The sequence below is a fragment of the Sciurus carolinensis genome, chromosome 9, assembly GCF_902686445.1.
Source record: "Sciurus carolinensis chromosome 9, mSciCar1.2, whole genome shotgun sequence".
NCBI lineage: Eukaryota > Metazoa > Chordata > Mammalia > Rodentia > Sciuridae > Sciurus > Sciurus carolinensis.
The window spans coordinates 118543559-118615647 of NC_062221.1; positions in this window are offsets into that span (position 1 = coordinate 118543559).

The window sequence follows — 72089 nt, forward strand, 5'->3', positions numbered from 1 at the left end:
AAAGACTTTAAGTGGAGGCCAATGTTATTGTCACACATTATTTTCCCAAACCAGCAAACAGAGGAACCCTCTCTGAATGAGAAAGATGAAATCCAAGTTTACCCACTGTATGGTGGGTAAGATCCCTTGTTTTCATTCTCAGATGGAGAAAAGGATAGAGGCCCATCAGTGACAGACTGTCCTCTTGAAACTACAAGTCATTGGTTAATTTATTTAGTTGAAACGGCACACGATTACCTAGAGTTTACCTACCATATCAATTGATATATTTTAGCATCTCCATACCAAGTATGTCATTATACACATTTAAATATACTGGAAAATTTTCTACCAAATTGAAATATTTAAAATCTGCTATGTCTAAATCAAACTAACAGATCATTGTGTAACAGTAAGTATAAGTTAAAGAAATTTCTATTTAGGAATACACTGCTATTCTTTTATTATTTCCTGATAATAAAACTTTACATATATATACTTTATATATATACTTTCAATATATACCTTATATAATTTATATATGTACTTTATATACTTTATATATATATATTATGTATGTATATATACACCATATATAGAGTTTGCATATGTTTTGCATATATATAAGAGCTATCAAACGGGTTGAACTGAATTATTATTACTTATTTTTCCTTTTATTCATATTTATTGATACTGATAAATGAATAGCCTAATTTTCTTCATGTGTTTATTTTTAATTTTTATATACAGTCTGTGATGTACAATAACCCTTTAGTCAATTAAGGACATAGTGATTCCTTAAAATTATATTGTCTAGTGATTTATAGCCTTTGAGTTTGTGTAAATACACTCCATGATATTCAAACAATGAGAAAATCACCTAATGATGCATTTCTCCAAAATTGTCCCAATTATAAAGTGACACCTTACTGTAAGGATAATGAGAATTGTGAGTTTATTCATGTTTGACATCTTAGAGCATTCAGTAATCCAGGACACAGTATGATAAAAGTATTTTTAATAGATTACAACAAAGATAGCATTCATTGCCTAAAACTCAGTCCAAAATTTAATACAATAGTGGCAATAAAGATTTAACAAGTATTCAATCTCAATTTATAAAGAAATGAAGAAAAATATGTTAAATAAGATTAATCAGAAAGATATTTTTCTCTGTATCTGAAGAGAAATTTGAAAAGATATATAATGTCCCATGAAATTCAAGTTCAGGATTTTTTCCTTTAAAACTTGAGTGTCATACAATCGAGCTGGATTTCATAGTATTTTTCTTAGAAGAAAGGTTTAAAGAGAGGCATTTTACCAGAAAACCTCTTAGCTATAAAATCCAAATAATGCATCATGGTAAGTGGAAGATTCAGATACTTCTGGCAGCTCCCTTCCTTTCTTTTCAGAGAATATTAAATAACATCAGCCTCTGGTTTATCCTACCCTCTGCTTTTCTCTCTCCTCGCAGTTCTTCAACGTGATATCTAAAATTTCATTGAGAATTCTTCTTGCTTCATTTTATTAGATTTTTTTTTTTTAGTATTCTGGGTATTTCTCTCCATCTAGATTTAAAGGCCCTGGAGAGGAATCCACTGAATTAAAAGGATGATCTCTGGTGTACCCTCCCTCACAGTGGGCCATCCCCCTTGACTTCATTTCTGGAGGAGAAAATTACAGTGGCTCATTTGTGGAAGATGGCCCTATCTTAAAGTAGAAACAGAAAGTAGAAATGGTAGTAGTTAATTTATTATTAGGAATAATACATTTTTATCTGGAGTTTTCCTACCACTTTATTTAATGTATTATAGCTGATATTCACCATATGAAATTGATTATATGTAACATAGAAGGGATTTTTCTATTCAAGTAAAATTTAAGGAAATATCCAGTGTTAGCAAACATTGTTTAACAACCTTAATTGTAAGAAAAAGATTTCTTTCAGACATATTGCATTATTTCCCTTTAGTTTCCACTAATCCCCATAAAATATAAATTTGTAGCATTAAAATGGATCCAACTATTTTCTAATGGATTATAAGTAGTAAGGGACAATGTATTTGACTTTGGTCAGACTTACATCTGAGTCTTCAGGAATGGATAGTAGGTAATGGAAGAAAATGGATAGGAGGTTGCTGAAAGACATAGGAGCAGGAGTCATTTAAGAGAGTCAAAAAAGATCAAGTCAGTTAAGTAAAATCAAGAGTCCCTGTTATTCATTAATTCTAAACACACTATTTGAGCACCTCCTTTTGAGGGTCAGGATTCACTATGGCCCCTTCATGCTTCTCAAGATCTTGCAAACACAGGCACTGACAGTCTTTTTTTTCCAGACTACATTTTCATGGATGTCTGTACAGTGAACCTCTCTGAAAGACAAGAGAAAATGCCTTTCTCGAGAGCAGAGAGATTTCTTTGCTGGCCACAGTAAAAAAAAAAAGGAAATGTCTCCCTCTGGGGCAAAGGTTGGGAAGGTTTGATTGCATCACCAAATAGAAGAACAGCATTTTCTGAAAAAGGAATTTTTCAGATGTGAGCAAAAACACTGCATGTGCTACATCTATCTAGACAGATCTGAATCACTACCGCGGGATCTGAGAAGCACAGAGGGTCAGAACAAACACAAAATGCATGTTAGCTGTTTTGCTGTCAATATAATAAAACAAAAAACAAAATATCTTTGTATCTGATATGGAGGTCATGGACTAGCCTTGAAAGGAAAAAGAACTCTCACCCCATTCACAGTTCTTGACACCTATTGTTGGAGAGGTTTTTTTTTTTTGTTTTTTTTTTTTCTTTTGGTATCAGAGAACATGAGTAAAAGAAATAGACAATAATTTGTGCTTTTTTGGAACTTCCATTCTAGTTATGTAACATTTTAAATTCTAGGAATTCAAAAAGTTTAAAAATGAATAAAATATAAAATGTGCAAGTTACTAGAATATTTATAAAACAAAGTCAGAGTATAGACAAATTTGTGTAAGGTAGTAACCTGTAAATATATGGGGCTGTGGAGATACTTGACGGATGTCATTTAGTGATGGATAAGGGCACATACATTTAGGAGCAGAGTCTAAAAGTAATGGATTAGCACATAATTTACAGTCAACAAGGAGACTCTTAGAAAAACAAACCTGTATTTTAAAATCATTCATCATAGTGGATTTGGAAAAAATGTTGTTACTTATTTGTAATTCAGTGAAAGTGGTATAATTATTATTGCAGATTTTATTGTGAAAAAAAGACTAGAAGAATAGTTATGAGTCTGAAGTTGACAGACCAGGCAAAATTATAATAGCGTAGAGATAAAGATAAAATTCTCAATCTGGAAATGATGATAGGAATGAGAGAGGAAAACTTGTCAAGAAGGTACATATGTTTCAGGGACTTAAGTTTGAGATGACAGTGAGTCTTCTAAGTTTCAGGTCTATGAGGCAATTGAAAATTTGACCTTAGAATTTAGAAAGAAATCTGAATGTGAGACAAGATTTGGGATTAGCCCTACAGAGTAGATTTCTAAAGCTGTGAGAATAGATAAATTCTCAGAGATGGTACAAAAGTGGAAGAACAGACGACAAGAGAATGGTTCAACTGCCCCTGTTTTCAGACACATGTAGGAAAGAATCCTATGAAAACTAAGATGAGGAGAAAGGGGAAAAGGAGAAGGAAATTCAAGATTTTATGTATTATATAATATATAAAATATACGTTTATATATATTTTATATAATGTACACATTTATATATTATACAATAAAATAAATATTATATTATATATTATATACATATTCTATAATATGTATATCGTTTTCTAAAATATACGTAAACCCCTAAGTCTCCATCACTCTAATCTAATGTTGTCTGACCTGTTACTGATTTTATTAAGAACTACTGATCTATACAAAATAATTTGTTGATAACCTCATATATTTAACTTTGTGAAAAAATATTTTAAATGTCATTAGATTTTATGACACTTTTATGTACTTGACCAGAAAGTCCAGGGGTGACCAGTTGGATGAGTAGCATGCACCCTATCCACAGTCCTCTGTTCTATACTTGTTACCTACAGGGCAGGGGCATTAAACCTTAGGTTACAAGGCAAGGACATCATTAGCTTCCTTTGTTCCACTGTCTGACCAGTATTTCAAGGAACACCTATCTTCTTTATGCATGCAAGAAAGTACTTTCTACAGAGAACACTAGTTTACCCTAGTTTTCAATATGCATGACAGATTCAAGGTCTTTCAAGATAATACTTACCTGGACATTCTGGTCCAAGCCTGCTTTCATTGTTCTCTTGACATAAGTTATTAAGAATGGAAAGGGCACTTCAGGGACAGGGTGTTTTATTGTCCTTCTTTTATCAAGGACAAATGTGCTAACATTCTTTGGCATTAACTCAAAAAGTTGACTACAGTGCTTTGTTACAATACTAATTTTACAATTTCTTGACTAAGGTTTGAGTAGACTATCATATACTCAATATTAGAAAGAATAAAGTGAAATAATATCATAGATTATTTATTATGATTTGTACCAGCACAATGATGTATGTCATAAGGATGGTAAATACTTAGCCATATGACACTCATCTCTTTTTAACATTTGTTTTCACATCTTTCAGAAAAAGTATTGTGTGCAAGCAAAAGGAGGGAACTGAAAAAAAACAGTACACATATTCCTCTTTCATATTAAAAACAAAAGTTAAAAAATATTGATATGTATGTGATATGAATTAGCTTAAAATTTTAAGCATCATCAATTTATGTGATTCAGGACATGAACTATTGCTATATGTGGGCAGTTAGAAATAGTTTATCTTAATTTTATTTCTCTGTAGATGGAGATGGATATCTTATACATTTTTACAACTAAAATGGCATATTGGAACATGTGACACTACTTAAAATTAATCTAAATTACAAAGGTGCCATTTATTCTAAGCAACTAGATTCTCAACACTATATTTGTGTATATTTTCTCATTTACTCTTAAGATAGCTCTACATGCTAGATATTATTTCTACATTTAAGTGGAAAGGAAGGATGGAGGAAAGAATGCAAAGGGGACAGAAGGGCAGGTTTATAGCATGCCAAAGAATAATGACATGGTTGAAACAAAACTCATTTTATGAATAAAAACTGCATATTCATTATTTTCTATGTTGTGTTTTTAAAATATCTGTTTTTATAGTACACAATATAATTTAAAAAAAATTCCTAGCCTTTATTCAGGAAAATATTGGTCATTCTCAGCAAGACCCCAACATTAATTATTGAATTCTGATTTTCAAGTGAAAAATACACTTTATCTTGTTTCACATAAATAAAGAGTAAATTTAATCAATCACATTACTTTCCCTGATATTTGCTACATTCCCAGTGACATGAATTCTTCTTTAGGTTTGTTTTTATCTTCATTTCTGTTTTTGTTAAGTAATTTTAAATGCATGCACATATTTTATGTGACAATGTTTGTTTCTAGATCTTGTATAAGCCATTATTAGTGGAATGAATAGTTACACTACCTTTTTCTTTTAAAATAAGTATTTTTGCCTTGAAGTAATAACTGAAGTGATTTCTGATAAGATGACTACATATTTTCTGATACTCAACTTAAAATTAAGTTCTTGCAATAAGTTATATTGACTTCTAAATAAAAGAGATTATTAAAAAAAGTTATGAAGTAAAACTTATTTTTGTAGTGTAGTGGAATTTGTGAGAAATTAAATTTTTGAATGAATATTTTATTATGATTTGAATCATAATATTAATGTGGGGAATCATTCTTCCTCTCCAAGTTTGTTTTCAATTTAATACAACAAAGAGTTAGCCTATATACGTTTAATACAAGGTTTGTTTAATTTATAAAGATCTAGCTTGAGATTTTTATTTTAAAAATAATGTAACTTCTTACCCATACTCTGACCCCAACTAGGAAAACACCCAATTCTGAAGGAATATTGAAGAGTGGTAGATGATAGAAGTGACCAGATGGATTTAGGAGGAAATCCTTCCTGAGAGATGAAAACACAATACTCAAAAATCAATCATCTAATAAGTTTCCTTTTTAGACTCTTTTTTTTTTTCAAAATTCAGTCTAAAATATGCAATATGTAAGGTTTAAATTGCCTGTTGGTAAGCTGGAATGATGAACACAAGACTTCCTGGTTATCATTTTCAGAAGATGGCATTTGCTGGGCATGGTGACTGACACCTGTAGTCCCAACAGCTTGGAAGACTGAGGAAGGAACATAGCTTGAGTCCAAGAGGAGTTCAAGGTCAAACTAGGCAACAGAGCAAGAACTTCCCACTAAAAACAAATAAATGAATATAGATGATGTAAACTTTCCTTCTGTTTCATAAATAACATATGCCATATGTATTAGCCAGATTATCAAAAAGATAAATACAAGTCAGCTTCTGCTTTAACTTGGACATTCCTAAGGATAATAAGCAATCTTGTTTTCATTTCAGTAAAATAAGATTGAGAATAACCAGTACCAAAACCATGGTCAATATTAGAAGATCCCTCCATACTGTTCTTCCTTCACTCAGTTCACAGTGATCTTTCTAACCTTTAAATTAAAACTGATCTTTTCTACATTGACACTCTCATGAGTGCACAGGTATTGAATTACTAAATCTTAATTCTCTCAAATTATTTACTATTCATTTGTATATATATAACAAACTAATATATTAGTTTGAATATATTGAAGAGTGGTAGATGGTAGAAGGGACCAGATGGATTTAGGAGGAAATCCTTCCTGAGAGATGAAAACACAATACTCAAAAATCAATCATCTATTAAGTTTCCTTTTTAGACTCTTCTTTTTTTTTTTTTTCAAGATTCAGTCTAAAATATGTAATATGTAAGGTTTAAATTGCCTGTTGGTATGCTGGAATGATGAATACAAGACTATGTATAACAAACTAATATATTATTGTTATATATAACAAACTAATTGATTAAAAGGTGAAATATTTTGATGTCTGCTTGAACTGAAACATTTTCAAAGAGTATCAGGATTAGAATGAAAAAGAATTTGAAATATTTCTAAACTTCTAATTTTCTACACCCAAACTGCTCTTTTACAGTTCATTCTATTATACAGTTTCTTTGTGACACTACCCTGTCACCTTTCAATGCACTAATCAGGCACTGATTGCAATATTTGGCACTCATTGCATTCAACATCAAGTCATCTTTTTAACTGAAACCAAAGAAACTCTAGTAAATATTCTCACTTAAATCACATTTTATCTTTTAAGTCAGTTGCATTTTATTTTAGACTCTGAGTCAAAATATTTCTGTTTTTGGGTCCAATCTAGTTTTCTATATACGAATAGGTCATAAACACTCTGAATTTATTAGTTAAAAAAGTCCTCATGTTAATTTCCAGAATATCTTAAGACTTTAGCTCATAAGCTATAAGAGCTTTATTATTAGGTAAAGTGATGATTCACTCATGACCCTCATGAGCAAGGATTTCCATTGGAGGGGTGGGTTGGCTGTGAAATAAAAGTTAAGATATATATATATATATATATATATATATATATATATATATATATATATTTCTGATATATATATATATCAGAAATAAATTAATATATATCAGAAATAAAGATAAAAAGGCAAGAATATTTTTGAAGTAGGGGCATGACTGGTTGAACCATCCAGAAGGGTCTCGCTCTAATAAAGAAACATCCAGAGCTTGACTTATTTATAGTGGTATGGATCAAAGGAGACCAGTAGGAACTTCAAAAAACAGGATGTGGGGGTGAGGTAAGCAGGCCATTTGGCTCTAGCCAACTACTCCCCTCTCTGGAGCCTGTACTCTACCTGAGCAGTGAGTTATTGCAGTATACAACATGACTCAGGCATTCTGGAACAGTAGATCTCCTTCGGTGAGTTCCTGAGGCAAGATATTCCTGGTTAAGAGCTCCATCTTCCCCTGGTTCTCATACCAGTCATGGATGGCTCCCTGCTGTGATGCATTGGATAGTCTATTTCCATGTTTTTATTATCTATTCCAGTGATCAAGCACCTTTCTATTTATATCTGAGGACAATACATTTTCCCTTGTGTATGTGCAGCTCTTCTTAATTCCAACTGTTTGAGAGAAACCACAGAAGGGAAATAAAACACAGGAGTGCAATAGCAGAAATTTAATCACAAAAATGTGCCAAAGAAGTCAGAGAAGGAAAAAGGAGAGACGATAGGACAATAAGTACACATGAGAAAAAGGGAAAGAGGAAAACTTCAATAAGGAGAATGAAGAAAAATAAAAGTTATGAACTTTATTTAACTATGTAAAATTCTGGTGTTTACATTATACCTGATAATTGATCTTTCTTATGTATTCACCCAATCCAACTCCAATTTCACATCATTGCAATTAAATTAGATCTTTGATAATGAACAACATAGTTTCAACCAGATTATCTCAGAGTTTTCAGTACAAAAATTCTTATGTATCCTCTGTTAATTGATACCTGTCATGGAAAATAATGATTCTGTACCAGAAATGCCTCTAGGTCCACTCAAAATGCCATTAATGTAAAGTTTAATTTTAGAAAAAATACTATTGTGCTAAACCTGTAGACCAATTTTATTTTGCATTATTAAAAAATTTTGTAGTTTGACTCAAGATAATCTTCATTTTTTTGCTTATGTGACAACAAGTCTAAGGACAGAAGGCCAGCCAATGTAAGCCAATCATGAACTATTAGAAATGTACCAGAATTCAAAAGTCAAGAATATAATTGAAAAGGGTTACACAGAAAAATTATAATTAAGAGAATTTGAGTAAAATTTTCTATGTAAATTTGTGTATCTGTCCTTTCAATTCTAAATAGGAAATAAAGTTTAGAAATTTCAATTTTAATGATGCTTTAAAAATGTATTAAGATCTGAGCTAAAACATTCCTATTATGTTTAATTTCAATCCAAGTCAGTATGCACAGATCTAGATATAGGCAGTGTATAAACACCTATCTGCTTTGACCTCAAAGAAACCAATTAAAAATATTAATGATTAAGAACGTCAGTTGTAAGCCTATGCACAGTGCATACTTTGGCAACAGAGTCACTGATCCACGGACATCATCCCTTCTTATGTCCACCCACAAAGAAATATATAGTTAGAACATAATTTCATATGATGCTAAGGTTGTCATCTCAATCCAGTAGCATTTTCTGAGATGTTTGAGTCACATTATATGGTCAATCTTCTCCTTTTTGTAGCAACTTTCCTATTGAAACTACAAAAGTTCTTCAAGGCCCTCCCTTTCAGTGTGTTTCTTCAATGCAGGAGTCCTTCAATATCAGGTTATAGAATCTGTCCAAATATGAGAAAAATAATAGAGGTGATTTTTTACATACAATACAGGAGTATTTGTTTTATTAGATTCATCAAAAGTATGATGACAGTGACATAGATAACTTTACTTATTCTGGTCTTCCCTTCTTGTCTACAGATTGAGTGTTATAGTTTTCATTTATTACTTTCATAATGACAATAAGAGGCATATACCAAAAAGATGCTGATAAACACAAATAATTTTTCCTTAATAAACATGGTTTTGCCTCCTTGCACCTATCATTTATCACTAAACATGTACTCTTTAACCTATTACTCTAAAATATTAGTCACCAAGGAAATGTAAATTAAAACTACATGGAGGGAGACCTTAATCTTTTATGCAAATGACCAAATATGGAAATAATGATGTCAACAAGAGTAATGAAGAAATGCACATATAAAAGCAGGGGTATGCACAGAAAAATTTATCTTATCATATATTTTTTTTCACAATGGTCTCAAATAACCAACCCCAAATGTTCACCCATAACATACAAAAGATAAGGGATAAAATGACGTTTACAAACATGCAAGGAATAAAAAATCAACACAAAGAAAAAACAAAAGATTCTGGAACTAAAGAATACATATTTCATGATTTTATCCTTATGAAGAGAATGATATTGAAATACAAGAAAAAATATGAAAAACAATGGGGAATTGTGAAGATGAAGATTGACTGGGACAGTTCTTGAGAGATCGTCATCCCATCTTAGATGATGTATCTGTTCTATATTTTAAAAACAGGGTGAGTTATTCAGGTGTATGCAAATATAAAAACTCAAACTGTGCCATAAACTGTGCACCTCAATTGGAAACACACACACACACACACACACACATGCACACTGCTATAGAATTATAATTTTGCTAAAGACAGTCTGAATTTTCTTAACAATAGACCTATGTGGGTTGAGGCAGACTGTTAGTACTATGATCTACCTGAAGTAAAATAAAGTTTGATATGAGTAAAAAAAGAATAGTGATTATATACAACTTTGTCTCTGAACTTTGAAGATATTCCATACTTTATCAAAATATGCAGAAATGTCCCACTTTCTTAGCTAATAATAAACACCTCATCAGGCTAACAAAAGCTGTCATGTACAAAACTTGTTCATAAATACTTTTAATGATCCATTATCTTATTTGATTTCTATTGTCTAATTTCTAGAAAATCCAATTCATGTATCATTTTGTCTTCTTGAAAGTAACAGATCTGAATGTGTAATTAAGAGTAGAAAATTAGTGAAAGCACTATGATTATATCCAAAGAAGTATGGCAATATAACCTGAAAATTATTTTTTTGATATCAGAATTTCCTATTATTAATCAATATTTTATTATAATTACTTCATGTAACAAAACTTAAGTGCAAGTTCAGAAATTCCAAAAATCAATTACAACATTATTTTATCAATAACAGAAATGTGTATATGTATATTTTTAGACATTTTTAGCAAAATATTTCTCCATGTTTGAAACACAGTATGTAGAGATTGCTTTTAGAAAATGAAGAATAAATGAATCAACTTATTATTATTATTAAATTGAATACTTAAATTTTTTTACCTGTAAAGTACATATTCTTTTTCATTAAGAAACTTTCCAGTGAATTAAGGCATATGCATTCATTTAATTGAAAATGTACACACAGATATATATATATATATATATATATATATATATATATATATATATATATGAAAATGTACATATGTATATATACTTTTAAAAATGCCTGGATATATCATCCACTACCAAATTATTCCTTCCCCTAACAGTAGTATGTTCACATTTTCTGTATTTTTTCTTATACTTCAAGCAATTTGTATAAAGATTAAAAGTAGAAACAATGAAGAATTATATAAAGAAGTAAAAATCACTTTAAAGATAGCAAAATCACATTGCTTAAAGCACTTCAATAGATATGTGATTTATTTTAATTGTACCTTCTCATTTTAGAAAAATAAAAATAAATGAGTTCTCAAGTTATCAAAAATTATTTACAGAAAAACATTTTATTCCTTAATTTTTCAATGTACTTTAAATAGGCATAACACCTATTTTATTCATCTGTACAAGTAAAAGTTTACCTTGTCTAACTGGCATAATAAAAAAAGTTAATGTAAAAAGAAAATATGAGAGATATTTCTGATTCCATACCATTTCTAAAAGATTGTTATAATTTATTGCACCACATTTGACTCACTCACTCTCCTATTTACATAGTTCCTATTAAATTACAAACTTTCTAAATATATAAACCATAGCTCATTTATTTCTATATTAACAATACCTAAATTATTAACCTGGAATATAGTTAACAGTCAATAAGTAGTAGGTAACACAGAAGCAATGTTTTGATTATATGTACTAGAGTTCCTTTATTCGTTCATCACTTGATGGACACTTAGGCTGATTCCATTGCTTCTCTATTGTGATTACTGCTACAATCAATGTAGGGGTGCAGATGTCTCCTTGGAATACTAACTTCGTGTCCTTTTAATCCCAGAACTGGGGTTGCTGGATCACATGGCAATCCTATTTCCGATTTGTTCAGGAAGTATTCAGTCATACATAAGGATAAAATTCTGTTTTGTATAATAAAATGCATGGAAAAGGAAGAAATCATGATATGTCAAATAGGCCAGGCACAGAAAGACATATACTTCATGATCTCATTCATACACACAATCTAAAAATGTTGCTCTCATAAGGTGAAAACAGGTTAGGTGTTAACAGAGGCTGAGGAGAGTCAGCAGAAAGGAAAATGGCAAAAGGCTGATTTATGGATACCAAGGTACAGTTGATTAAAAAAAAAAAAAAGTTCTGCTTCTTTTTTCTGTTTTTCTATTACACAATAGTGTAACTATTGTTCATTATTATGTACTCTACATTTCAGTAAAAGTCAAAAAGATGGAATTTAAATGTTTTTACCACAAAGAAATGATTAATGAAGAGATGAACAAAATTTTCACAATTTGAACATTAATGTACCTGTGTATCAAACATCATGTTACTATAATCTATAAATATGTAAAATTTTTAAATGTAAAAAGTTTTCAAATTAAAAATAATGCATTTATAGCACTTGTTCTTTACTCAAACATTTTGTAACTATTCCACATATTTACTTTATTTTATTAGCTTAAACATTACCTATTAATTTTTGAGTTAACACATTTTTCAGTATATAACATAAATAACCTAAAAGTTTAAAGTATTGTAGTTTTGCCTAGCTTAATATAGCTACTTATTTCACTTCTAATATCTTGAGGTAAATAGAAGAAAATGGGTATTGGAGTTGGGGAGAGGTGTGTTACTAGGGATTAAACCCAGAGGTGCTTTACCAATGGGCTACATCCCCAGATTTTTTTTTTTTTTTTTAACTTACTGAGACAAGGTCTAAGTTGCTGAGGGACTCACTAAATTGTTGAGACTGGCCTCGAACTTGTGATCCTCCTGTCTTCGCATCCCAAGATACTGGAATCACAGGTGTGCACCACCACACCTGTTGAAAAATGGACATTTTAATTAAGTATAAAGTGGCAGATGAAAGAAAATGAACACTTCATGTATGCCTAAGTTCAGGGAAGAGTGGATTTTGTAGGGCTTAGTTTACTGAATCAGAAATTTGAGAGCACTAAGTAAGGGAGAAACAAGTTTGTAGGAGATCAAAAGGAAAAACATCCTTCAGTTGACATTTTGTGCCTAGAACAGTGAGGGCACCGGAATTCCTTCCATCTCTTCTACTTCCTTACTCATGACACCCTACCACCTGTAGATTTGTCCAGTTTTCATTTCTGCCAGTGAAGTTCAGTCTAAATTCTATCTACTACAAGTGCTTTAATATCATAAGAAGAATGTATAAACATGAACTCTCTTAAGAGTTGTTGAAAGTATATTTGTTTCAATACCACATTTTCAAATTTAGTGTTTAATTTCTTCTGAAAATATAGCAGTGTTTTTAGAATCTGGTTACTTATTCCTACAACCTGGAGAAATTTTAAATACATTGATATTCACACATCTTTTTATATATTTTTTAAGTTCCCTGGCCATTCTCATGCACAAGTATAAATGAAAAGTGTTGCCAAAAACTGACTAAAGCAATTGATTGACTTAGTGGACATTTCATATATAATGGATGATATTTTAAAAATCAGACAAGGAAATAATTTTAGAATTATTTCCATTTACATATTCCGTTTACAAAAAAGTGTTTACCATGTTTACCTGAAAAGAATTTTAAAAAAATCAACCAATTTGCATGACAAATATTTTAGAAAAGCACCTTTGAAACTGCAGAGAATTAATATATATGAGTCTACCTTCAAAATCAAATATTACTATTTGTTCTCTTCTATTTCTATGTCTTTTTCTCTCTCAGAAAAAAACACAGGAACTACCAGTTATCAGACATGCAGCTATTTTAACTTTTCTTAAAAAAAAAAGTGTGACCCATAAAATAAATGATATTTAATGTATTATAACATTTTAAATGCAAAATTTGTATTTGGATAACTTGTTTGAAAAATAACTTTTATTTTCAAATGCCTTAGAAGTAAATTCAATGTACTTAAGGTCTAAAGCAAAAAAATGTAAAATGTGGCTAAAAAAAATAAATGCTACTCAGGAATGTGCTTTAGCACATATGTTTTTCTTTTACTTAATACATAAAACTATTTTTCCATAGGGATAAGGTAATTTAATATCTCAGTTTGGCCTGCAAAGCTAATTTTTAAATGTATTTTATTTTAGGACATATCTAAGCTAGAGCAGTTTGCCCCAGATATAAGTGCTGCATGTATCTTCTTGGCGATATGTTTAATATGACTTTGTTTTATGCTGGTTTGAAGTGTGTTTCCTGAATTCTTATGCATTGTGCACAAATTGTTTAGTCTTCTTCTCTAAAATACATTATATTTCAAGATATTGTTTCATTCTGTGTGAAGAAATTCTAAAATCCAGAAGTTTTTTGGGGATTTAAAGGCTTTTTATGTTTATTAGTTTTTCTTTTTAATTAATGCATGGTAAATGTGCATATTTATAGAACTCAGTGTGATATTTCAAGGTATGTGTATAAATTATACTTATTCTGTTACTTAGAATTTCCATTTTCTTATTAATTCTTTGCAATGGAGACTTTGAGTTCCTCTCTTCTAGTTTCTCTTAAAATATAACTTAGGTTATTATGAACTTTAGCCATTCTGCTATGTTGTATCACTTAAATTTATTCTTCCTATCTGTGTTTGGTACCTATTATCAAACTTCCTTTTATGATTTTTCTTTCCTGAACTTCCTAACCTTCCTTGACCATTATTCTACCATTTTCTACTTTGAAAGCAACTATATTAAATTCCACATTCTGGAAAGATTATGTAATATTTATGTCTGAGTTATTTCACTTAATGTAATATCTTCCAGCTCCATCCATTTTGCTGCAAATGAGACTTTTACTCCTTTTATGGGTGCATAATATTTCACTGTGGATATATACCACATTCTCTTTATCCACTCATCTGTCAAGAGACACTTAATTTGATGCCATGTTATAGCTACTGTGAAGAGAGCCTCAATAAAAATGGAAGTTCAGACATGCCTTTTCACACTGAATACATAACCAGAAGTGGGATTACCAAATCATATGATAGTTCTATTTTTAGATTTTTGAGGAACTTCCATACTATTTTCCAGAATGACTGTAATAATACACATTCCTGTTAACAGCACATAAGGGCTCTCTTTCTCTGCATTCTCAATAGTATTTGTTATTTATTGCTATTTTGAAAACTGTCTTTTTGACACCAGTAATACCTATTCAATCATGTGTTAAGTTTTATACAAGTACCATGTTCTCTTGGTCACTATATCCCATAGTATGTCTTAAAACAAGGAGTGTTAATTCCAGTTCCATTGCCTTGGCTCATGGTTGCTTTGATTGTTCATATTCATCTTTTTCTTCATATAAATTTCAGGGTTTTTTTTTTCTATTTCTGTGAAGAATGCCATTTAAATTTTGACAAAGATGGCATTGAATCTGAAAATCACTGCATAACATAGATATTTCAACAATATTAATTTTTTTAATCCATGAACAGGGGAGGCCTTTCTGTTTTATGTGTTACTTCTTACTTCTATGTGTAATTTCTCTCATCAGTGTTTTATAATTTTTAGAGTTGATATTCATTACCATTGTTATATTTATTCTTAGCCTCATTATTTTGCAGCTGTTGTGAATTTCATTGCTTTTTAAATATCTTTTGCAGAGAGTTTTTGTTAGTGTGTGACAATCCTTGGACACTGATTCGATATTCTGAAACTTTATTGTAATTTTTTTTGTAATCAGCTATTAGAATTTTGGATGGAGTCTTTGGTTTTTTCTATATGTAGAATCATGTCATCTGCATACAGAGATGATTTGGTTTCTTCCCTTCCTATTTGTATACCTACCTTTCATTTCTAACTCTTGCCTAATTGTCCTGGCTAAATCTGCCAGTTCTATGTTGAACATGAGAAGTACAGACCATCTTATTCAAGACCTTAAATGAAACACTCAGCTTTCCTGTATTTGTTTTGATGTGGGATGTGGACTTGTTATATACTGTCTTTTTTATGCAGACTATGCATTTTCTATACCTAATGATGAGATTTTTATCATGAAGGGGTGTTGAATTTTATGAAATGCTTTTTTCTGCATCTATTGTGATGATCATTTTGTTTTTTTCTTCATTCTTTTAATGTGATGTCTTACTTTATTGATTTGCATGTGTTGAATCATACTGCACTGCTGGGGTAAATCCCACTTGACCATGGTATATGATCTTCTTAATCATGTCGAATTTGATATGTTAGTATTCTGTTTAGAAATTTTGCATCTATGTTTATCTGGGATAGTCTACTATCATTTTTTGTTTCATCTTTGTCTCACTTTGGTTTGTTTCTACTATTTAACTTGCCATGCATTGTTTTGTTTTGAAGTCTTTCTATTTTTTATGCATATGCTTATTATCATAAACCTCCTCACTTTTTAGTACTTTTTATTGTTTTCTATTAGTTTTGATATCCTGTGTTTCCATTTCCCTTTGTTTCAAGATACTGTTTGACTTATCTTTTGCTTTCTCAATTACCCATTACTTGCTCAAGAGTATGCTGTTTAAATTCTATGCATTTGGACAATTTTCAAAGTTCCTTTTGATATCTAGTTTTCTTCCATTATGGTCAGAGAAAATACATGGTATAGTTTTTATTTTCAAAAGTTTTTGAGTCATATTTTATGGTCTCACAACTATTTTATCCTAGAGAACATTGCATAAGTTGATAAGAAGAATTTATCCAGTAGCAGATGGATAAATACCTATTAGATCTGTTTGCTCTATCATAGAGTTTAATTATAGCATTTCTTGGTTGATTTCTTGACTGGATGATGCATTCATTGGTGAAACTTGGGTGCTCAAGTTCTTTACTATTATTGTATTGGAGGCTGTCTCTCAATAATACTTGCTTTGTAACATGGGACTTAATTTTTAGCCAAGAGTACAAAAGTCTATGTTCCAGTTAGGATTTCCTACAGCATTGGAAAGTGCTGTCAGACAGGCAGTCCCAAAAGTATCTATTCTCTAAAACATTTTTACTGTTTTCATAGCATGATATGAAATAAATGTTATTCCCCAAAATTCTCATATTGATTCACTAACTCCCAATGTGATAGTATTTTATGTGCTTCAGTTTAGATAAAGTTGTGAGGGTAAAGCCTTATGATGTGATAGGCATCCTTATAATAAATGAAAGACACTGAAGTTCTTTTTCTCTTTCTCCTTCTCTCTTTCTCCTCTTCCACATATCAAAAGAGGTTATGTGAATACATAGCAAACAGATGATAAGCTTCAATTCAGTAAGAGACTTCTCATTGGAAAACAGTCATGTTGTCACACTGATTGCAGAGCTTATAGAGCCATAAAGGAAAAAAAAAAGGTTATTGTTGATGTAACGGTTCATGGTATTTTGCTATAATACTCGAAAAGTCTAATACAGAGCCGAGAAAAGAACTATGATCCACATGGATCAATGTGACATTTATAATGGCAAAAAGTTATCCCACCACCATATGGTTTCCACTTAACTAATACATAAACTCTGAATGTGGCTTTAGGTAGCAAACATCAAAATTGTCTACTCACCCAGAGAAAGGAAATTTAGTAAACTTTATAAATTAAAAATACCATATGTACATGAGGTTGTTTTGTAACTCAACAAAGCCATGTTATTGCAGACACAAGTCAATTCACCAGGCAGAAAGGCAACTTAGAAGGTGTAGGGGTTGATTCAGATTTACTGAGTTTTCAAGAAGGCAGAAATATATTTAATGTAACTCTTTGAGAAAGGAAACACCCACTCCCCTAAACAATAATTAGACATTGTCATAATTATCTGTATTATTTGTAGTTCCTTCATATACAGAACACACAGGCTACAGAAATAAAGATGATCTTTCCTGACACAGTTACTGAGTAAGACAAGCTATTTTTTGCCCCTATATCTATAAACAAAGTTAAGCCTCAGCAGGCCCCTTGAGGTGAGCTACAATCAAGAAGAGGTATGCTACACTCCAAAAGATCTTCTTGTTTTTTTTTTTTAATTCACACAAGCACAATTCTGAGAAACATGTATGATAATGAATTTTAAATGTTCAGATGGAAGGAACATAAAATTTGACAAGGCTCAATTTATTGATGTAGGATCATTAAGCAGAGATTGCACATTTAGTTTTGCAGTCTCTGGAGTTAAAAATATTCCAGTACATCATGTGGCTGGTTGACTAAAATATGTATCAAAAGAAGGTCTCCTTTATATGAGCTGAAGATATCCGGTACTCCTTGATTTACTATTGATGAAGATATTCAAAGTCTCAGAGGTATTGAAATATGGAGTTAATTTTTCATGTAAAACCTATTCCTCCACACTGGGAGAATATAGAAGATGTTCCCTTCACCAGTAACTTAAGAAATAGATTGGTAAAGGGAGCACTGATATCCTTGAAAAAATCCATCATTCTTCTTCTTTGCATTCCAAAACTTACAATGGGGTCTAGTCACTCAGTGGGAAGCCTAAATACAATGAATATAATTTGACCCTAGCATATCAGAGGCAAACTTTTGGCACTCAACTACCAAAAACAAGTGGGTGTCCTTTCTATAGTGGACAGCAGAATCAAAGCAATGATCAAAATGGTCTGAGTTTTATATAATAGAACTATGGCCTTGGCTAATTAGTTATGATATTTTCAAAAGTGAAATATGTAGGTAACATACTAAATTATTGCTTGAATCATATAAGTAGAAACAAATTAGAAGCAAATGATTGAAAATAATACCTTGAATCATAGCAACAGAGAATCACACCCCCTCACCAAATTCCTGAACTTGAACCTTTTTACAGATGGAGCACCACATGAATTAAGAGGAAGTCAGTTTCATTTAAGGAAGAACCCGATGCCCTTCCAAAATCTTTTAATAGCAATCTTTCTCCATTATCCCAAAAAAAGCCAATTGCCTTTTCCCAGGGGTAACTGTACACTGGGGAAAAGGAAATAATCATAATATCCAGGCACTGCTGGATGCTGACTATAAACTATTTTTGAGGGGTCCAGGGTTGTAGCTTAGTGGTAGAGCATTCATCTAGCACGGGTGAGGCCCGAGGTTCAATCCTCAGCACCACATAAAAATAAAATAAAGGTATTGTGTCCACCTACAACTAAATATATATATATATGAAATACATATGAGATATATATATTTAATATTTCATATATATATCAGATATATATCAGATATATATCTCATATATATATTAGATAATTATTAAAAAAGTATTGTTGAGTTTAGAGAATCCAAAATATTATTATTGCCTTCCAGAGTAGGATGTTGTTTAGAACAAGTGAACAATGGAGTTTTAGCCAAGGCCCATCTAAGTTGGCCCTGTGGTCCCATAATCCATCTTGTGTTTATTTCCCCAATCCCATATTGAATAATTAGGATAGGTATATGTGTAACTTGACAGAATCAAGTGAGGTGGTTCCCTCACCTATAGGATGAACTATCTTCATGTCTAAAACAAATGGAAGCCATTAAATCTACCTCTGTCTGATAAAATAATACATCAATAACACTTTTACTTCCCTTTAGGGATTGAAAAGATTAGTGCCATCAAGAATATGAAAGATGAGGGGATGGTAGTTCCTACCACTTTTCCAGTCAGCTCTCCTATTTGAATTGTGCAAAAGTCAGATAGGTCTTGGAAAATGACAATTGACTATAATTAGCATATTAACATTGTGATTCCAATTGCAGCCACACTACCAGATATGGTTTCCTTGCTTGAGCAGACTCACAAATTTCTTGATAGCTGGTATGCACCTATTGATCTGAAAAAATATATATATTGTCCATATCTATTCATAAAACCCAAACAAAATTAATTTTCTTTGAGCTGACAGGGCTAGTAATACACCTACCATGTCCTACCTCAGAGGTATATCAACTCTTTAGCCCTTTGTCATAACTTGGTTGGTAGGGATTTTGATCATCTTTCTCTTTAATAAGATATCACACTGGTCTATGATATTGATGAGATGGTACTGATTGAACTGAGTGAGCAAGAAGTAGCAACTACTCTGGAGCTGGTGGTAAAGCCTTTATGTGGCAGAGGATGGGAAATAAATCCAACTAAATTTCCAAGGTCTCTTACTTCAGTGAAATATCTAGGAGTCCAGTGGGGTGGGGCATGCTGACATTCCCTCTAACGTGAAGGATAAGATATTACATCTGCCCTCCCCTACAACCAAGAAAGAAGCACAATGCTTTAGAGGCCCATTTGAATTTTGGAAACAGCACATTCCTCACTTGGGTCTTTTACTGTGGCCCATTTACTGAGTGGTTTAAAAATCTACTAATTTTGAGTGGGGACTAGAGCAGAAGGTTTGTAGCAGGTCCAGACTGCTACAAAGGCTGCTCTGCCACTTTGTACACATTTCCCAGTAGACCTAATTTTACCTGAAGTGACAATAGTAGAAAGAGATGATGCTTGGAGCCTTTGTTGAATCATAGGTGGTAAAAAGGGATATTTCTTAAAGCTATATAGCTGAATCAAAGAAGAGGTCCTTAGGATTTTATAGCAAGAAACTTTCATCATCAGGAGACAACTACTCTGCCACTGAGAGAGAGCTGTAAGACTACTACTGGGCCTTAGTTAAGACTGAATGCTTGACCATGGGCCACCAAGTCACCATGTGACCTGAACTTCCCATCATGAACTGGACACTTTCTATACCACCAATCCATAGAGTCAGCTGTGCATAGCAGCAAATAGAATTTTTACATACATGATTAGGTCCAAGTAGGTCCTGAAGGCACAAGTTCCATGAAGAAGTGGCCCAAATATCCATGGTTCTGCTCCTTCTACATGCCTTCTGCTCCCGGCTTCATTCTATGACCTCATGGAGCACACTTTATGATCAGCTGACAGAGAAACATCATAAGACCAGGACCAGTTTACAGATGGCTCTGCACCTTATAAAAACACCACCTAAATGTAAAAGGTACAGCACAATGGACCCTTTTTGGAACATCACTGAAGGAGAGGTGAAAGAAAATCTTCACAGTGAGTAGAACTTTTGGCTATGCACATGGTTGTACCTTTTGCTTGGAAAGAAAGATGAGCATATATAGCTATTCACTGAATTATGGGGTATAGTCAATAGTTTGGATTGATGATTAGGAATTTTGAAGGAACAAAATAGTAAAATTCATGAAGACATTTGAAGAGGTATAGAGATAGACATTTCCAAATGCACAAAGTATGTGAAGATGTTTTTGTCTCATTTTAATTCTCACTGAAAAGTGGATTCAGTAGAACTTTAAAAACCTATGGTTAGGATGACTCATTCTGTGGCTTGAAGTCAACCTCTTTCCTAAACAGTTGCTATCATTACACAATGAGCTAATGAAAAGTGAATATGATGGCATGGTTGGAGGTTATGCATGGCCTCAGTAATGTGAGCTTCCACTCACTAAGGTTGACCCACCCGTCAGCTATGTCTATTAATAAGTGCCCAGGTTGCCAACAGGAGAAACCAACAATGAGGACCTGATATGCAAAATTCTCTGAGGCAATGTGTCAGCAGCCTAGTAGTGGGTTGATCACATTGAACCACCGCAGAACATTTTCCTTATGAAGTAAACTCTTAATTTGGCTATGGATTTTCCTCTCCTACATGTATAAAGTTTCTAACAAAACTACTATTCATGGATTTACAGAGTGTCTTATCTACATTGTATATTCTGACCAAGGACCTCAAGTCATAGGCAAGTAAGTGCAGTGTTGGGCTTATGCTCATGGAATTCAATGTTACTATTATATTCCCCACTATCCTGAAATGACTGGGTTGAATAACAATTAAATGTCTCTTTGAAGGTGCAGGTACAGTGCCAGATATGTGGCAATAACTTTCACAGCTGGTGAAAGTTCTCCAAAAAGTTGCAAATGCCCAGAATCAGCATCCAATATATACTCAATGTTTTTCCTATAGCTAGGAATTATGAATCCAGGAATCAAGGAATGGAAATGGTTAATGATGACAGTTATTATTACCATTAAACAACCTCTAGCAAAATTTTTGCCTCCTGTTCCTGCAGTCTTATGCTCTGCTGGCCTAGGAGTCATAGTTTTAGAGTGGCAAATGTTTCTACAAAGGCACAACAATGATTCAGTTAAAACGTCCCCATGAATCCATTAACAACCCAGAAGAAGTGTCAGATAAGGAGTTCAGAATTGTACATAATTAAAATGATTTGTGAACAAAGGATGATATAACAGAGCAAATGCAGGAAATGAAAGCTCACTTCAATAAACAGTTAAAGGAACAAATGAAGGAAGCAAAAGATTATTTCATGAAAGAGATAGAGATTCAGAATAAACCCCAGAAATCATTGAAATGAAGAAAACAATTAACTAAATGAAAAACTCAATAGAAAGCATCACCAACAGACTAGATCACTTGGAAGACAGAACTTCAGACAATAAAGACAAAATATTTAATTTTGAAAATAAAATAGACCAGACAGAAAAGATGGTAACAAATCATGAACAGAACCTCCAAGGTTATGGGATAACATGAAAAGACCAAATTTAAGAATTATTGGTATGGAGAAAGGCACGGAGATACAAACCAAAGGAATGAACAATCTGTTCAGTGAAATAATGTCAGAAAATTTCCCAAACTTGAAGAATGAACTGAAAAATCAAATAAAACAGGCTTACAGGACACAAAATGTACAAAATTACAACAGATCCACACCAAGTCACATTATAATGGAAATGTCCAGCATAAAAAATGATAGAATTTTAAAGGCCACAAAAGAAAAATAACAGATTACATATAGGGGGAAACCAATTCAGACATCAGCAGATTTCTCAACCCAGATCCTAAAAGTCAGAAGGTCCTGGAAAAATATATACAAGTTCTGAAAGAAAATGGATGCCAACCAAGAATCTGATATCCAGCAAAACATGTTTCAGATTTGATGATGAAATAAAAACATTCCAGGATAAACAAACATTAAAAGAATTACGTACAGAAAGCCTACACATCAGAACATTCTTAGCAAAGTATCCCGTGAGGAGGAAATGAAAAGCAACAATGTAAGTCAGCAAAGGGAGGAACTGTAGGAAACTAAAGGAAAAGCTAATCAAAGGAGAAACCAAGTCAACGTAAAAACCAAAAATTAGTCAAAATGACTGGGAATACAAATCATATCCCAATAATAATGCTGAATGTTAGTGGGCTGACCTCATTAATCAGAAGACATAGACAGGCAAATTGAATTTTTAAAATAGACCCAACAATATGTAGGCTTCAAGAGGCCCATCTCATAGGAAAAGACATCCAAAGACTGAAGGGGAAAGGGTGGAAAAAACATATCATGTACAAGGACTCCATAGAAAAGCAGGACTTTCCATTCTTATATCAAATATATATATATTTAGACTTCAAGCCAAAGTTAGTCCAAAGGGATAAAGAAGGACATTTCATACTGTTTAAGGGAATCATAAATCAACAAGACATAACAATGGTAAATATTTATGCCCCAAACAAAGGAGCACTTATGTAAATTTAAAAAAAAAAAAAAAAAAAACCTTCTCAATTTCAGGAATCAAATAGACCATAACACAATAATACTGGCTGACTTTAACACACCACTTTCACCACTGGATAGATCTTTCAAACAAAAATTGAGCAAAGAAACTATATAACTCAATAATACAATCAATAGTTTAGACATAATGGACGTATATAGAATATTCCATTCATCAACAAGTGGATACACTTTTTTTTTTCTCAGTAGCCCATGGATCCTTCTCTAAAATAGACCATATGTTATGTCACGAAACAACTCTTAGCAAATGCAAAAAGATAGAGATACTACCTTGCATTCTATCAGATCATAATGGAATGAAATTAGAAATCAATAAAATAAAAAATAGAAGCTGCTCAATACCTGGAGATTAAATAATACACTATTGAATGGCACATGGATAGTAGAAAACATCAGGGAGGAGACAAAAAAAATTCTTCAAAATAAATGCAAGTATCAATACAACATATGAAAAAATCTGGGACAGTATGAAAGCAGTACTAAGAGGAACATTCACTGCATTGAGCTCATTCATTAAAAGAATAAAATGTTGGGTTTGGGATATAGCTCAGTTGGTAGAGTGCTTGCCTCACATGCACAAGGCCCTGAGTTCAAATCCCCAGCACTGCAAAAAAAAAAAAAAAAAGTGAAAGAAAGAATAAAAAGTGAACAAATAAAATGACCTAACATTACATCTCAAAGCCCTAGAAAAAGAACAAATCAACACCAAAAGTAGTAGAAGACAGGAAATATTTAAAATCAGAGCTGAAATTAATGAAATTGAAACAAAAGAAACAATTGAAAAATTGACTAAGCTAAAAGTTGTTTCTTTCAAAAAATAAAGAAAATAAATAAACCTTTAACCACACTAATGAAGAAAAGGAGGGAGAAAACTCAAATTACTAAAATACATGATGAAAAAGAAAATATCATAACAAAGACAATTGAAATACAAAAGATAATTTGAAGCTATTTTGAAAATCTATACTCCATCAAAATAAAAAATCTTGAGGACATTGACAAATTTCTAGAGACATATGATGTACCCAAACTGAATCAGGAGGACATACCTAATTTAAACATATCAATTTCAAGCAATGAAATATAAGATGCCATCAAAAGCCTACCAAGAAAGAAAATTCCAGGACTAGATGGATTCTCATCTGAGTTTTACCAGACCTTCAGAGAAGAATTAACACCAATCCTCTTCAAATTATTCCATGAATTAGAAAAGGAGGAAAACCTTCGAAACTCATTCTATGAATCTGGTATTACCCGGATACCAAAACCAGACAAAGACACAGCAAAGAAAGAAACCTTCAGACCAATATCCCTGATGAACATAAGGTGCAAAAATTCTTAACAAAATTCTGTTAAATAGCATACAAAAACATATTTAAAAGATAGTTCACAATGATCAAGTGGGATTCATCGCAGGGATGCAAGGTTGGTTCAACATCCAGAAATCATCATATCAGTAAACTTAAAGTTAAGAATCATATGATCATTTCAATAGATGCAGAAAAAGCATTTGATAAAATACAGCATCCCTTCATGCTCAAAACAGTAGAAAAAATAGGGATAGTAGAAACATACCTCAACATTATAAAGGTTATCTATGCCAAGCTCAAGACCAACATAATTCTAAATGGAGAAAACTTGAGAGCATTCCCTCTAAAATCTGGAACAAAATAGGGATGCCTTCCATCACCACTTCTATTCAACATAGACCTTGAAACTCTAGCTAGAGCAATTAGACATACTAAAGAAATTAAAGGAATATGACTAGGAAAAGAAGAGCTAAAACTATCACTGTTTGCTGACGACATGATTGTAGATATAGAGGATCCTAAAAATTCCACCAAAAGACTTCTAGAACTAATAAGTGAATTCATCAAAGTAGCAGGATATAAAATCAACACCCATAAATCTAATGCATTTCTATTCATGAATGATTAATCCTCTGAAAGAGAAATTAGGAAAACTAACCCATTCACAATAGACTCAAAAAAAAAAAAAAAGATACTTGGGAATCAATCTAACAAAACAGATGAAAGACACTACAATGAAAACTACAGAAAACTAAAGAAAGAAATTAAAGAAAATCTTAGAAAATGGAAAGTTCTTCCATGTTCTTGGATAGGCAAAATTAATATTGTCAAAATTGTCATACTACCAAAAGTGCTATACAGATTCAGTGCAATTCCCATTAAAATCCCAATGACATACCTCATAGAAATAAAGAAAGCAATCATGAAATTCATTTCAAAAAGTAAGAGATCCAGAAGAACCAAGGCAATATTTAGCAAGAAGAGTGAAGCAGGAGGCACTGTAATACCAGACTTCAAACTATACTACAGAGCTATAGTAATAAAACTGGCATGGTATTGGCACCAAAATAGACAGTGAGAGTGCTTTCAGAGACAGTTGGAATGTGGGGAAAGCACCCTGAATATCCAATATGCTGGGGACCCAGATAGGTCAAAAGCAAGCTCATGCATGCTGGGTTCTCCTTGGGCTGATTCATCTTTTGCTACTCACCAACACCTGTGGACATTAAACTCTAGTTTCTTCAGTCCTTCAAGGTGGACTCACCTCCTACTCTTCAGGGAGACTCAGTGCCATTAGTCTCAGAATGGGACTGCCTCATTGGTTTCTTCTTGTTCTGAGGCTTCCAGATTCTTGTACTGAGAAGCTAATGATTTCTTGGTTTCTCTCCATGCAGCAAGCCATGATGGAACTAAAGAACCTCTTATCATAAAAGTCAACCAAATAAATCCCCTTTTATAATTGTTTATATATATTCTATCATTTCCGTTCCTTTAGAGAATCCTGAAAATCCAATGTGTTTGATGCTTCTGTTGAAAACTTGTATATTCTCATTCTGTGCAGTGACTTTTACCAAAAGAGACTTTGAAGTGAAATTCCTTTGTTAGGCTGGGACTTCGCTGATTTTGTTGGTTTGTTTTAATTATGGCACAGTCGTCTGACTTTTGTGCTTATTTTCCATAATTTGTGTATTTCAATATTTCCACAAAATTACCTTTTAAAAAGTACTTTCTAGTATGAGTCTTAATGATTCATACCTGAGCCTTAATGAAATAAAAATACTGTTTTGAAATTTTCTTGTCTTACCTCTCACACAAATTTTATTTCAAAACATGCATGTATTTTTCTGACTAGAATTGGATTTAAAACATAATCACACCAATACAGGAAGTTATAACTCCTAGTAGAATTTTTCAAAACAAATTCAGTTTAGGGAACTACAAAAAGAGTAGTTTGATCAGAAATAAGAATGTATCAAGTCAATTATGAATAAAAATACTAAATGAGACTGAGTTTTGTTTTTTCTACCTCATAAAAGCTTTGAAATAAACAATGGAAGATATTGATACTTTAAGTACTGTTTTTGTGTCTGTATGCATTTATGTTAAAGATTATGTGTATGTATCTATTGTGAAAATGTGAATTTTTTTTTACTTTTAACTCCTTCAGATACCATGAAAAAGATAGATAAAAATGGTGAGTCAACTGGCTGGTCTTTTATATTTCACTTCTTCACACAACAATTAGACAAGGATATATAATTTTTTTTTTCCAAAATCACGTTTTGTTTTTTTTAATCATGTGTGTATTTTCTCCCTAAACTCCTAATTAATCTTTCTGAAAAAATAAATGTATAAAAGTAGAAGAGATTAATCTCATCAAGTCATCAACTTCCAAATAAAATTTATTTATAACATTTTTCATATCTTTCTGATCATCCATGTTACTTAAAGACTGAAAGTTTAAAAGTAGGCAGAAATTTGTAGCTATAAAATAGCATTTTTACTGTAATAGTTACCATTAGTGTAATACTAATAAATTCCAATCAATGATAAATGTCAAAATTATAACTAAAGGTACTATGTGCTGTGTGAGGAATGAGGTATATGGAGAAAATCTACTGTGAATGCTGAAAAACTTATGATTTTTAGTCTCTGGGGAAAATTCTCTAAAGGAAAATGTGAGGATGTACAGTAAAAGTCCAATTTCCAAAGGAATAGACTAAAGGGTGGGATGTTTTCATTTGTTTCCTAGTTTCTTCAGCCAGTATTTAACTGAGTATGATTAATAGTTCCCATTTAAAATTACTACAAGACTATGAATAAGGAAATGTTGTAAGCAAAGAGACTTGGAATAAAGCAAGTGGAATAAAATAAAATGAAAAGGAAAGTTAGGCAAAGGCAATTAGTGTTTAAAAATTGGTATGTGTCAAGAACTTTAAATATATTTAATATTCACAATTAAGAGTCTATTATAGATACTATTATTCCATTTTTCAAATAAATACAGAAGATAAAAAATGGTTAAGGAATTTGGGACAGGTACACAACTTATAAACACTAAGTGCTGACTTTATTCACTTGTTCTCCTTAGTCCTCCCACATGGATAAATGAGGTAGAGAGTGTTGCAGAGTGTGTATTTGACAAAGTAGTGTTTAGCTTTGACACTAAACTCAGCTGGGCAATTATATAGGAAAAAATGTGTAAGAAACTAAGATTTGGGAATACTGGTCAAAGGGCTCTGCATTTGTTGAATTTGTAGACCTGCTTAAATTGTGACCAAGCAAGCATTAATGTATGGGAGTTCAACTGAGGTTAAAAAGGACCATCTGGGTACCATCAGGGGAGCTTAAAAGCACAATTCCTCAGAGGACCTGTGTTACTAGGAACTTTTGTTTGTACAGTTAATGGAAAAACAGAACTTTGTAGAAATGTGTTGGGAGAAGTACAAATAGGTCACACTGGAATTGAAAAATTACAGAATTCAAAGGCACTGTTCCAGGTTCCTACCTTCTGTAGGACATTTTCTCCTTCCTAGCCAAGTGTCCTCATTGTGTGTATGTGTTACAAAGATTTTGCACATCTTTCTCAAGAAGGGTTTAAGTAAAAATAGTTTCTCTCCCTCTTAACCAATCAATAGGAAAATCAAATGGTTGCAAAATATAATGGAAAAAAATATATCACATGGAAATAGACTAAAGGAATAGACTTTAGTTAACATGGAAAGTAGATTTTTTAATTTGTTCTTTTTAGATATACATGACAGTGGAATGTATTTTGACATATCATATATACAAGGAGTATAACTTCGCATTTTTGTGGTTGTTCATGATGCAGAGTTACACTGGTTCTGTATTCATACATGAACTTTGAAAACTTATGTCCAATTCATTCTGTCTTTCCCATTCCCATCCAACCTCCCTTCCCCACACTCTGCCCTATCCAATCCAGTGAACATTCCCTTCTTCCTACCCATACCCCACTTAATGGAAGTCAGCATCTGTATATCAGAGAGAACATTTAACCTTCAGTTTTTTGGGATCAGCTTCTTCTACTTAGCATGATATAGTCTTCAGTTTCAACTATTTACCAGCAAATGCCATAATTTCATTTTTCTTTATTGCTGAGTAATATTCCATTGTGTATATGTACCATATTTTCTTTCTCAATTCATCTACTGAACCAACTACTAGGTTGGTTCCATAGCTTAGTTAATGTGAATTGATCTGCTGTGAACATTGATGTGGCCACGTAACTATAGTATGCTGATTTTTAGTCTTTTGGGTATAAACCAAGAAGTGGGATAACTAATCAAATGGTGGTTCCATTCCAAGATTTCTGATGAATCTCCATACTGTTTTCAATAGCGGTTGCACCAATTTGAAGTCCCACCAGCAATGTATGAATGTACCATTTTCCCCACATCCTCCCCAACATATATTGTTACTTATATTTTGATAATTGCCATTCTGACTGGAGTAAGATGGAATCTCAGTGTAGTTTTAATTTACATTTCTTTAATTGCTAAAGATGTTGAACATTTTTTTCATATATTGGTTGACTGATCATATTTCTTCTTCTGTGAAGTGTTTGTTCAGTTCCTTTGCCAATTTATTGATTGGGTTATTTGTTTTTAGTTTGTTTGTTTGTTTGTTTTTTGGTGTTAAATTTTTGAGTTCTTTATATATCCTGGAGATTAATGCACTATCTGAAGTATAGGTGTCAAAAATTTTTTCTCATTACATATTCCCTCTCTTCATGTTCATGATTGTTTTCTTTGCTGTGAAGAAGCTTTTTAGCTTGATACCATCCCATTTACTGATTCTTGATTTTACTTCTTGCACTTTAGGAGTCTTATTGAGGAATTCATTTCCTAAGCTGACATGATGGAGAATTGTGCCTACTTTTTCTTGTAGTAGGTGCAGGTCTCTGGTCTAATGCCTAGGACCTTGGACCACTTTGAGTTGAGTTTTGTTTAGGGTGAAAAATGGGGTCTAATTTCATTTTGTTTCATGTGTATTTCCAGTTTTCCCAGCACCATTTGTTGAAGAGGCTATCTTTTCTCCAATGTATGTTTATGGTACTTTTGTCAAGTATGAGATAACTGTATTTATGTGGGTTTTTCTTTGTGTCTTCTATTCTGTACCATTGCTTTTAATGTCGGTTTTGGTACCAATATTTTGCCATTTTTTGTTACTATGACTCTGTAGTATAATTTAAGTTCTAGTATTTTTATGCCTCCTGCTTCACTTTTCTCACTGAAGATTCCTTTGGCTATCCTGGACCTCTTATTTTTCCAAATGAATTTCATGACTATTTTTTCTGTTTCTATGAAGAATGTCATTGGAAACTTAATAGGAATCACATTAAATCTGAATAGCTCTTCTGGTAGTATGGTCATATTGATAATATTAATTTTGCCTACCCAAGAACATGGGAGATCTTATCTTCTAAAGTCATCTTTAATTTTGTTTTCAGAGTTCTGTAGTTTTCATTGTAAAGTTCTTTCATTTCTTTTTTTAGGTTGATTCCCACATTTTTTTGAGGATATTATGAATGGGATAGTTTTCATAATTTATTCTTTGAGTTGATTCATTGCTGATGTATAGGAATGTGATTTATTTATGGGTGTTAATTTTATATCCTACTACTTTATGGAATTCATTTATGAGTTCTAAAAGTTTTCTGGTAGAGTTTTTTTGGTTCTTATAAATATAGAATCTTGTCGTTGGCAAATAGGGTTAATTTCAGATGTCCTTTTCCTATATGTATCCCTTTAGTTTCTATTTTCTGTCTAATTGCTTTGGGTAGAATTTCCAAGACTATGTTTAACAGAGTGGGTCAAAGAGGGCATCCTTGTATTATTTCAGTTTGTAAAGGAATGCTTTCAATTTTTCTCCATTTAAAACAATGTTTGCCTTGGGTTTAGCATCCATGGCTTTTACATATTCAGATATGTTCCTACCATCTCTAGTTTTTCTAGTTTCTTAAACATGAATAGATGCTGTATTTTGTCAAATGCTTTCCCTGCATCTATTGAGGTAATCATTTGATTCTTGTCTTTAAGTCTATTTATGTGATGCATTACAATGATTGATTTCTCTATGCTGAACCAACCTTTCATCCCTGGGGTGAACCCCACATGATCACCATGCCCTATATTTTTAATATGTTTTTGTATGCAATTTGCCAGTATTTTATTAAGAATTTTTGCATCTGTGTTCATCAGGGATATTGGTCTGAAGTTTTCTTTGATGTGCTTTCATCTGGTTTTGGTTTGGTATCAGGGTGATACTAGCTTCATAGCATGAGTTTAGAAGAGTTCCCTCCTTTCCTATTTCGTGGAATAATTTGAGGAGGATTGGTGTTAATTCCTCCTTGAAGGTCTGGTAAAACTTAGCTGAGAATCCATCTGCTCCTGGGTTTTTCTTTATTGGTAGACTTTTGATGGCATCTTGTATTTTATTGCTTGAAGTTGATCTGTTTAAATTTTCTATGTCCTCCTGATTCAATTTGAGTATGTCACATATCTCTAAATATTTGTCCATGTCTTCAAGATTTTCTGTTTTATTATAGTATAAATTTTCAAACTAGTTCATTATCTGTATTTCAGTAGTTCCTATTGTGATATTTCCTTTTTCATCATGAATTTTAGTAATTTGAGTTTTTTCTTTCTTTACTTTGGCTAAAGGTTTATCAATTATATTTATTTTTTTCAAAGAACCAACTTTTGTTTGCTGACTTTTTTGATTTTTTGCTCAATTTCCTTGATTTCAGCTCTAATTTTAATTATTTTCTGTGTTCTATTGCTTTTGATATTTATTTGTTCTTTTTCTAAGACTTTGAGATGTTAGGTTATTTCTTTGTTTACTGACTATTCTTTCAATGAATGATCTCAATGCAATGAAATTTTCTCTTAGCACTGCCTTCATGGTATCTCAGAGATTTTGATATGTTCTATTACTATTCTCATTTACTGCTAAATATTGTTTTTTATTTCATGCATGATTTCTTCTGCTATCCATCAGGCTTTTGATAGCATATTAGTGTCCAGGTGTTACAGTAGCTTCTATTTTTTTTATTTCATCATTTATTTCTAATTTAATTCCATTATGATCTGGAAGAACGCAAGTTATTATGTCTATTTTCTTGTATTTCCTAAGAGTTGCTTTGTGGCCTAAGATATGGTTCATTTTGAAGAAGGATCAGTGATCTGCTGAAAAGAAAGTATATTCACTTGATGATGGATGAAATACTCTACATATGTCTGTTAAGTCTAAATTATTAATTTTTTTAGCTTTATAACTTGTTTATTTAGATTATATTTGGAGGATCTATCCAGTTGTGCGTGAGGAGTGTTAAAGTCATCCAGTATTATTTTGTTGTCGTCTATTTGATTCTTGAAGTTGAGAAGGGTTCATTTCATGTACATATATGATCCATTGTTTGAGGTATAAATATTTATCATTTTTATATCCTGTCGATACATGATTCCCTTAAACGCTATGAAATGTCCTTCTTTGTCCCTTCTGATTAACTTTGACTCGAAGTCAACTATATCTGATATGAGGATAGAAATCCCTGCTTGTTTATGAGATCCATGTGAATGATATGTTTTTATTGATCCCTTTACCCTCCATCTGTGGTGGACTTTGCCTATGCTATAAAGACAGCACATTGTTGGGTCTTGTTTTTAATCCAATCTGCCATCTCTGTCTTTTGATTGATGAGTGCAGTCCATTTACATTCAATTGTATTATTGAGATATAATTTTTATTCCCTGTCATTTTGATTTATTTCTGGTTTTTAATTTGAATCAGTTTCTCCTTGGATTGACTATTCTTTTAGTATATCCTCCCTTCATATGTTTTCGCTGTAATTTTTCATTTCTTTTTTATAAAATATTTTATTGAATGTGTTGTGAATTCTTTAACTTTTGTTTATCATGAAAGGTTTTTATTTCATCATCAAGTCTGAAGCTTAATTTTGCTGGGTGTAGTATTCTTGACTTGTCATTTCTATAAGTGCAACTGAATTCCTTCCCTTGACAAATCCTGTATCTTTTTCCTTCTTTTTATGATTGCTGGTTCTTAATAGATATTGTGAACTCCAAATTCCAGTTTGGAATCTTCTTATGGATGATCCAACTTGAAAAATATGAAGCTTTTAGATTAAATATTTTTTTTCCAAAACAGAGAAAAACGATTTTACAAGCTATGAGTGTTTCCAAAAACTGAAAAGAGAAGGTCAATCTCAGAATGATGGTCTAAGTACCATTTGTTTATGAAGATCTGAGAAAATATTTGTTCTTCTTCAATGTACAATCTGGTGAAAATGGAAAGAGAAGAGTAGAAGTCAAATTAGAATCTATCATTTGTTCATTGTATGACCTTAGGCAAGTCAATTATATTCAGAGCTCTATTTTCTTTTTGGGTAAAATGATCCATCACTTAGATAATGAGTGCATGCTTTCCCTTCCCCTCCCCTCATTCCTTTGAAGAATTTATTATTAATTTACCTTCTGTGCTCTGGTAATCTTTGTTAACTGCATTCGGATGTGGTGGTACAGAGAAAAAAGGAAACATAATAAATGATTGAGATGAAGTATACATATTAGCTGATAAGCAAACTAATAATGAACACTTTGCTGTTATTAGAGAAAATAAAGGTACTCCCTAAATATCTCAACCTCACTAATAAAAACTGACATTTTTGTTGAAAACCTTGGTGTGTAAATGAACATTTTTCTTCTAATCAAATGTGGGCCATGGGCCCCGAATGGTGCTTACTTAGAAAACCAGAAAAATCATTCTTTCCTTCATTGCAAAACTTGAAAATTTCATGAGGATTTCTTATCTAAAGTGTACATTGAGGGGTTACACTGTGATGATGCTCTCAAATTTCAGGGCAAAAACTAACAATTCCTTCCTTTTGCCTTCCTGCGTGTGTGCATATTTCTTTTAGGGCACAGAGTACACAGCATGCCATTCTTTGATTATGTGTTTCTCTCTGTTGGACTCTGCATCAATGACTCTGCATCAATGACCACTTGGGCTTTTCATACCCAAGAGATCTGCCAGCATTGAACACATATTGTGGACAAAAAGAAAACAGAAAGAATGGTAAACTGGTTATGAGCATATTGAGTATACAGGGCAATTAACATGTGGCTTGCAATTTTTTTTAAGTTGAGTCCCTTAGAGTTCTTATTTCCTTGGATGGAGAGAGAAAGAATAAAGGATTATTCTCTTTTTATACTCTAACCAAAAACTAATTACAGTTCAAACTAGTAAGAGCCTACAGGTCATTTCATATTTGTGAACACTTTCTGACTCTAACCACTTTCTGACAGTGGGGTTTCATGAAAGCTTTCCAAATCACAAGTAGTTTACTTTTGCAATAGGTTTAGTAATCCCTACCCCACAAGGTGAATTTGAGAAATACCTTAGATAAAATATGGAAAGTCCTAATATGGTGCCTAGTATGTGGATAGCAAGTATATCAAAACAATTATTCTCATCCCATTCAAAAAGAAGTTTCATCATGTGGTGAGTTTCTCCAAACCAACAAAAGATGTTATAGCCCCTAAGATCACTTTGTTAATAAAACTGTGGATTCTAATTATTTCTATATAGTGCTTATTCTAGAATCTTAGACAATTTATTAATATTATTGTTTGTCATATCTAGAATTTGGATTTCTCTCTCACTAATAAACATAAATTTTCTTACTGCAGTTTGTAAAATAAAAAGTACTTTTCTTAATGCAGCATTTCACAAAAATTGCTCATTTTTAATTCCCTTCTAACAAAATGAATTGCAAGTCTACCACCACAAAGCAAGACCATATTTTGGAAATGTCTTCAGCATTCTTACTTTTTGGCTGAGTATTATTTTTATTGTCCTTACATAATGATGTAAATATTACATTTCTTCATCTCTAAAATTATAATAAGATTGACTTCATTGAAGTTTTTGAGAATTAGATGAGGCAATGAGTTCAAAGTTCTTAATAAATAATAGTTTCACACATTTTTACAAAGTATTTGATTATTATTGTTACTAAGACTCTTACTCATGACTTTATTTATCCACTATTTCTAACTATATGAAACACAAAAATATTAAATTACACTTAATCTTCCTATCAGCATGGGGTAAAGCAGTTTAATTATAATAACAGAAAATTTTATTTTTAAAAAATCTAGATTTACATTGGTTTTCTTTCAGGCACTTCCATAGTATTCTCTCTTCTGTTCTTTGAACTCAAATATTTGTTAGGATGATGGTACGATATGTTTAACTACCAAAATGTGTACTCAATCCATAATCCAGAATATATAGCCTTCAGTTACAACTGAAATGTTCTGTAAAACAAGAGCCCGATGATCTCTTAGCAAGGATATTTTTTGAAGGGGTGGTATTACTAGGAAGTGAACCCAGGATCGTTTTTCCACTGAAATACATACCCACATCTTTTCAGATAGGATCTTGTGAAGTTGCTGAGGCTGACATCAGTCTTGGGATCCTCCTGTCTCTGCCTCCTGAGTCACTGACTTGTAGGCATTCACCACCATGTCCAACTTCTAGCAAGGGTATTACAGTAAAAATTTCAACATGAGACATAAGATCAAACTAAAATCTTTGAAATACTTCCTGTTATCTCTATGATTCAAAAAGTTTGTGAGTTTGTGTATCACACAAAAACATTTTAAATATACAAGTACACCATAGAATATATTGACAAAAACTTGCTATGCTTTTATTTTTTAAAAACTTTTTTAAAAAATTTAAAAACTTGGTTTGGTAATTATTTCGTAAATCAATAAATCAATAACAAGTAGAATCATAAAATGATCCATAAGGTTATGCCTGCCAGTCTGTCTGTCTATCTATCTGGATTCATTGTCTGTAATTTTAAAATAATTCCAAACCTATACATTTTATCTTAATAAATCATACTTCTTTTATATTGACTAAAAAGTTCAACAAAAATTAAAGATAAATATGAAATAACTAAGGAGGCCTCAATCTCTTTAGGCATTTAAATTTGCAGTGATGCACACCTGCAATTCCAGAGGTTCAGGAGACGGAGGCAGGAGTTTGAGGCCAGCCTCAGCAACTTAGCAAGGTTCTAAGCAACTTAGTGAGATCCTGTCTCAAAATTTAAAAAAAGGGTTGAGGATGTGGCTTAGGTTAAATGACCTGGGTTCAATCCCTGGTTGTTATGGTTTGCATGTAAGGTGTCCCCCAAAAGCTCTCATGGAAGACAATCCCAGAAGGTTTGGAAGAGAAATGATTGGGTTATAAGAATCTTAACCCAATTCATTAATTAATCCATGATAGGGATTAACTGAGTGGTAATTGAAGTGGTAGGGTGTGACTGCAAGAGGTGGGAATTGGGGTGTGGCATTGGGACATATATTTGTACTTGGAAAATGGAGATTTCTTTCTTTGCTATCTGATTATAATGTGAGCTGCTTCTCACTGTGACACTCTTCCTCCATGATGTTCTGTCTCATCCTAAGCCCTGAGGAATGGAGCCAACCCTCTGTGGACTAAGACCTCTGAAACCCTGAGCCCTCAAATAAACTTTTCATCCTCTGAAGTTGTTCTGATCAGGTCCTTTAGTTACAGCTCTGAAAAAGCTTACTTAGATGCTGGCACAAAAAAAGTAAATAAATAAATAAATAATAAAATTTAAACATTAAGTGAACTTTACTTTTATTACTTTTACAGTTGATTTACATATATTTGAAATATGACAATATTTTGCTTATTGATTCACCTTTTCAAATCAACCATTCATTTTAATTTTAGTGGATAAATAGCTCATTTCACAAAAATTTTTAATAGTTTATTGAACTATTTGTTTAAATTAAATCAGTAATTACAAAAAACTTCACCAGCATGGCAATGAAAAATGTTGATTAATCCTAATAGCTGCTTTAAGGCAGCTGAATTGAAAGAGCTATCATAGCATGTAAATATTACTACATGTGAATGTCTACATTAGGATTTATTAATATAAACCTTTTTGTAAACAAGAAGTATTCCTCTCTTATACTAGGGGTAAGTTTCCTTCATTTTATGTTCACTCATAACTTATTATGAGTTGATCACTGCTGTGGTCATTCTATAAAAATTAAAGGAAGGCATTTTTCTACTGAAATAAATACTTAAAAAACTCTTGGAACCACTTTTTCTAAAAGCTTTCTCCCCAAGAAGCAATAGCACATATGCCTACAGTAAGCATTCACAGGGATTCCACCAGTAGACATTGTTATTCCCATATCAGAGATAAGAAAACTGAAAGTTAATTTGTTCAAAGATCCTATAAAACAATTTGCAACAATGTTTAGTCTATAAAGTAAATTATGAATAAAAAAATGAATACAAATTTCCTTTTTAGGGTCATGTTTCTACTCTTGAAGCCTTTTCCCTGTTCAAATCTCTCTGCCCTTTCTCTCTGAGAGATAAATGTCCCATTTGTGACCATCAACTATCATAAACTTCCTTTGTTCTCTACAGACTTGACATCAGTTAAGTTAGTTTAGCTAGGGTTTCATTAAAATGATGTCCTTATTTCATGTAATACATATTGATTTTTTTCCAGAAATGGTTACATTATTTTCAAATACATTTTTTAAATGACTTCTGAAATAGCATACTTAAGACCTTTTGACAAAGGAGTGCAAAATATAAATTCAAAGTTAGAGTTATTAAAAATATTCTTTGCATCAATATTCACAAAAACATAACACTTAAGATCACATTTTCAAAGTCAGAGAATATATCATTTGTAGTATACAAGCAAACAGTCTTTTAAAACATGATGTCCTTTACTAGAAAGAACTTAAGAGATTATGAAACTTTTTGGATTCAGTTCCTAGTTCTGTTGTTGCTCAATTTTGGCAAGATTTAAAATATAGTCAACTCTTCACTTATTTTATGCATATGAACTAAATTAAATGATTCCCCTCCCACCCAGATGGTGGTCTTTGTGCACAGATGCAGTTAGTGATACGTGCTATACAAAATCCCAGCTGTAAACTAAAAATGTGGTTTTCATTTATTATCTATTGTTTTAGGGTTTTTAAAATTCTTAATAGGCTTAAGAAGAAAATGCAAAGAAGGAAACAGAAACAGATCATTCGCTAGGTCCACAACTTAGTGATGGAAGATGAAAAGGGCTACAAACAAAAGGGGGGAGAAAAGAAATTTAAGTGAAAAGTATATTCAAAAGTAGAAAAAATTCACTTTACTTGTAAGCTTCTTAAAATAAATAGTTTCCAATACAACTGTCCTTCAAAAGAAGCACACAGTAGCTATGTATATCCTTCAAAATCCTATTGAAGAAAATACATTTTTAGATTAAATCTAGGTTCTCCATTTCATTCCAAGAGTATAAAAATCAGAAATCAATATAGGTTAGCACAACCACTCTGGAAAGTAGTTTGGAGATTCCACAAAAACTAGAAATGGAACCACCATGTGACCCAGTTATCCCACCCCTCATTATATTTCCAAAGGATTTAAAATCAGCATACTACAATGATGCAGCCACATCAATGTCTATAGCAGCTCAACTCACAATAACTAAGACATGGAACCAAACTAGATGCCCCTCACCAGATGAAGGGATAAAGAAAATGTGGTACATATACACAATGGAGTTTTGCTCATCCATAAAGAAGAATGAGTTTATAGCATTTGTTGGTAAATAGATAGAACTGCTAAGTGAAATAAGCCAGTAGCAAAAAAATCAAAGCTTGAGTAATTTCTCTGATATGTGAAAACTAATCCAAAATAAGGTGCAAGGGTGATTAAAAATATGATAGAAGATCAAAGGAGTAAACAAAGAGAAATAAAGGAAGGCATGAGGGATGGGATTGGGAAAGTCAGTGGAACGAATCTGACCTAACTTTCCTATGTACATATATGAATATACCACTGAATCTCACCATCATGTACAACCGCAAGATACTAATTAAAAAAAAAAAAAAAACTATATGTACATATCAGAAAGATCAATAGAGTAGAGGGAAGGGAATGTGGGTGGGGGGAGGAAGGGAGGGGAAGAGAAAACACTAGGAACTGAATTAAAATGAATTATGTTCCATAATTTTATAATTATGCCATAGTATGTTTGATTGTCATGTATAACTAAAAAGAATCAATAAAAATATTTATTAAAAAGAAATCAAGGTAGGATATTTATAATACTGCATATATTTAATTAAGGTCATGCACAATTTTCCTTTTTAATATTAAGCTCTAAGATAGGTAGATTCTACATAAAATTAATTATTTTATATAGTTTAATTCTTATGATTTTCCATCCAGAATATTATTTTCTTCCAGTTTACTATAGGTTTCTCAGGAGAGAAGCAGATTTACAATTCTTCAAGGTAAAACCATTTTGAACATATGGAAAGTTTTAGCATAGATATGTGTATATATAATAGACACAGACTTGCTTGACTATGCATGCAAATTTACTGAAAATATGCACACAATAACTATAAAATTTTAATTGTCTCCAAATTGCTCGTATTTTAGAGTGAAATATCTTTTTCTTGCAAATGTCCTATGTCCTTCCCTGAATTAATGTACAAATATTAGAAGTATATAAATTATTTTTTTAAAAGTTGGTTGAAAAGAAAAATCTCAGATTTTTGAGCTATTAGTCAGTCACAAGCAGAAATTCAAACTATAAGTATTCTCATTGGCATCTGCAAAATAGCCAACTAATGCCTGGCTTGTTTACCTCCATAGAAACATGAAACAATGAAGAAGCAACTGCTATTCTACCTAAGTGTTTGAGATAGAATACTAGAGATCAGTGGGCACAGACATCTTGGAGTACAGAGACACAAAACATTCATATAAATAAGAAAACTAAGGTTGTTTTATATACTATCTTGTCTCTCTATTCACTATCAGCCCTGAACCAAAATGGACTTTGTTCAGCGGGAAAAGGATAAGCAGGAGGCTTCTACAACTCCCTACTAACAACATAGATGGTTGAAATACTGCTGCCAGGAGACCAAACAGTCCTCACAGGTCTAAGCCTTGTTTCTGGTGCATCATTGCCCAAGAGAAAAGCACCACCCATGCTGTGTCCTCAACTCATGTCACTGATGCAAAGTGCTGACTAGGAGGCCCAACCACCTAGGTCATCATAAGCAGCCAGGTGGCTGCTCCCAGTAGCTCAATCAGCCTGGCCTTCAGAACCATCTGGGTGGCCCAGTCTTCTTATCACCACCATATAGCTTTGAAAAGTGGTCAGACAGCCTGCTCAGAATTGTGAAGTCCAACACCCCAGGGAAGTACATGGACAGTCATGTCAATTAACACACAGCCCCAGGAAGGAACCAGGCAGGCTGCCGTAAGAAATTCCAGCTGCCAAGGACTTGGAAAAATACTCAGTAGCCACACCCATTTACATGAGTCCCTGGAAAACATCTGTTGAGTCTTTCCTGAATGGCTTGGTCCACTGCGTCAACTAAGAGGCAGCTAAGTGGCTTCATTTACCCTTCCTTGGGCTTGGGTTAAAACTGGACAGTCCATCCTGAGCAGCTTGACCACCTGAGACCATGTTTGGACATTAACAGATTCCCCATCAAGGCCCACCAGCATGGACTGGATCCAACATGACCCTTAGACAGATTTCCCCCTTCTGATATCAGGCACACTGCACTGCACCTGTCTGGGTCCTATAGAACAGGCCTTCCTTCACATTGTTCTCTGAAACTAATGGGTGACCTATTTTTACTGCCACACCAGCTATAATTTGCATGTATGAGACTGTAAGAATAGACCTGAAATTCTTTAATACCCACAGAAATTGACAGGATCCCTGAAACCTCAGGTGGAAGAATTATACCCACAGCTGCTGCCAAAACTTCCCCACCTAAGGGTACTGCATCCCGGATGAAAGAACTAGCCCACAGACTCCTGTAGCCTATAAGAGTGAGACACTTGCAGACAGGCATTGCTGATCTTTCTGCAACAGAAGAAGTTACATGAACTCTGTGCTATTGCACCACCCAGAACAAAAACACAATTCAGTCTAACCAAACTGCTTCAATGAAAATCTTTCATTACCAATGTATAGTAATACAACCATTATGGTAATAGCATGGTCTTTAAAAACTAAAAATAGAATTAACATATGGTCCAGCTATCCCACACTAAATATGTATTCAAAATAAATGAAAATAGTAGATTAAAAAGACATCTAGGGAGGGAACAGGGGAGATCATGAACTGAAATCGATTTCATGCATATTTGAGTTTGTCTACATGAAACCAACTACTATGTATAAACACAAAGCTCAATACAAAAAAACAGTATCTGCACTTCCATATTTATTGAAGCACTGTTCAAAATAGCCAAGAGGTGAAATCAACTGAGGGTTCCATAAATAGATGAACAGATAAAGAAATACAATGGGATATTGTTCACCCATAAAAACAAATAAAGTCTGTCACTTGAAGCAACATATATGGAATTCAAGGACATTATGTTAAGTGAAATAAGCCAGACACAGAAAGACAAATATCACATGTTCTTGCTTATATGTGGAAGCTAAAATTTGACTCCATGACAGAAGAGAGTAGATTGGGAGTCAATAGAATATATGAAGGATAATGGAGAAAAGTAGTGGAAGGAGATTAGATAAAAGATATCAAAATGCAGTTGCACAGGAGGAGTAATTTCTAATGTTCAATAGCACAGCAAGGTGAGTATAGTTCACAATAATTATATGTTCTATAAAGAACTAGAAGAGAGGAGTTATAGAGTTCCTAATACAAAGAAATGATAAAAGTTTAAGGAAATGGAAATGCTAATTCCACTGATTTGATCATTACACATTTTGTACATTTACTGAATCATAACATTGCACACATTGCACATGTGATCAATTAATATGTATCCATTTTAAAAAGGCAATAATCACTCCAGTTTTCTAAACTAACAAAGGAAATGCTGTATATCACTGTATTGCATTATGCATACAGAAAGGAGTAAGAGGTTGGAAAATTGCTGTTCTGGATACTTGTAGCTGTGTCGCTAGCCACATCAAGAGTTAGTGGTTAAAGATAATTATTTGCCTGGGTCATGGCTTTGCAATCCCAGCAGAATTGAGTGGGATAGCTCCTTGCTATTCCACAGAGTGCCTGCTGGCACTGCTACCTGGGGCTGAAGAACCCAATTACAGGACTCCCCTCATGTCACTGTGAGCTCCACCAGCTTCACCAGCCGCAGGTGTCACCTTCCTTTCCTGGTGAGCATCTTTTCAAAGCTGCTTGAGGCTTTTCCCAGGATTTAGGTGGGTTTCAAGGCAAATTATTCCAAAAGATAAAAAGTGAAATTGCCACTAACCTACAACCTGAGCCTGAGTCTCAGAACATATATTCTTTATCAAATCTGTCATAGAAACCTCCCATATTCAAGGACAAGGGACATCGATGGCAGAAAACAGTCAAAGATTTTGTGGCCCACTTTCATTTTCATAATTTTTGTCAAGGCTGAAAAAGGCAAATATATAATCAGGCAAATCAGTGAGCTAGATTAGAAATATCCATTAATTATAGAGATTTTATATGTCAAACTGTCTTCTTAGTGTTCCCCAATATATGAGTACTATACATCATTTTTCAAGGCATCAAAAATACATGCATCTTTAAGAGCGGTCAACTGAATAAATTTAACACTTTTACATACCCTAAAGAAACAATTTTGAATGTAAAAAATATACAATTTATTTTCCTTTTAATTCCCTCACTATTTTGTTAATAGAAAAAAAAATCAATTTAAAATGGTTAACATAATAATGATTGTTCTATTAAATTATAAATAAATCACTCAGCATTTTAATAGCTATTGTTTTATGACACCTAACATCTATGGTTATGAATATTATAATTATTTGATAGCATTAGGATTTATAATTATCATAATTGTCATTACTTTAATTTACTTCATCCTAGACCATCATAAAATTTATTTTTAGATTAATATAATTTTTAAGATTCAATTTAAAATGCAGTAACTATCCAGTCTTCACTCAGCAAAACTCAAAGCTAACTAATATCATTGCTTCAAAAATTTAATCTATATTTTAAGTTGCAAAATCAAGTGTAATAACTTTGTACACTGATTTCTATAAAAAGTGCTATGATAAGCCATAATCAGAACTACCTCTCATATAAATGAGAAACAAGGAATCCACTGAAGTATGAAACTCTACAAGGACTTGCTTTTTTGTAGAGATAGGGTCTCTGTGTTTGCTTACTTTCATTCAAGACACTAAATCTATTGGTGTTTGTTTCTTTTTCTGGTCCATTTGATTTCTTTCAACTTTCATGAGATATATTCAAGAAAAATCCTTATCTCTGTCTCCTTGGAAAAGGCCCAGGGAGGCACTAGAAAGCTGTTTCCCCGCACACCTCTTTACCAGGTAAGCCTTTGCAAAGCTTCTTTTCTGAGAGAGTAGTAAACTGGAGAGACAATAATTTTCGCTGAGTACTAGTTGTCATTCTTGCCAGTCTTTGAACTCTGAGTAGGCTTTGTAGTCTATTTCACAAACTGACAGAGATGCCAAAGGCAAATACTACTGAAAGAACCAAATGCTGAAAAATACAAGAGATCTTACAGGGTCATATATTCATAATTCAAAGGGCAAGTGCTATTTCATCTAGTCTTAAGACTATCTGACATATATGTTCTTCAGTACTTGAAAAATGATACACCTATTTGAATCATCAATTCAAATTCATCAAGTGGATGAAATGTTCAACACCAGCAACTATTAAATTGACACATTATAAATAAGGAAACAATATATTTTTAGGAATTTGCCTCTCATGAGACTCATGACTTGTTCATGATTAAAAAGCAAAGTAAGAATTTGGGTTTAACTGGACGCAATGGTGCACATCTGTAATACTAGCAGTTTAAGAGACTGAGACAGGAGAATTACCAGTTCAAAATCATCCACAGCAACTTAGTGAGGCCACGTCTCAAAATAAAAAATAAAAAATGCTGGAGATGTAGCTTAGTTGATCTGGCACCCCTGAGTTCAGTCCCTCGTACCAGGAAAAATACAAAGGAATTTGGATTTAGGTTACAGGGCCTGCAGTTTAGAGTAATTATGGTTATTATCAAAGGTTAGTATTTTCTACTAAAATATGTTCTCAATGTATATGATATAGCAGACTATTTTAAATCTTTGTCATAATGAAAATTGTGTAAGGATCTATCTCCTTCATATAAATAACACCCTGGAAAAGCAGTGTACATTATTAAAGGAAGCTTGCAACAGACATTTAGCTTAAATGATAGAGGACAATGTTTTTGTTCTATTCAACATAGAAAAGCTAAATATAACATGTAATAGAACTATTCATTGATTTCATAGGGGATTGGTTACAGGGTCCCCATGGATACCAATATCCACAGATAATCAAGTCTTACTTAAAATGGTCTAGTATTTACATATAAGCTAACCCATTCTCTCATATACTTTAAATCATCTTCAAGTCACTTATAGTACTTAAAATTACAATGTAAATACTTTTGCTAATCATTTTATAACATATTGTTTAAGGTATAATGACAAGAGAAAAAACATCTGTACATGTCCAAATGACATTTTTCTGAATCCTTTTGATCTGTAATTGGTTGAATACACAGATGTGGAACCCATAAATAAGGAACCATAGACACAGAAAAACAAATAAATGTATGTGTGTGTGTGTTTATGCAATATTTCTTAGATCATTTGTGCTATAATAACAAAATGTCTGAAGATGGGTAATCTAAGAACAAAAATTGATTTTTATGGTTCTGGAGACTGGGAAGTCCTCAATGAATGCATTGACATCTAATGATGACTTCTTGCTGCATGGTGGTCTGGTGGAGGAATGGAGGAGCAAAAATGGGATGAAATGTTGTATTTTTACATGACAGGAAACTGCTGGGAAGGAAGTAATTTCCTCTCACAGGCCCTTTTTAATGGGGCCCTAACACATTCGTAATGGAAGAACCCTCATTCCTAATCACCTCCCAGCAACCTTACCTTCCAGTATTACCATTTTGGTGATTAGGTTTAAGTTCAACAGGAATTTTAGAAGAAACACCACTTTTAAACCATAGGTAACTATATCTGTATCTACATTTAATCTCTTTCATTGTTTCTCTCTCTACATAGATAGAGACAGAGAAAGAAGAGAAAGAACAGAGAGAAAAAGAGAGAGTTAAATTGAAATTAATAAAGGGAATTGTTTAGATGCCCTTGCCAAAAATAAGTGAATGGTTTGGAAACTGCATGGCATATGTGTACTATGACCTGATCTATTTGGAATGTTCCAGAATATGATTGTTGTACTGGCTTAATTAATAGCATCCTCTTCTACCCTCATATATTTTCTGAGTTAGATAAAATGTTATCTGGTCACTACAGATATTGGGATGTGGAATCCAAAGACTTCAGTCAAGGCTGCTGAATGTGGGTGAAAGCCCATGACATAACCAATGGAGAAGATTCTGTTCATGCATGAGGAAATGCATTGTCAACTATTATAAGAAGTAGTCTTAAATTGGAGATCACAACTCAAAATAATGTCAACTGAGACTCAATAGAAACAGAAGCCTGAGTCCCAAATGTCTGGTGACAACTCTTATAACTGAAAACTAACATAAAAATTGTTCACACTGAAAAGGCTTCTGGAGGAACATTTCTAAACCTTGGTTCCATCAGGAAACCGTAGTCACTTCAATGAAAGTAGTTTAAAGAATGAATTTGGATTTCATGATGATAGGAAGGGCTGAGAAAGCTATTGTCACCAAATACAAGACACTTGCAAGTCAGAGGTAAGGAAATAAAATGCTACAACCTTCTTCTGAAGCACTGGTTCAGGTGGTTCTCAAAGGCTGGGATGGATGATCAAATGATCTCACCAACGATCTGCTCAGCAGAGTCAGGTGGGATTTTCTCACATGTTTCTGAGTTGATTCTTCAGTCACTAGGAGTCTGAAAGAAAATACTTGTAAATATTGCATGCTTGTATTATTGTTATACTATAACCTAGCCTTGTGAAAGATAAATGTTCTAGAAATTGACCTCCTCCCCTCCTTCTGCTCAGCAGTGCAGAGACCTCAAAAAGGTTGTGTGACCTTGATGGCTAGTTGACATTGAACAATATAGCAGCCCCCAGCACATGTACAACCATTCCCAATAAATACCTCTATAACCCAGGTACTTGTGATGTGCCTTCTGAGGACATTTCCTCTGAATCATTCATATATAAAATTGCAAAGTACAGAAATACTTCGTTCCTTCTGAAAACAAATTAGCAGAAAAAGGAAATCTTCACACCCTGACATCTACATATATTTAAGAACCTGGAATATATTTTACAATACAATTTTATTTTTGAATAAAATTATTCAGATATAAAAGAAGAGAGGCCATAATGGGCTTAAAACATTTTAAAAATACATAAGTTCCAGAAATAAATAGTATTATCACATAAATTAGAAGTGATGTATTGGACTGGGGACATAGCTCAGTGGCAGAATACTTATCTAAGGAGCAGAAGGTTCTGGATTTTATCTCTAGCACTGGAAAAATAAAACAAAAGTTTGTACTACAGAGTTAATTAGTTGCTTATTACTTATTTAATTATTTGGCAAATGTATCTGGAGAAAATACCAAGTCTACATCACAGAGAATTTCAGATGATGATTCAGCCAGTTTGATAAAATAAGACTGGATGTATGTCTAAAGGAACAGCAGAGGTTGAGAGAAAGAGATAGAAATGAAAAGCTATTTTCAAATAGAAAATGAATTTAATTTTCTCCACAATATAGAAAGCTATGTTCTCAGACTGAAAGAGCACAATGAGTTCTGAGTAGGAAAAGGAAAGCAATCTCCTCTTTGATAAAATCTAGGGCTTCAATTTATTTCTACATGTATGTAAGGAATTATAATTGAGCGATGAAGATATATAGTAACATCTAAGTCACTTCCAACTCCACTGGCTAGCAATTTGATCTTAATCACATAATCTTTTCAGCCTTAGTTCATTTATTCCTCTGAAAAGTGTGAGTAACACTAATGATTATAGCTGTGGCCAAAGGATATACTAGATACAAATACAGGCGTAATATTTGGAAATTACTTAAGAAACTGTAGAAGAATATGCATATATGAGCTACTTGCTTATCACCATCACTGATTTGAAAACTAAAGATTAATATATATAGAGAGAGAGTGATAAATAAAGATATAGATTTACCTATCTTTTATTACAAGTATGATTGCTTTAAAGTTTACTTAAAGTGCTTACTCAGAAGAAAGAAATTCAACATAACATTGGAAGGTGACTGCAATTATATAGGGCATAACATTGTTAGACAAAGGATGGATTAAATACATTTTTTAAAATTCTCATATCCATTAAAGCATCATAACTGTAGTCAAATGATGCTATTATATGAATTAAAATGCTGCAATAAGAGTACAAGTTCAAGGTCAAAACCCCTTTCAAATAGAAGAATTCCTAGTGATGAAGACTGATGGTTTCAGGTTGTTTTGACCTCCTTAGAATTAGATGTAAATAAGGAGTTCTTCAGTTTTGGAGACCCCATATTAAACTGTCACTTTTTATGACTGAACTGAGTCATGGGGTAAATATGTAAAATATTAGCTGTACTAATCTAAGCATGCACAAAATATTTTCTTATAAGAAAGAATGTTTGGAAAATCAAGACTAAACACAATTCTTCCTGCTAATAGTCATGTAAGCCACAGTAAAGCTTCTGAATCAGGCATTGATCATTCAGTCAATAAGAAAAATTAGCAATAGCAAAGGTGAGATTTTAAAAATGACAGATGGAAAGGCAAAGATGTTTTTAGTTATGATGCTTTGTTTTCACACTGTATATAACAAAGAAAAATGTTGCATGTTTTATAAATCACAGTATATTTTAATTTTAGATTTTTTGGAAAAATTATCGATGCATATAATAGAATTATTTCTCAAAAAAAAATACCAGATCCCTTAAAACCAAGTTATTTCAATTCAAGGAGAGAATTAATTTTTTAAATGAAAACAACTGTCAGTATGAGTACCTTAGTGATGAAAAGTCTCCAATAGTTTTTTTTTCTCAAGGAGGTCAAAATAAATTGGATCAAAATTAATCAAGGTTATAACTTCCTTGAGGCCTATCCTCTGACAGATCGCTTTCTATAATCATTTTCTTTTCTGTAAGCAACTATTACCTGGAGGTTTTCTGTTTGCTTTACATTACCCTGTCTGTAAATAAAAAAAAAATGATCTGATAGCCAATTACTTTCACCTTTTTGAACAGTCTATACACAATTAGAATTGATTCACATGTAAATATAAATTAATTATAGTTTTCAGGTTTCTGGCTTATGGGTCACAGTCTAATTAGACAGTGAGCCTTAACAACACTATCTGACTCCAGATGGAAAGCAGTGTGTATTGGGAATCCAAGAGGAGATAGGAAATTTGTCCTTGTGTACAGGAATCATATAGAGGGAATGGATGTCATTATATGACCAGATTTTGACCCAGCAGCAGTGCCTCTCAGTGAAAACATCACAAAGCATTCAAAGACTCTCCTTGCTTCCCAAACTATTGATTTTTTTGAATCATAGGTGATGCTGAATGTTGACTTGCTAAAATACCATCAAAACAATTTGTTCATGAGACAAAGCAGAGTTCATTTCTTGCCTCGGTAAAGGATAACAATGCCCTGGCAGCAAGGAACAGATATTGACTGAGATTTGGAAGTCTGGTTCAAGAGAGGTCTTTCAATATGGGGACTTAAGATTTAATAAGTTTCAAAATAGTTACTTAGAACTGTGAACACAGCAAGGAGAATTCTGAGGCAAGTAAATCAGAGTCTTGATATATATCATTCACTAATTTCTTGGAATGAAAAATACAATCACTTGTAAGTTTTACTTTTCTGGGCAAGAATTTTCTGTAACCCTAACGTTAAGTTGATGAAGTCAGTGGAGGAGAAAAGGTATGTTAAGGTAGACAGTAAGCTCTATGAATGTAGACAGTCTCAGTTCTCATCAGGGAGTCCCAGCAAAACAACATCAAGACTGATGAAGCAAGACTGACCAGAGCAGACACCATAACGGAGAAACAGGAGGCTCAATGAGGAGAAACATTGACACAAAGAAACAAAGTTATCATACTGGATTTTAAAATAAGTATGGCTTTCAACATACAAATACCATACAAATACATGTAAATATAGTAACGCTAAGAAATAAATAGGGCTTTTGGGGAAGAAAAAAAAAATGTCCACAATACAAAGGCTAAATAGCTATGGGCTAGATGTGTAGTGCTGGAAGGTCAACTAATGAGCAGATGCTTTTAACTGAGCATAACTCCTTTAGGGAAAGGGATTTAGAAAATATGAAGGAAGTTGTAAGACACTTGGGAAAATCATATGACAACATCCAAATCGCAGGAGTGCCAGAAAGAAAACACTAAGACTTTTGAGAAATCAGTGATACATAAATCAATTCCACGAGAGCTTGTCCCAAGTCAGATTCATGACTATGCATTTGTATCCTAAACAATGATTTTTTTCAATACAGAATTTTTTAAAAGACTGTGCTTTATGGAACACAGTCTTGCTACTAATAAAAGGGGGAAAAGTATTTGAGCTGCTAAAGTAATCCTAAAATCACACTATCTGACCATCTTAGAAAGAGTCCCTTACTTAGGCAGGTGCAGTACCTTGGATAGGAATGGGCCAACCCTAGGATGGAGGTCTCTTTCTTGGATAACATTTCCATGAAACCATGAGATGCAGAAAAAATTTAAAACATTAGTGACTCCAAATACTTAAAATGGAAGAGCCTATACCCTGTTATGTATAATTACTTCTATAGTCTGGAATTTATTGCTGTGACTAGCACAAGATAAACTGATAACAGATCACTTGCTTTCAAAATTTTTTAGCTCCTTAACTGAATTCCAGTGTGGCTGCATTTCTATCTTCTAACAAAAACTCTCCTATGCTTCCAGACCTCAGTTCCAGCCTTCTTCAATCTACTTTGCACCTTCCCACCAAATCTACCCATTGACTATTTTTAAGAGTCATTGGGTGGAACGGCTTTAGTTAATATTATTTCCTATAAAATCTATGTTTTCTATTACCAAAGAATAAACTCTTACATAGCATTTTTATCCACAGCTGGATAGAAAATTCCTTTAAAAAACTGCTATGGAAATGAATCCATTTTATTAAGAAAAGTATCCATGTTTCTTTACAGTGATTATTCAAAAACATAAGTACCACTTGTCAACTGCTTGTCGTAAATGTCACACAAGATATTTAAAATTTTATTGTGAACCAGGAACCACAATTTTATCTTTGAGAAGCTAAAGAAAATGTTATTAAAATGATCCCTTATTACCAACTTTGATTTTTCTTTGAGTTCATAAAGACTGTTAGCTCAAGCTTGAGTTAAGAGAAGCATCCCACCTTGTTCCCATACTCCCAATACAGCCAGGTTTATACAATATTGCTCCTTTTGATCCAAATGTAAGCATATTATTTTGCTTATTTATTTATTTTTTTTTTATTTTTCAGCACTAAACACATGCTCTTCTTTATCACAGTGTTTACATCATAGTGGGAATGAAAATCGTGTTTCCATTTTTACTTCATTGTCAAACAAAGGAACAAAAACAAATGAGGATTAAGGAGAGATCTTACTTGAAAGGATAATTGAAAGAAAAGAAAGGACTTTTGCAACACAAGAGGATAAGCCTTCCAAGAGGGAGGACACAGCTCCTCAGAACTGCAGGCATCACCAGGGTTAGACAAGAATTTTTTGTTTTGCAGAAAGGAATCAGTAGGCTAAAGAAGAGCCAAGTGTGATTAAGTTGGGGGTCTGAGAATATTCCATTCTGAGGTCAGCCTATTCTCAGGAAGGGTTGCTAAAGAGGAATTTCATGCTGGCTAAAGGTAGACTCATGGAGAAGGAGAGAAGCTTACCAGTGTTGTTCTCCTTTGTTTTGTTTGTTGTAATCATTTTGTTCTAATCGATCAGTGTTCACCTAATCATCTATGAATCAAAGAATAAGAATGTGAAGGGTCTATGCCTCTCTTTGTCATAAGTCAACCAAGATGGATATCCATGAGTCTTATCTAAGTCATTTGGGAAGGGAGGTTCATTGTAATACAACTTTTCCTGGAACACAAAAAGGTGGGGAGGTTTCTTTTCCTTCATTATATTCCAGAATCAAGGAGCTCAGGTAAAATTTAACATTTTTGTAACATTTCTGCAATTCTAATACTGTAGAAAGGCATTAGAGATAACTGAAAACTATATCCTGAAATTTCAACACAAAATATTTCTGTATAATCACTTATACAACAATCCAGTTAAGGTGGAAGTAAAACATCTAGAGATTCTTTCTTGAGTGAAAGAATATTTGAGCAGAATCTAAATGTAGCTGCTACATCTATTTTTCAGTATATTTTTATTTTAAATTAACACACTGCTATTATATATATATATATATTATATATGTAGCACATAAAGAAATATATATAATACATAATAGAGCTATTATGTATTATATATATTTCTTTATATATAATACATAATAGCTCTATTATATATAAAGAAATATATATAATACATATAGAGCTATTATGTATTATATATATTTCTTTATGTGCTACAGTGTGACTTTTCAATACATGAATACATTATATAATGATCAGATAAGGATAATTGGCATTATCTATCACCTAAGATGAGTATTATTTCTCTGGGCTTGGAACATTAAAATCCTCTCTACTACCTATTTTGAAATATTCAATTAATTGTTGTCAATCATAGTTATCTTATTTTGTGACATTTATTATTTGTCCTGAGCAGTACATCAAATAAGAAGTGTCCTTTAGTGTGAAGACACCTGAAAACTATAAGAATTATATCTCTAAAATTAGTAATATTCCTATGGACTTCATGTGATATGAGTTATTCAATGTAGAGTGGGATATTCATTTCATTTCATTTTAGAATATAGCTAAAGTAAGTGACTTAGATTTCTATTTTCCCAAAGTGTAACTGAAAGCTCAGTCCTTATCCTTGATGCCAACTTGATAATGAAGACAAGGTCTTGAGAGAAAGAAAAATGCTTTATTACTTTGCTAGTCAAGGAGAAACACAGTGGACTCCTGTCCCAGAGCCTGTAATTCTGCCCATCAGCAGGCAAAAAGGGGCATTTAAAGAGGTGATTCATAGAAAATGAGATTAGGAAGGAGAGATCAGGAAGGAGAAATCAGGGAGGAGAAGTGTAGGGAAAAGAAGATCAAGGAGAAGGTCAGGGAAAAGAAGGTTGGAAAAAGGAAAAAAATGTGAGTTTCAAAGCAACAAGGAATCATAGTCAAAGTATCAAGTGAACCCCTGTTACATTCACCCACTGTCAATTTCTAACTTCCAATTCTATAGAAAGTGGGCAACAAAATCTCCAAGCTACTTCTTGCTGAAAGAGGGCAAAATTGAGGGAAGTAAACCAAAGTTCTTTTTCTCCATCAGGTAGGGTGTGGCCAGTTAAGGGCATTTGGCCTCAGAGCAGTCCAAAGGTCCACAGTGGCAAATAGCAGGTGACTGGACAAGGCATACACAGGGCAAGGATCATGCTAAGACAACAATAAAGACAGCAAAGCATTACTTTTTTGTAAATAATTTGAACAAAAACAATATTTCAGTCAGTCTCTGATAACCATGAAGACAGTAACTCATAGTCTTATCAGTGAAAAACAGATCAAGTTCATCAATGTAGGAGGTTAGGAAGGTTTGTAGTCTATGGAAGCAGACTCAAATTCACACAGGACAAATTTGTTACTCTTGTGATCATAATTAGGTGTTCTCACACAGGAACTTTTCCTTCATGGCCTTCAGCTTTACTTACTTTTGGTAGGACTGACATAAGTGTACATCTTAAGTTACATTAAGAAAACCATTTTTTTTTTCCTTTTAAATGTCCATGTAAGACTGTGTACAGTCTATACTCTCCTGCCAGGTGTTTTAAGACCTAGTTGTTCCCATCTACTTTTAAGAGTCAGCTGAAATTCCTCAGAGATCACTCTTGGGAACAAGTGCCAAGCTTCCTGACTCCTTTAACTTTACTCTACCAGTGGTGCCACTTGTCAGGATTGGTTGGGGTCCAGCTGACCATATGTGGCTTCTCTTGGAAGCATCAGGGACATTTCTGTCTCCAGTGACCCTCCTCTTTGCAGAATGTGCACCAGTTGGTTTCCTGTCCTCTAGGCTCTTCTTGATCTCCCTGATCAGGAAATCAGGTGACTCGGAGTTGGAGGGCCCAGAAAGGGGTCCCATCAATCTCTGAGTCCTGGCTGACCTTAGAGGGCAAGGGTCAATAAGCTGGCTGTTTTTTCCTTGACTCTTTTACTTCCTTGAATTTGTTCTCCAATTTTTTTATTTTAAACACACAGCAAGTCAGATTTACCAGCCTTAAAGAGAGAGTAACAGATTATAATAACTTCAATATCTATAATTTTACACATACCCCTTTTATTTAATTGGGGTTAATATTGGTACTGGAAGTCAGCATTATAAAGTATCTGTCCTATACATGATGGCTTATTACTCAAATTAACCTGGGGTTTTGTTGTTGTTGTTGTTGTTGTTGTTTATTTGTTTATTTAGAAGCAGGACCTCTGCAAAACACTAACAGGCAACAGCTACAAAGTTTACAAGGAGAATACACAATGAAATTAACAGAGCAAAAACATATTCAGTTTGTGGAATAGTTATGAACCAAGAAAAATGACTTTTATAGTCTTCAACTTTTACATAGTTAAGTATTATATCATCTATCTGAGATCACAGTAATCTTTATAACAAATCAATCTTTTGAACACAAGTTTAAATGAACTGAAATCTAGCCTATTTTGGAGCAATTCTAACATGGAGTAAGGTGGGAGGCAGAACCTTATCTCAGGTTAGGCACGGTTCTTCATAACTAACACCATACAATGTTATACCTGAAACATGAATCAAAGACAGGCTAAGAGAGTTTTCAACATTTTTTGTGGAAAAAAGTGGCAGAATGCTTCCATGATTTACAATGTCACCTTTAAAAAAATCAGGTTCTCCTATTATCTTCCAAAACTGCATTTAAATTCCGATTCCAGTTATATATACAAAACTGTATATATACAGTTTTGGAATCTATTGACAACAGATTATGCTATCCAACTATAAAACATCAAATGACATGAATACAGGCCAACAAAATTTGTTTTTTTTAGACAAATCCAAGAATTTTGCTACAAGTAATTTTAGTTTGGAGTACACCAACTTGGTAAAGTGATCTCTGAAGTTTTACACTTAACTAAGTTTAACTTTTAAAGTACAATTTAGAATCCAGAGAGTAACAATTATCATAGGTCTGCATGGGTAAACAAAAATCCAATAATAGTCTTAACTCTCTTATACATTTAGGAAACAGGGTTAATGATCAGAAAATTGACTTAGTTGAAGCGAACAGATATAAGACAGGTCTTCAAATGACACTGTGGCCCTTCTATGTCAGAAACTGAGTGTTAGAACAACTGTCATATCCTTTGTGGCCAGCAGCATCCACTCCACCACCCTGGTACTGGAAGGGAAGGCAGAGGCCTGATTCTCTTTGGCCATTTTTCTACAACCCAGGCAGATTTTCTGGGACTGTTTTCCTCCCAGTTTAGGACTGGCAACCTTGACCCACAGTGAGATGATCTAAGGCTGCTTGAAGTCAAGTCTGGGTTTAAAAGATAAATCTTTCTTAATCCTTTCTTCTGGAGTCCTACTATCCTAGCACACCAGAGGCAGTGCCTTTTGGCACCTTCAACGTAGTGCCTGACTACGGACTCTTTATCATGCAACTGAATAAATGCCTGTACACACAGAATCTCTTTCATGTTCTTTACCCTTGACAGACCAACTTCAAATTCAAGATTGTATAATAATCCAGAAAAACCATTGAAAGGCCAGATTGTGTTACAGCGAACCATTTTTCTTTTTACACAGGCTTATCCGTATAAGTTGGCCATGCAGCCAAGATCTCTCTGCTCAAGAGACTGCCAGTAAGATCAATGTAGCATGGCCCATGTCTTAAAGGGCCAGTAACAGACAAAACAAACAAACAAACAAACAAAAGAGGATCACCAAAACCAGGGCTAACAGATGGAAACTTTAAAATAAACAGACCAGTATGTACAAATTTCTTCTACTTACTTTGCCTTTGATAGACCAACTTCAACTGCAAGATTATACAGTAACCTAGAATGCCATCTTAGACAGATATATAGGAGGAATAATTTTTCCAAAGTTATATATAGTCTCTAACTCAAAATAATCATAGAATATAGACCATAAGTGTTCTATATAAAATTCGTATAGAGTACACTGGAGGTTTTGAATTAGGACTGTCTTCTCTTAATTCTGCAAATTAAGGCATTAAAGTTAAGGCATTATTTTTGTCACTCTAAGTTTTTCACTTCTCTGTACCCTCTTTCCTACACCTATAAATTGATCACTTTAATCCTATTAATTTAATGAGAATAGGTATGCATTTACAACATATGAATTAAAACTCTAGTAAAACCAAACAGCAAAAAAAGAAGGAAAAAAAAAGTTATTGATAGATTTATCTATAAACGAGTTCTGTTAATATGAATAGTTTAAGACATGATATCTAAATATGAAAACTGATGATTTATCAAGCAATAGTGCTACAATTATAAATGTATTCACCTCCTGAATTTTCCCCTTGGTCTGTTCACAAACCACAAAAAAAATTTTTTTACTCTTGCTTTTTCATAGAACAAAATCCAAAAGCATACCATGCTCATATTTTTCAATTTTTTTGAAATATTCTTTTCTACTAGCACTACAAAATAATGAAAGATAGATGAAGTTTCAAAAGCCAATCATTTTCATGTCACACCCCTAGAGTTTCCTCAACATGCATAATAATAACTGGGTCATTATTCCTCTGAGAACTGAAAATGAGTGTTCATAAATAATGGAGTTTTTAAAACTCATAATAATAAGGACTTTTAAATGTCACATTTACTTACCAAATTTACCTTTTGTTCTTCCATGTAATTTTAATATACCTTTATATGTGCTGGACATGATTCCTTTCTTTGTAATATCTCTAGGAAATGTTGGGTTTTTATTTTTATAACACTGTCTACAGGAAAAAAAAAAAACTATAAGGATCTTTGATATAATCATTTGTAAAAGGAGATAATGTGATACAGTGCTGGGAAATTTTTAATCTTTATGAGGATCAGTGATGATAACACTATACTGCTTAATAAGAGTGTCAGAGTGCGGTGAGGTGGACCAATAATCATTTAAGCACAATTAACAAGGAAATTTCTGTGGCTTACTTCTTCCTTTTATGTCTGTTTTTGTCAAGCAGATTTCATTACCACTGTATAGCATGTCTTTTTGGCAACAATGATATGAGTCTGTTAAAAAGTAAATTGGGCAATAACGCTCAGAGAAAATGGGACTATTCCAGAATTACATGCAATTATCTAAGGGCCCTAAGGAGAAAAAGTGGAGCATCTGTTGCTGAGGGAAGAATGAGCAGTTGATGCCTACCTACGTGCAGTGAAAAATCAACCAAGTCACACGAGTGAACATTTTCATACAGCATCCACTCTGCAGGCTCAACTCACCTTGTATTTAACCTGGTCACAAGTCACAAAGTCAGTAGACCAAAATCTGTTAAAATATTGTTAGGCAAAGTAATAAACTTGTAATATTGAATTCCTAAGGTTGGTTGTTTGATTTATTCTCATTTTTTTTAAATTTAGTCTACCAAAAAGAGTATATTAAAATTAAAAAATAGCAAAACCAGGAACAGTGGCACTTGCCTGTAATCCCAGTTACTCAAGAGATTGAGGCAAGAGGATCACAAGTAGAAATCCAACCTGGGAAATCTAGTAAAACCCTGTGTCAAAAGAAAAAAGAAAGAAAAAAAAAAAAGATAAAGGTCTAGGGATGTAGCTCAAGGGTAGAGTGCTCCTGATTTCAATATCCAGTACTACAAATAAATAAACAAACTGGAAAACACACTAGAATTAGTTTCCTCAAGATCATTTCTATACAGGCAACATACCTAGCTATCAGTTGTCATATAAACACACACATATATAAGGAATTTTAATCACAGAATACTTTGTGGTTCAGAACAATAAAAGAATGAAAACTTATTCCTTACATGTTAAATCTAAGTAAGCTTTTCTGATCCAAAGCAATATTAAATATTTTTGGATTTCATAAGGTTTACTTCAAATGCTTAAAATGTGTACATACAAATGAATTTTTTTCCCTTGTGAATGCATGAGATACCATTTCTATCTCCTCAATAACAGTGCTGCAACTTCTATTACAGATGACTTTACCAAATACAAATAAATTAAGTGAATTTCTAGAGTTGCAACTCTAAAATTACAGAAGTGTTAGGAATAGAACCTAGATGGATTGATTCTAGAGTCATTTAACTAATATTCTGTGCTTTGGGGATTCACAATGACAATTTCAAACAGGGACTGAGCAAGGAATTCAAGCAGAGAGCTGTGCTGAGGTGTGTAGGTGTTGAGTTAACAGGCACTAGCTCTTGTAAAGGGGCAACCTTTATTCACTTTCAGTACCTCTGATATTTTGAGGAGCTAAAAACAATTCAAATTTTAAAGGAATTCTTCACCTTATAAATGTAAGGAACTGATTTAGTATTGTAAAACAACAATCCACAGTGGTATTTAGTTATGACCAAACGCTTTGTCCTCATAAATGGGCACTTTATTTAGAAAACAAGTTTAATTCTCAGAGGAAAATGATGAGCATCTCAACAAAGATAAATATCAGGAATCTAAACCCTTGCTTGTTTTACTGTTCAGCAGGCAGATTGTCAAAAAATTTAAATCATGGTTTTAGTTTAGTATAATCATTAAACTCACAAAAATAAAGTTCATTGGATGATCTTTATTGTTAATTTAATGACACAGAGAATGAGATTAGGAATTTACATTTTTATTTGAAGGTCAAGTGTTTAAATGAGTGAATGTCATAACCGCCTTGGAGATATTACTGGGACTATGTTAATGCTTTTTAAGCATTAGAGTGATAGTATTGACTACCAAGGGGTGGTTTAGGTGACTGTGTAGTGAAGTTTAGTCTCCCACAATCTTTACCTCTGCCAGAGAATTCAAAGTTAATATATATATATATATATATATGTTAATATATATATATATACACACACACACACACACAATGTGTATATAATATATGTATATGTATAACATATATGCAGTTTTAAGACAGGAACATTTGAAAAATATTACATTTTAGAGATAAGTTTTAATTTTAGAACTATTTTGGAAGATATTAAGAATTAATTTAATAAGATTAGGTATCAGTGAAAACTATTGAAAAACTAACTTTTGTGGTTCTATTCAACACAACTAGAAAAGAGTATTCCTGGTCCAAGGGAAAAGAAAAAAAGAATTCATGAGATGAAAAGTTTATTGGGCTGGTTAATTTAGATGTAATTATTACTTAATTTTTTCATGCTTAAATTATGGGAAAAAACTTACAAAATAAAGTACATGAAACATAGACCAGAGATCAAGAATGTGCTATTAAATCATATTATGATTAATTTATTTCTCTGCAACCAAGGGAAAATATAAATCCCACAAAAGCAAGAAACAAGTGGGTTTTTTTAATACAAACACAATTTCAGCATATATACTTGCCCCTCCACTTCCAAGTAAACACTTTCCCTAACTTCCTTTCTATAATTATGAAACTCTGGTGCCAGTAGGGAAAGCAGAATAGTGGGAATGCATCCATAGAGCACATACTGTTAGCATTTGTGCAAGAACACAGAAATTAAATATATTTTCCTCTTGAAATAGTTATATAAAAAGTATTCTTTCCTCTTCTACTGACTTACATTAGTTTGTCCCTGTTCCATGCATACCCCTACTCCAATGTAGAGTTCCTAGGAACCAGCTTACCAATAAAAATGTCTCCATCAATAGAGGTACAGATATCAGTCATAGAGTAATGTAGAGTTCAAAATCTGGTTCAAATCCAGCTGTGTTTTAAATCCAGCAAATGACTTCTATTTGTCATATGATCTTGAATTTCTTACCATATATCCTGGCTTTACTGCAGAAAGGGCCATAATTATTGTGCCCCACCAAACTGTTATAGGTACAGAAGGATTGTGAGTCTGGATTACCTACCATTATGATCTGATTATACTGGAATACATTTGACATCTTGAAATGATAGCATCAGAAGGAACTGATTTGCAGGACGGCATTTAATTATGGTTTTGACGGATAGATGGGTAGAGAAGAGACAGAAGTAGAGAGGACTCGATGACATCTATCCACCACAAAGTCCAATGAAGGGTGGCAAATCCTATGGAGATGTTCAAGACCAAAACTTTCAGGGCATGAGCATATACTTCATATCAGTACTAATTAGACACTCTGGAATTCTGCAGACTCATGAGTGATCAGCAAGTGGGCATTCTTGGAGTCATACTGGAGATCATGTTGATTACAAGACGATATCAGAAGCAGGTTGGACTCATACTGTTGTCTAGAGAATATACTCAGTAAGAAATGAAAGGTTCCCCATGAAATGGTGCTGTAATAGTCACTTTCATTATATCCATATTTCAAATATGTGTACATGTTAGGTTACCTTTGGTAACGCTAAGAAGAATGCACTTGATGTTCTCTTCTTTTTAAAATAATTCTAAATTTTAAATATAAATATTTTAACTATTAGCTCCATTCTTAAATAATGTATTAATCATAAATGGCTAAGTATGATTAGCAGATTAAAAGAACTTTCTTTTAAAATTATATTTTTACACTTTAGAAGATAAGTCGTTAATTCCTGATATTGATATTCCCTTTTGTTTTGTTGCAGTCTATTCTCTGATATAAGCTTTCTAGATGAAGCAACTGTTGAAAGCTGAAAGGATCTTTTTAAAGAAGTCATAGTGTAGGTGACATGTAGCAAAGAAGCTATTTGGTATTTTTGCTGTTGCCAAGAAATCTTGATTATATACCTTACCCTCTAATTGATTTGCAATAACCATTAGCTTTCAATCCAAGCACATTTCTCCTTCAAAAATACAAACCATGACAGGGACAAACCTCCTTCTTAAAAGCACATTATTCTTGATTTCTTTAAATATGTCACAGATAAGAGTCAGAAACTCACATAATGAATGAAAAGTTGGCTTAACAACATAATTATTAATATAAAATTAGCAAAGAAAACAGGTAGTATCATAGAAATACCAAGCATAGAGAAGACACAACATTTCTTATATCATTACTGCAAATCATTCTTAGAACTGGTTGAGGCATATTCACAAAGATTCTGTCCAAGCAACAGGGCAAATCAAATTAATTAGTCCTACATATGATTACACAGAACAGATGTCAAGTATTTGGTACAGTGCCTGATGTGGAGCTAAACTCTTTAAAATTGACTAGTGGATGAATAGATGAATAATAACTATTGTTATCATTCAAAATATCTTACTTATGTGAACTCCAACTAATTTATGTAGAAATTAAAATATTTGGAAAGAGATAAAAAGACCGCAGAATGGATGGAAATATGAAGAAATCTTAAATATAAATGGTAGTCAGCAGAGTGGTTTCAGAAATAAGAAGCAAATTCAAGGATGGATCATAGAAACAATTGCTTGAGAAGTCACATAGATGACATTGGTGTAAAACACCAGGTGACAAACTTTCTGACATGACATAATAGAGCCATCATTTTTTATGTGAATATCAAGTGCGAGTGTCATAGTTTGTCCATTCTGAAACTCATGTTTGAAATTGCCACTGTGAAAATAGCATTGAGAGATGGGGCCTTAGAAGGTGACCAGGTCTATTTAATACAAAATATGGTATTTAAATATAACAGAACACTTAGAAGAAATGAAATAGTTCTTAGAAAGCTTTGGATTTTGAAGAAAAATGTGAAACTAGATATACAACTCATTGTTTGGTATTCTAATAATATTTCTAAATGCAAATAAAGAAGAAAACTTTCATATAAAAATGAAGTTTCCATGTTTTCCTTTTGGAGAAGAGTAAATATGCATTTCCTGCGGTGGTACATAGTAGTTAATCTGCATTTTATTATCATCTTTCTTATGGTTAAGGACTATATTTCCAGGGATATTTTATTTTTGTGGTTCATTTCTATAATTATAGTACCCTAGAACTCAAACAGGGATTATGATTGAAAAAGACATGTTTATTTCAAATGATTTCATGATGATAATATTGTGGCTTTGATTCTGATTTTCCCAAAGGGAAGTAAGCACTGAGAAAAAATGTTTTTGGTGTCTGCTAGTAAAAAAATAGTGTATCAATAAATTGTCTCATGACCAAGTAATTGAACTTGAGTATGTCAGATTTCTATTTTAAACTATGTGAAAAGAAGAGTTTGAGATTTAAAATCAATTATAATAGCTATATAAACAGATATTAATAATCCAAAGTGGTTAGTTTCATTGTGAATAAAGAAAAGGCAATCGCTTTCATATGCAGATCAGATATAGAATCACAGAACTTGGTACAAATGATGACGGATGGCAGAATCAACCTGAAGCCTTTTAGTTCATATATCTGACTGATTGTTACCTACATTTGGAAAGACAAGGAAAAATGATGAATAATTTCTGGCTCAAAGAAGGTAGACTCTGTCTTGGATTTTGCCAGCTTAGTTTCACTTTGGTCACTTATATAGGCGTATCTGTTAAGTTCCTCAGATTGTGAGTGTAGAACACAAAAGAAACAATTTTTTCAAGTAGGCCATGATCAATATTCAAGTTCAGATGGGACGACGAATAGAAAGAAGTCACTGGTTTGGACTAGTTATATGTGAAATTAGATACAAGAAGTGATATAGAGTTTGGAGTGATCTCAACTGAAGTTTGGTAGTGAAGAACACTGGCAAATCCTAATTTTAATGGTTCAAGAAATAAAAATAACAAAGATGGAATAATGACCCTCAGATAGGGAGAGAAGAGAATTGGTTCATGAGATCAAAAAATAAGGTAAAAACTTATACCAATAGAAGGAATAAATAATATCTTACTGGCAAACATTGATTTAAAAGAGGAGGGGTTTAATTTTCAATTTTCCAACTATTAAAGTAGTAGAAATTAAGCTACTTATGAAAAATGAAAGAATATTAGTAGCATATATTAGGAAGTTAGAAATTGCTTAGGAAAGTAAAGCAAATTAAAAATGAATAGATTTATCAATGGTATTAATAGACCATCTGAGTAGACACATCATAGCTATCCAGTGAATTCAATGCTATTCTGTAGGTTTATGTAGTATATTTCCAACAATAAGAACTATGAAGAATATCAGATTTTATATTGACATGAAATTAACTACAGCAAATTAGGCAAACCATAGTAGGCATGACAATTAAGCTTGATGTTAAAGAGTATCTATCATGAGACTGAATCCCATAGAGAACAATTCTTAAAGAACAGGAAGATAGTCAAAGTAAATAAAATCACAATGAGTTTGAACAGTACTTCTCTTAAGACTAAAGGAAGTAGATTCTACACATGAGATTATGTAGATGCTCCCTTCCTCATGATGGGACTATGACCCATCAAAATATTTGCCATATGCAATTTTATTTACCATAAAATTTACCCTAAAAATATGGTAAATAAAATTGCATTTAATATACCTCGCTTACTGAACATCATAGCTTACCAACTAAGAACAGCTTAGAGTATTGGTTGTTTACCCTTGAAAGTGAAGGCTGAGAGGGAGCTGTTGAGAAAGATATCCAGCATTATGAGAGAGTATTGAACTGTATACAGCTGGTTTACAAAAATATTAATATTCAAAGTTTAGACTATGGTTTCTAATAAAGAAATATTACTTTTGTACCATCATAAATTTGAAATATTTAAGTCAAACCATTGCAAGTTGGAGATTGTCTACATTTATTTTTCTTTATCAGATGGTTACCAGGGAGTGGGATGTGGTACAAATAGAGAAACATTGGAAAAGAACGCAAACTTTTATTTGAAGGTAAATAAGTTCCATGAATCCAATATATGGCATGATGGTTATAGTTAATAATATTGCTATCATGATATTCTACTGTTTATAAATAATTTACCAAAACAGTGAATCTTAAGTGTCTTCGACACCCAACAACATAACATAAAGAGGATATCTGTGTTGATGGATGTCCTAATTTGATTGTACACATATCATATCACCATGTGCACACATTGAAAAAATATGTATACTTTCTTTTTGTAAAAATTTGTTAATGCAATTTTTTTATTTTTATTTTTTATGGACTGCATTTTGACTCATTGTACACAAATGGGATACATCATTTCATTTCTATGGTTCTGCATTAGAAAAAAAGACTACAGGAAAATAGAAGGGTGTAATTAATACAGGATAAGATTAAAGACAAAGTTTCATAGGCAGAATAAAGCTGGTCCATAATATTTATAGAAAATTACATCAAGAAATGATCAGAATTTGAAACTGTTAATGGTGATTACTCTTTTAGCACTGTATTAAGATAATTTTCAAATACATAACAAAGTTGAAAGAATTTTACCATGAATACTTGTACTCTGTATACAGGAATTTATAATTAATATCTTACTGTCCTTAAGTATAGCTCTATATTTATGAATCATGATATATATTAGTTTCATTTTTTAAAGAATTATAAACTACATTTCAGAAGGTAACCAGTTTTCTGTAAATTCTTTAGGATGATACACTAAATTTACCATAATATATTATAAATTTATTTTAGATGTTTCATATCTCAGTAATTTTATTTCTTTTACTTTTGATACCCTCAAAAATATAGGAAACATTTTTTGAGAAAATTCAATTCCCATCCCTGGAGGAAAGCACTTAAAAATATGAGATCGAAGCAATATTTTTTTTTTGGTGTATGTGATACAGGGTATCAACAAAAACACATACAGCAAATGTTACATTATGGTGAAATATTGAAGACATTCCTCCTGAGATTGATAAAAAGAATAGTATACTTGCTATATTCATTTCAACTCAACCTCATACAAGATGTCCTTGTTGGTAAAATAAAAACAAAGAAATGAACATGTAAAGATTGAATGACAAGAAAGAAAACTGTTACATTTTCCTATGGCAAGATTTCATACAGCTTCCTAAATAAACTATAGATAAACTTTTTTTTTTTTCCTGTGGTACTAGGGATCAAACTCAGGGCCTTGTGCTTGTGAGGCAAGCACTCTACCAGCTGAGCTATCTCCCCAGCCCTAGATAAATATTTTGATAAAGTTTAAATGTGTTTTATATCACAAACATTTATGTGCTATCAGCTTGGTCTGTAGTATGGCAGTACCAAGGTGGTAGAACTTTAAGAGGTAGAGCCTAGTGCAGGGTAATAAGCTCATGAGGGTAATCTATCACGAATAGATTAATGCTGTGGCTAAGGTCTCCCATGACTGGATTAGTACTTAAGAGAGTGGATTGTGATAAAAGCATTTTACACCACACACTTGGCCCCTTCTCCATATGACTTATTCTCTCTCCACTTTTCTGCCATGTGATACCAAAGTCAGTTTTATGCTGTTTAGATCTTGCAACCACCACAGTCATAAAAGGTAAAGTAAACCTCTTTTCTTTATAAAGTTTTCACCAGGAATATTTTGCTATAGCAATGCAAAATAGAGTAGGACAAAAATGGAATTGATAAAAATAACAAAATCGTTCAAGTCATGGTCAATTAATAAATATTAATTTTGTTTACTTATCAACAATAAAAATAAAATAGCACTACTATTTGCAATAGTATCAAAAATCATGCAAAAAATTTTCAATGGTATATAAAATCTCTTTATAAAATGCATTTTAAAATAATTATAAGTAATGTAAGTCTTAATAGTAGTTTCAAATATATCAGGTTTAAAGATTAGTATACTCAGTATTTAAGATATATGTGTTAGCTTTTTGTTGCTATTATCAAAATACTTAACAAGGACAACTAAGAGGAGGAAAACTTTATTTTGGGATCTTGGTTTCAGAAGTCTCAGACCGTGGTTGGCCAACTCCATGCTCTCTGTCTAAGGGAGCCAGGACATCAAGGTGAAAGGGTGAGGCACAGGAACACTATTCTGTTTATGGCATCAAGGAAACAGAGAGTCTGTGGAATTTCCCTGGGACAAGGACATATAGAGTCCAAGATCCTACCACCAGTGGCCTACCTCCTAAAGCAGGCCTCACCTTCCTACAGTTACCATCCAGTAGTCCACTCAAATTATCAGTTCATTAAATGAATTGATACACTGATGAGGTTGCATCCTCCATGATTTAATCACCACCAAAAACCCCGCTTCTGAACCATGCTTTCAAAACATAAACTTTTGGGAGGACATTGACATTTCAAATCATAACTACCATTTCTACCACCAACTATACATGAATTCAATTTATTTTGCAGACAAAATCTCTGCAATGTGTGAGTGGGGAGCACTGGCACACCCCTGTAATCCAAGCAGCTTGAGAGGCTGAGGCAGGAGGATCATGAGTTCAAAGTCAGCCTCAGCAAAAAGTGAGGTGCTAAGCAACTCAGTGAGACCCTGCCTCTAAATAAAATACAAAATAGGGCTGGGGATGTGGCTCAGTGACTGAATGCCCCTGAGTTCAATCCCTGGTATCCAAAGACAAAAAATAATAATAATAATAATAATTCCTGCAATGTGTTTAGGGATGGTGTGTAAAATTGTAAGAATCAATTCTAAAATTGATTTGCAAACATAGAAAGCAAAGTTAAAGTACTCATATTCTAATATGATATGGCTTAATATATATTTATACTAAATAAAATTGCACAATTATACCAAATGTTATTTACATACAAAGATTAAAAATAATTTAATGAGGTAAAGTAGTCCAGAGACTGTCCTACCTTCACCTAGACATTTTGATTATGGTAAAAATAGTACCAAAAGTAATAAATAATAATGAATCTTAACCTTGTTTTATATCATACACAAAATCTTCTTACACCTATAGAGTGAAGGTAAAAGATCTCAATCTACAAGGAAAAAAGAACTAACATTCCTAGGAGATCATTTAGAAGAAAAATGATATGACCTTGAAATGGGGTGAAATTGCTTGAACAAGACAAAAAGTGCTAAGTATGAAGAAATTATAAAATTTTTAATTTTTAAAAAGTATTCATCAGTAACTATAATTAACTTCTTTGCATTAACTAAAGCACCTGGTCCTGGCATACCATATAAACCAGTAATTTTATTACTAGGAGTATGACCAGAAAAATTATACACAAATTAAACATTAAAAACAGTATTACAGTCGGGCACAGTGGTGCACAGTGGTACACACCTGTAATCCCAGTGGCTCTGAAGCTGACATAAGAGGATCCCCAGTTCAAAACCAGCCTCCGCAACAGCGAGGTGCTAAGCAACTCAGTGAGACCCTGTCTCTAAACAAAATACAAAATAGGACTGGGGATGTGGCTCAGGGCTGAGTGCCCCTAAGTTCAATTCCCAGTACCCACCTCCCTCCAAAATAACCAGTGTAATGTATAAAGCTGTTCCCCTACCCACAGGTGCAGTCATTGTCCCCGCCTCCCAACCACTTGTCAATCTGTGAACATCCTAGCTAGCTATTGGTTCATCAGTCAGCTTGCAAGTATCCTTCTCCGATATTGGTCCCCTGTTAGCCAGGCAGAATTCAACTGTTTACTATAGCTTCCCCGCCATCTTTTTCCATTCTTCTGTCTGTCCTCCTCACTTTTCTCTATCCTCCTGGCTTTCCACTCTCTCTAGCATGCACCCTTTCTTTTCCTTTCTCTTTTCCTCTCATTTTCTCTCTTACCCTGCAGGGAGACACTCTGTTTGCTTAATAAACTCCCTTATGTGATTTCCCGTGTCCGGCATGGTTCCGTGGAAATTCCCTTACAACCAGTATTACTCTTAATATCTAGATGGTAGGAATTTATTTCCAACAATAGTAAAATGGAAAAACACTGGTGTACCATGCAGTGAATTGCCTTTCAACAATGAAAATGAACAAACCGTAGGCACAAACAATGGCACATGTGTATCACGAACATTGTTGTGGTATAAATGTTTTTATCCTTTCTAATGTTCAAACTAAAACTTTACCCACAATGCAACATTGCACAGGTGTAGCCTTTGAAATGTGATAGAGTCATGAGGGCTCAAGTTTAGTGAACAGAAGGTACATTATAAAAGGTCTTAATAAAGGTAGTTCATCAACAATTTTGTCCTTTCCACTATGTAAGAACTTAGAATCACTTCCCTCTGGAGAATGCAGAATCAAAGCACCATCTCAAAGGGAGAGAGCCATGTCCTCACCAGCAGATGCATAGAGTTGGACTTGCCAGACTCTAGTATTATGAGAAAATAAATTTCTGTAGCTTATAAATTACCCCCTCCATCCAAGGGATATTATTATAGCACTACTGACAGACTAAGAGAAACATAAAGGGTGAAAGACAAAAAAAAAAAAAAAATGAGAAAGAAAGAAAAAAAGAAAAAGAAAGAAGGAAAATGAAAATGAAACTAAATAAAGGAAAATGAAAATGGAACTTAATGCAAACCCTACTTACATAAAATTTTAAATATTCAAATTATAATCATAAAGTCAATTAATGGGGTTCTGGTGATTTGACTAGTTTTGGTTGACAGTTAATAGATGTGCTCATTTTTAATAAGTCCATTGAGCTGGTCAATTTTAATGTGTACATTTACGGGTGTGTATGTGTATATGTGAGTATGTGTGTGCATGCACAAACTCATGTGTGATGGTCAATCTGAATTGTCAGCTTGATTGGATTAAGAGATGTCTAAACAAGAGGCTTCCGGGTATGTCAATGAGGGTGTTTCCAGGAATGATTGGCATGTGGGATAGCAAACAGATGGGGAGACCCACCCTAAATATGAGTGCACAGTCCAGTAGGTTGGAGGCCTGGATGGAAGGGAAAATGTGGAAGAATGAGAAAGTCCTTGCAGATTCAAGCTTGATTCTTCCAAAGTGGGTGCTTCAGTTGCTGCCAGGATCACCTGAGGACACCTAGGACTTCAACTACTTCAATTTTTCAAAACTGACTCTGACCAGTGACTCTCCAGGGAAGTGATTTTCCAGGTAAATTCCAGGTCTTTCAACTGGGCTACATCATTGGTTCTTCTTCTGAAACTCAAACGTCTTGAACTGAGCAGGTACTGGTTCCTTCAGCTCTTCAGTCTGCAGACAGTCACTGTGAGACTATGCAGCTTCTGATTCTGAGCCAATTTAATAATCCTCTTTTTATAATCATTTATATATATGTATACACATGTATAGATGTATGTGTGTATGTGTTATACATGCATATGCATATACACATATATACGTGTTACACATATTTGACTAATACAATATGTCTGTATGCACTTGAAAAATTATCTGTACTCAAAACATTTCTCAGTTCATTGATTACATTGTTAATAAGTCCCTAATTATTCTGCATTACATAATTTAATTGTCCTTGATTTTTACATTTTTCTCAGAAAAAGTGATTTCAGAATTTGCATTAAATTCAAACACTTAATTTATGATATCTGACAATTTTTTGTATTAAAAGAGACTAATTTTACATATTTCCAACTATTATTTTCCAATGCATAAATAAAATTCTCAGCTTGTATATGGGCAGTTCTCTAAGAACTTAGAATCTCAGAATTATCAGATAGTAGAGTCTGAGAAAGTGCTGAACATATCTTGGTGATTTAACTGATAAGATAATGATAGCCAAAGCATAAAATGCATTGAACACAATTATATAATAATTATATCATGGAAGAACCTAAACTGAATTTTCTCATTATACTTCAGTATTCTGTTCTTTGGCACTCTTGTATACCTCAAGGAATTCTCCTGGAATGGAAATTATGGGTTTCCTATTCCTGTGCATGCCTTTGTTGTAGATTGACGTGTGATTTTCACTAATCATAAAATTTGAGAAAAGAATCTCTTCTTCCCTGATGGTAAGTTGAAATATAAGTCCATCATTTTCTCTCCATCTTTCCCTGTGGGTCTATACCCTATTCCAGAGGACAGCCTGTCATTGTGATTTTCTATATAGATATAAACTCCAGTATTAGGATTTTAATTAAAAGGCCAAAATTAATAAATATGTCTTTCTTTGAGACAACAGCAGGAAGTGATTAATATTCTGATTATTCATTCTATCTAAATTTGTAATATACTTACATCTTGCTTTGTACTACTGATATATATTTTAAATTTATAAATTAGACAGTATTAAGAAGATTTTAAAACACTTCACTGAAGCATTGCCAAGGTGGAAGTTCTTTTGAAAAAAAAAAAAAAAAGCTTTCTTTAATAATGGGGATAATCTTTTTTACTTAATTTGTCTGGTTTTCTAAAATTTAGTTTTACAAAACTGGAGCACAGTGGGCAAATGATCTAGACAAATATTAAAGAAGATATCTACATGATAAATTAGCAAGGAAAACGTGATTCACATTTTATGTCATTGGGAAATGTAAAGCAAAATAACCATAATATGTCATACCTATTAAAATGGGTAAAATCCAAAACACTGACATCATCTCACCAAATGTTGGCAAGTATGGGGAGGAATGTGAACTCTCAATCATTATTAGTCAGAATGAAAATGATATAACCACCTGGGAAGAGAGTTTGGCAGTTTCCTACAAAGTTAAACATTTTCTCCATATGCTCCACTAATCCCACTGCTAGACATTTCCCAAAGGACCTGAACACTCACACTCAGCACACAAGTGTTTATCATAGCTTAGTTCTTTAATTGTCAATAATGGAGACAACCAAAATGTTCAAAAGATATATGGATAAACAAACTGTGGTGCATCCATACATTATCAAATGGTCAAAAGAAATGAGCTATGAAGTCAGAAAAAACACAGAGGAAGTTTGAATGACTATTGCTTAGTGAAAAAGTCAGGATGAAAAGTTTATATACAATATGATTCCAATTACGTGACAATCTGGATAAAGCAAAACTATAGAGAAAATTGAAAGTTTAGTGATTACCAGAGAGTGAGACGTGGAGAAAAAGGAATCGATATTTGGAATGTAGGAGTTATGTTTTAGACATGTGGTGTTTCCAAAAAGTTTGTGTGTGAGACAATACAAGAAAGTTTATCAGTGGAATGATTGGATTTTAAGAGTATTAATCTAATCAGTGCATTAATCCACTTATAGAGATTGATTGGTGGTAATTGTAGGCAGGTAGGGTGCAATTGGAAGAGGTGGGTCATTAGGGGCATGCCTTTGAGGTATACATTTTGTGCCTGTTGAGCCGAGCTTAATCTCTCTCTCTCTCTCTAATGTCTGTCTCTCTCTTAATCTCTCTCTCTCTCTTTCTCTTTCACTCTGCTTACTTGTTGTCATGTCCTAAGCTACATTTCTGTACCCTGCCCTTCCACCATGATATTCTGTCTCATTTTTGGTCCAGAGCAAGGGAATCGGCCATCTGTGGACTGAGAACTCTGAGACCATGAGTGCCAACCAAACTTTTCCTTCTCTGTGTTGTTCTTGTCAGATCTTTTGGTCACAGCAATGTGAAAAAAAACAAAAAAAACTGACTAAAACAATAGGACATTTTTAGGGCAGTGAAATTATTCTTTATGATGCTGTCATGGTCAATATAGGATATTGTGCATTTGACAAAACCCACAGACCTATAAAGCACCAAGAGTGCATCCTAATGCAAACCATGGGTTTTTACTTAACAATAAGGTAATGGTATATATTTAATCATATGTCCACTCCCAAATAATATACTGAAACACTACACTCTCAATGACTGTGTTTGGAGATAGGGCTTCCAGGAGGCATTTAAAGGTATATGAGATCACAGAGGTGAGGTTTGAAGATTATAATATTGATGCTTTTATAAGAATAAGGGAGATTTCTTTCTCTTTTTCTCCATGGGTATACAATAAGGAAATGACCATGTGAACACACAGTGAGTTGATCATCTTGTAGCCAGGAAGAGAAACCTCATAAACCCCAACAACTCTTGCACCCTAATCTCAGACTTTCAGCCTAAAAAACTATGAGAAAATAAATTTCTATTGTTAAAGTCACACAATCTTTGGCATCCTTGGCAAAGGCATGTATTAAAATTCATCTATTGTAACAAAATTACCACACCACCGAAAAATATTAATAGTAGATAAAACTGGACCTGGAGAGAGGAATTTTATGGGAGCCCACTTTACTTTCTTTTCCATTTTTCTGGAAACTTCAAGCAGTTATCAGAAATAAATTCTATTAAACAAACAACAACAAAAATAGAAGTAGAAAGATTGCCACACCATCATTAATCACTCCTTTAGCTGCAGAATTCCTTAATGGAGGCAGACGATTTCTTCAAATATCAAACTAAGAAAGAGGCTTGAATTTAGGCTTCCACCAATAAGATGAATGTGACTTTAGAATATTTATCCAAATCCCTTCACCCTTCAATGTTCTGAAAGTATGAGTTAAGATGCAATCAATTTGTTTAAACAATTATAGTACTCCCTCCTTGACCATAGCTGCCAACCCCTTACTGGATGCCTGAAATCATAGATAATACCAAATAATGCATACTACAACTACAAACATACAGTAAAATTCTATAAATGAGGCATAGTAAAGGATTTGCACAAGTAGTAATAAAATGGAACAATTATATGGTAATAAGTTTTGTGAATGTTGTTTTTCTCTCTTTTCAACATGTCTTATTGTACTACACTCCCCTTATTCTTCTTGTGATGATGTGGGATGACACAATGCTTTTTGGATGAGATTATTGGCAGCCATGGTGACATACCATTAGCCAATGCACCGTGGTTGCCTGAACACAAGTACTATAGCACCATGGCAGTCAATCTGATAGCTGAGACAGACATTTAGTGATTGATAGGAGAAAACTGTCCACCAAGGATGCACTAGACAGAAGGATTA